Genomic DNA, 72089 nt, shown 5'->3' with positions numbered 1-72089 from the left:
GAGGGGGGAGGGTAATTATCTGTTATGATCACCGGGAGACGACATGAGCCTATGTGACAGGTTTTGTTATTTCGACCACTGAGAGGAGAACTAGACGGGAGGAAGGGATTATTAAAAGAGTGTCTGCCCTCCTTGTGTCTTTGCAGGAAGAAGTATGGTGACACTCGGGTGGTATCTAAGGATGTGTCTTGACAGCGGAGTGGGTGAGAGGGCATGGACATGAAGGAGGAGGGGGCCGGGGGCTAGAATGTCTGAGTCCACTCCAACACCCCCTTGTTGCTTGGAGACATTTAGAGGGAAAGCCAATCAGCAGAAAACAGAGGGACTGCACGATTGTATAAACAATTATACAAACACAGCCGCCACACAGAGCAGCGTGGTTAAATGGCTGATTATGATAGCAGCTGATAATTTAATGGACGCGTTAATCTAATTTATGCACAGCGTGCAATGACACTTTTTTTAAATAATTAAAGTTCAGAGAGAGAAAAAAAACAATACCATAGCAATATTATGAATAATAAGACTTCAAAGAGTGCCCGCCCCCTTCGTAACCCCCACCCCCAATTTCACTTGTCAAAGAAAACGGACAAAGCGCAGAGACTAGCCGGCTAATGCCTTTGCGTCCCAGTTGTAGCATCCCGTGCCAATGGTTAATTATTGTTAACTGTTCCGACAATTCATTGTGGGGAATTTTTAATTAGACCACAAAATGTCAGCTTCTCCCTTACAAAGGCTTAATAGGATTTGGATGTTCTGGACTCCCCGGCGTTCCCACTGATACTCGCTTATAGTTCCAAGACTTGTCACGGATTAGATTGAGGATGGTTTATTCATTTTCTGTATACACTTTATGGCTAGTTGTTTTCATCTGAGTTCTTAAAGCCTTTCTCTCGTTTATGCCCGCCCCTAAAAATAAACATGAAACATTGGTTTTGAAGCGTGATGAAAAGTCGAGATGCAATACAACTCAGATACAGAGATGGGGGAGGGGGGATAGACAGAGAGAGACTGGGCATGTTCTTTTCCACTGTGATGAATTAGAAATGTGTGGGTGTCTCAATGCTCTGTCCATATAACTCCCATGCTAATAGCCTAGGGAGCATGGAGAGAGATGAGCTGAGGCCAGATTCTATCATTTCATCTGCATCATTTGTTATCTTTTCTCTGCCTTTCTGATTTCTATCTAGGCCATACATTTCTGTAACGAACATATGCCAATAAACTTTCCTTGTTTAAAAAAAAGAATAGAATGATATGATTGTATGAGAATAAAAAAAAAAGATACAAATGAAATCTGAGAATAGTGGTGAGGGGAATGTAGGTTCTTAAGAATGTAGGTTTTGCTTTCTCCGTAAAAGGCTAATTAGAGAAACATTAACGGCAGATAAATGTGTCAGATAGCAGCTGGTGTTCAGTATAATGTTTACATCCCTCAGGTCAAAAGTGTAATCTATTGTTCATAATATCACGTTGGAATTGGTCTTACAATATAGAAAATTACTCCCACTCTTACCACAGACAGGACTATATGCTGCATTCACTAGATTTCAACCATAAAAATCAGTTGTGCAAAAATTTGAATATAGCTAATTATCTGTATACGTTTTAACACATTGAGTGCCAACGACAAGAAATCTCGTTGTTGGCCGCCATGCGCTGAGTGCCAACAACGAGAAATCTCGTTATTTAATCGTTATTGCTTTTATTAGTGATATCCATTAATTTTTGATCAATCCAGCCTCACGTTATCATTGGGACTGGCTCTGACCTCGAAAAGGGCAAATACCGCCCCTATTGTCTCCTGGATGGTATTGCACCCATTGGATTGGACTCAATGGAAATGCATGGGGGGAAAAAAACGGATTCCACATTTTACTTCTCAGGCAATGTAACCCGAGACTACTGCAGTGTTAAGTAAAATAATAGAAAAAATTGTATACACCCAAATTCAAAACTACTTTTCAAGTAATAGTCTGATAACGAACTACCAACATGCATATAGAGATGGTCACTCTACAAGCACAGCACTTGCCCAAATGACCGACGAATGGTTTAAGAGCATGGATGATAGAAGGCTTGTTGGAGCTGTGATGTTAGACTTTAGCGCAGCTTTCGATGTGATCGATCATAGTCTGCTGCTGAACAAACTCAAATGCTATGGCTTTGGCTCTGTTGCTATGTGTTGGATGGAGACCTACCTGACTAGGAGAAGCCAGAGAGTATTTTTCAATGGGAGCTTTTCTGAAAGTAAGGTGTTGCAGTGTGGGGTCCCACAGGGAAGTTCGCTTGGGCCTTTGCTATACTCAATATTCACAAACGGCCTCCCTTATGTATTAAATAAATCTAGTGTAATCATGTATGCTGACGATTCGACAATGTACAGTACAGCATCAACATGTAGTGAGTTAAACAATATACTTGGAATAGAGCTTAAAGCCATAACAGACTGGGTCAACAATAACAAACTGGTACTCAACATTGCAAAAACAAAAGCAATGGTGTTCGGATCCAGGCACATATTATGCAGCGATCCACAATTAAGCCTGACTCTGGCTGGTCAGCCAGTGGAACAGGTAAAAGAGGCTAAGTTGCTTGGCATGGTTCTTGATTCAGGTTTAAAGTGGACAAAGCAAATTGACAGTATCATAACAAAAATAGGAAGGAGCATAGCTGTGACAAGAAAATGCACAAAGTATTTAACACCAACCACTTTGAAAGAAGTCATCCAGGCTCTGGTTTTGTCACATCTTGAGTACTGTCCCGTAATATGGTCATCAGCAGCAAAAACACATATACAGAAACTATAAATAGCTCAAAATAAGGCTGCAAGGCTAGCTCTCCACTGTTTAAAGCGCACTAACATTGGAGTTATGCACAGACAATTATCATGGCTTCCGGTTGAGAAACGTATGCAATCCCGTCTCATTACTTTTCTCAGAAATGTTCAAGTTGTCAAAAAACCACAGTATTTTTATGATCATATAGTTTACATAAGAGAAGAACATGACCATTATGACTAGACAAGCTACGTCAGGCCATCTAATGGCACCTAAACCGAGAACAAATCTACTAAAATCTTCTGTGACTTACAGAGCTATCATGGAATGGAACTCATTGCCAAGCTACTTAGCCGAAATAGAATCCAAGGCTACCTTCAAGAGGAAGTTAAAGTGCCATCTGCTGGCGAGCATGCACTGAGCCATTATGGCATAGAGGTGAAAACCAGTTGACTGTTGGTTGTGTTTAAGTTGATGGCAGTGAGTGCTGCTCAGGAATCACTATTTGTTTGATTTGAGTTATTTTAGTTATTTTAGTTATTTTATTTGAATGCTTTTTGCTGGTGGATATTTTGTACAATGTCCTTCTAACTGATGTTGATAGTGATGTAATTGATGATGTGACTGATGTTGATGTTGATAATGATGTAATGTATTGATGTTGATGTTGGTGATGATGTAGTGTATTGAATGTTGTTGTACATTTGTGTGTGCCGGACCCCAGGAAGAATAGCTTTTGCCTAGTGCAAAAGCTAATGGGGATCCTAAATAAACATAAACATAAACATAAACTGCATTCATTGGGGACCCTCAGAGCAGCGTGGAATATGTGTTTCGAGTACATAACGTTGGATCAATAAACGCGATCGATATTTGGAATTGGAATAATCTTTTTTCAGAACATCTGATGTGAGGTAAGGAATCTATTTTACCAGTCTTGGGGTAATCAGATGTTTTTTTCACATATTTCACAACGTGTCCCCTATGTGTGTATGTGTGTATATGACGTTAGCGCTGACCAGGTCATAATCGATTTTTCAGCCCGCTTCTCTAGCGTGCATAAGTACACATATACTATCAATAATCTAGTGTTTATTTGAAAACGATTCATAAATCAGCCGGAAAATGAGGTGTTGTGTGTATTCCACTAAAGGGCGATTCCTGCAGAATCTTTTCCAAAAACGTTTGAACTTTTGAAAAACGGTATAAAACGGAAATGTACAGATGAAAAAACTATCCGTTTCGTACATGTTGACTGCAAGTGTGACCGGTGTGATCTTGCTCTGCATTGTTTTTTGTTTCGATTCGACCCCTGTTAAGGGATCGCCCTGAGTGGGAGTTGAACCCCGGTCTTGTGCGCCGCGGGCAGCATCACAGACCACTGTACCAAGAGGTGAATTCACTTCTAAGTACTGGGTCTGGATGCCTCTGGGGAGTGAGATTACTTGCAGTACCACTTAACGTGCACAGCCACTTCACTATACAAGTCCCTCGTGACTGTGGATAGACATGCGGTACCTCCGTTACACAAGCAAGTCATAGATAAGCGACGGGCGTATTAGACACATAGCCATAATATAGAATATAGAAATAGAAATAGAAATAGAAATAGAAATAGAAATAGAAATAGAAATAGAAATAGAAAATCATGAAATATCGGAAAATCTGTCCCAAAAGGCTGGCATTCAAGCGATAAATCGTGCGCCCCCTGCTGGCACTCAATGTGTTAACACTATGGCGACCGGCGATTTAGGCCTCAGAGGACAGCGGATTTTAAACAAACCGATGTACTTTCTTAGAGCTTTATATATAATTTATAGTATTGCTATCTGTCCATTCTCATTGTCACTTGAGTGCATAAACCGTGCCTTCATAATGTCTTAAAGAAAATAAAAATCCATCGGTTGGTTGTCATTTTATAGCGTTGTGAATATAAGGTATATCGCGCTTTTAGTCTAGGCTTTTCTGCAGGAGGCTGCAAAAAAGGCTAAACGTTGGCGCCGTTATATCAAACGCCATTTCTGCTATATATATACGAATGAAATAAAACAAACTGCGTAGCATCCGGACTATTACAGAGCATCTATGGATGAAATGGGGGCGGCGAGGAACGCCGATTACTATTATTGATTAGCAATGCAGTGTGCGTTCAATATAGCATTTTCACTGATCGATCACGTTACGTTATAAAACAATGTCCAATCCAGCTGTAATTTGGGGTAATATTATCCTACCATCAGGCCATGTGATCGCCGGCAGCATTTCCTCACCAGTCATCGGATTCTGGTAGATCGATTTGCACATTGGCTAATCATAAATCCCATTATTCCACGCTGAAAAAAACGTTCAGCAAGCTGATCCAAGATGGAGGGTCTTCTTTTGGAATCAAGGATCTATGATCCGCCCACAGAACTGTACTTGCATTTTTTTTTTTAAATCCCATCAATGATACTGCAGTGGAGCGATGGCGCCCCTAAGCGGGTCTGGCCGGTACTGCATGTTTCGAAAATCAAATATGTGAAAAGATCCTGCTAGTGGATCGGGTACCTAATAAGCGTTATAAATATGGAATAAAACAATAACAACTTGCCACAAGTATATACGTGGCTCTAGTCCACAACGCTCTTTTTCTTTTTTTAAAACTTTATAGTTTATCGCTTTTCTGGTCAAGCATGACCGACAGTTGCAGGGTGAAACGGGAGAGAGAGCAGGGGGAGACATTCGGCAAATGACGGCGAGTCCGGGAATCGAACTCGGAGTCAACCAGATCCGTGACGCAGCACGGAGTCCCGCGCGAGCGCGGTAACATGGTGTGCTACTGGAGCACCCCACAACGCTCTTTTTCAAAACACTTATATATACGTGGACGGACGCCATAGTGTTAAGGGGGGGTAAATATCTCAAAATATGAAACCATAATATTTAATTTCCGTACAATATGAAATTGGTTCTCAGGAACTCAGAAAGTATAGCACATTTTGTGACGGTTTTCATCCAACCCATGAACTTTAAACCAATAAACCAGTAAATTATTTGAAGCACAATAATTCAGGCCACTACTCTTTAACAAGTTGACAATTTTCTACTTTTCTATTGCACCCTACCAACAATATTGTGATTATTTCCACGTTTGATTTTGATTGTGACTGAACTAGCCAATTGCAGCATCTGGTCAAAGGGCATAGCGTCATAATTTTTTTTCTCATTACCGTCACATTACCACATTATCGTTTATCTGACTTGGTCGGCCGTTCACATGCTATCTCTGGGTTGGAAACTCGTCCACCCGACATACCCAACACCACAGGAACCTGGAGAGACTCCATGCTGCTTCAGTGGAATTGGGTTGCTAGGGAACAGCAGTTGATTGTGTGTTGCAGTGTTTTCTAATATAAACAAACAACAGGATATTGAATGTAGTCTATTTAGAATGTTTGTGTTGTTATGGTGAAACCATCTTTATATTGTATGTGGTACTTTGAACAAGAATTTTAAACTGTGCTGACCACACATGCCTCTGTACATTTACAGCATTATACATTTACTGTAATAAAAATACACACTGTACATTTACAACATAATACATTTACTGTAATAAATACACATTGTACATTTAAAATATTATACATTTACTGTAATGGATACACACTGTACATTTACAGCATTATACATTTACTGTAATAAATACACAATGTACATTTACAATAATATACATGTACTGTAACACAACACTTTCCTGATTTCCTTTTTAGTATTCTGCAGTGTCCCTGATTCTGAGGTGGAGCCTGTGAGGCAGAGAGGTGGAGGGAGAGAGAGAGAGAGAGAGAGAGAGAGAGAGAGAGAGAGAGAGAGAGAGAGAGAGAGAGAGAGAGAGAGAGAGAGAGGGGTGGAGGGAGAGAGAGCAAGGTGGAGGAGGAGAGGGGGTTAGCAAGAAAGATAAAGATAGGTTGAGGGGGAGAGGTAGAGAGATAATGTTGAGGGGGTTATAAAGGGAGATGTAGAGAGGGAGAGAGATAGGTTAAGGGAGAGGGAGATAGATATGTTAAGGGCGAGAGAGGTAGAGATGGAGAGGTAGATAGAGAGAAGCCTTAGTCTCTCCAGGTTTGGCGCTGAAGTGGTGAGGCTATAATCAGGCCAGGCGATAGGGGTGATGAAGGGGCCTCTGTAATAGTTTTTATGGGTTCACCGCTGCCCCGTCTCTGCACCTGGCATTTATATCACCCTGGAGGAACCGCAAATGATTCTAAATTAATAAGCAGACATGGGGGTTGGTTGGGTTGGTAAGAGGGTAGGGTGGGCTGACAGAGGACATAGATATGTATGTAGTTCAGCAGCAGAGACTTCCACTCCACTCTGTTATGTCAATGTTTCCTTTATAGCAACAAATAACTTCTCCATGTAGCCATTTATTGGCTCAATTTAGTTTAATTGCTGTAGTTGTGGTGGTCTGCTGTTGGTCTGGGGAGGATGTAGACTACATGCCTCTTCTGTTTCACCTGACAACTACAGTAGGAGTTTCACTGGGAGAGTGTGACGCGTGCAGAGATTCCCACTGCCTCCCGCAGATCCCCTCCCTGCTGAACAGGCCAACCAGTAGGAGTCACCATCACAATGACCATGATTCATAACACACCGGCTTCCCACCCACGAACACTGCCAATTGTGTTTGTAGGGACATCTGACCAAGCCAGAGGTACCGCTGCTGGGAATTGAACCTGGTTCTCTGCGGTGGTAGGCAAGTACTTAAACTATACCCAAACACCCGCCTGCTGAACATCAATGCCCATAGAGATATCATCAACAATGTCCATAGAGATAGCATCAATGACATCCATAGAGATACAGTAGCTGTTATGTGTGATAACATACAGTAGGTTATGCTTATAGTTCACCACTCATCATCAGTAGGGACTGCTATATGCATTACGTTATGTTACGTTACGCAGGGCATTCAATATCTGATGGTGGAGAAATCTACATACAAGTAACTAGCCTACTTACAGTATATTTCATTCACAATTTTTGCTGCACGCCTGGTGATACTAAATCCAGATTGAACTGCCATTGGAAAGGGGAGATTTGGCCCGATCCATAGATGTGCGACTTGGCTATAATAAGGTAATTTATAGGCCTGATATTATATATTCTATAATCATATTTCAAATTGCATGTGTTTCCGGATGGCAGAATTCAGTACTGTATCTACAAAACTTTCTGTTTAATCATCTTCCCTTTATTAATTTGTTTAGATTTTTTGTACACGTGATCTCAAGAAGGTGCTGAATGAGCTCAATTGTTCATGTCTAGCATGATTTTAATTTCTAGGCCTACATTAATCATTCATGCCACATGTAAACATAATTGGCCACCGGCCCGTAACAATACGAAGAAAGCCCATGCCAGGTTAAAACTGTGAGCGGACCCACAAGTCCAGCTGGCATGCTCCAAATATTAATTTCTCTACTCTGAAGCTACCACCCACTGCAACCTACTGTGAACAGTTTTCAACACTAGTGTATGTGGACATACTGTACTACTGGAAAAATGGGCTAACTGTGACCCCAAACCCCACCCCCCACCATGACCCTCATGTGTCCTTGATGACACTGCTCCATCTTCTCATTGCTACTGCCTACTTTCGTAACCAGGATGTTCCATAGGTTCCAGGGCCCTCATTCATCAACCTGACTTACGCACAGATTTGTGCTTAACCTGTGTGTACGATCATTTCTAAGCAAATAGTGGGATTCATCAATTTCAACTTGAACTTGACTTAGTGCTTATGTGTACGCACAGCTCGGACCACACTTAGCTGACGCCCAGTGGTAGAATATATTATTACAACAAGGAAATGAGCTTCTGTGCATAATAACACTGGCATGTTCTGTATGAACCGTAATTCATTATAGTTCATTGTAAAATAGCAACAGTAGTGTAATTATGGTCAAAACCCTATAAATAGCATTTGGAATAATAGATCTTTCTCTCAGAATGAATGCAGCATGGTTTATATAGCGTTATCGGAATATACAGGGTGTAGGCTACTGACTGACTGCGCTCCGCGTAGCTTGATTGATTGATTGATTGAAAAGTTTATTAACAGATTGCAGAATGGGTACAGTACAGTACAGCTCAGTACATACAATTGTTAAGGGGATGCAGACCAGAGAAAGACTTTCGTCTTGTTTACATCAGGGTCCCCCATTTTCAATTCATCATAAATCATAAAGCTCAACTCGTTATTATTTTGCGCACAGACCGCAGAAACACGGGAAAGTTTTGATTATATTTAAAAGGCTTTACGTTAAACGAAACAAGTGGAATTTCGAAGCTGTAAGCAGAATACAAGTCATATGAACACCCACGATATAGTGTTCTTCCCCCTTATTACTGTATAAGAAAGAATAGAAAACGCATTGCAATGACACCAGATAGTGGACAGACTATGTATATGATGGGATTCAAGTTCGCATTTATGTTGATCATAGGCATGCTGTCAGAGTATGATATCTTAATCAAACATTCTAGAACATTTGTCGTCACAGATCATGTCCTAATAGAACATAGGCTATGGCATGGTCCATCGTGATATTGTGTGGACTGTTATTACTGTACCGGTACCACCCATTGTGACAACAGCCTTGTGAGTCCTGCACACAAACATGATGGAATTCAAGTTCATGTATTGAAAGGCAGGCTACATCATACATGCAGTGAGATTCATTGTTCTTGTATATGCTCTCGTATTATTGTTTATATAGGCTACCGAATACTGACATCAAAATAGATTGTAGTATGCCTCTAGAAATCATATGCAGCAGGTAGAAAATTGACGGAAGATCCATCGCGATTTGGAATAAAATTGAGGAGAACTTTAATCCCTGGGTATTAATCAAACAACACGGGAAAAGGCAGTCATATTCCAGCGCGGTCTTTATTAGTGTTTGCGCTGCCCAGGCAGCAATGGTTAATAGATATCATATCCGACATCACCGTTCTCATAACACGCTTCCCTCGGCTTAGTCCATTTTTCCACATTTCATGGGGGTATACCATTACCGTATATGGTTAATCGGGGCGGTTCTGGTATGCAAATACTTAAAACAGTGCACAAGCTCAAACGTAGGATCAAAGTCATATTCATCATGACAGGTGTGCGTAGAACCTGCGTACGCACGTGTGATGAATCCTGATTTTCCTGTGCGTACACTGATTCTACATGCTGTGCTTACGTGTGAAAATAGAACATATTCTACGCACACGTTGATGAATGAGGGCCCTGGTGTTTGACTCCACAGTGAATGCCCATATTTGTGCAGGGTGGAAGACGCAAGTAAGCAGCATGTGGACATGCATTTTTATAAGTACGCCCTCAGCCCTCCTGGAGCCTGGCTGGCAAGCTGCCTGCCTACCACCCATGCCTGCGATTCTTGCCTTTCATTATTATGCCACATACACACATGGGGTTTCACATGAGTGAAGGCCAATAAATAAATGCAAAGGCATGCATGTCCACGGAAGACCAAAGGCGTATACTGTATTATGTACACACAAAACACAGAGACACACGCAGAACATCAAGATCATTCATAGTAGCTATAAGAAAAAAATTTGCACACACAAATACATATGCATGTACACACACACACAACCATTTTTAATCTGTCTTAATGCATGCAGGGAAGGATGTGTGTATGAATGTATCTGAGCACAAGCCGAGTCACACCATAGGTCATTATGTTTTAGTTCTACAATGAAATGGCTGAAATTAGCTTAATTCATTCTGTGTTAATTACGTTGCACTAGCCTGGGGTTCTCTGTCTTTCCCCTTGTCCTCGTTCTCCTTTCAGCCCTATGGAAACTACCAACTGCTACAGCCTGATCTCACTTAAAATATGTCAATAAAGTACTAATCGACCACAAAGGTACATATTGTGTTATGTTATAGCCTAAACTAATATATTGACTTATTTAGGAAAATGTACAATGTGTATGTATTATAATATAAGTACATATTCAAATGTGTTTTTACCTTTAATGTTTTTAGAAACATATTGAGTTCCCCTGCTGGGGAACAAACCCAGGGCTGTCGCATCCACAACAACTGAGACACACTTTTCTGACAGCCTCGCCCAAACCCTAATTTTATATCTTAACCATAACCGTTAAAAATAACCATCATCATAGTATTGCTAGGTTTGGGTGAGTGGGTGACATAAATATATGACCTACAGTATGGCTATAACATAACGTACATTATGTACCCTTTTTCCTGTGATGGATTAGTACTTTATTTCGGTTTTCTGATGTGTTGACTACTAACTAACACTCTAGTGACTACTAACAACAACACTACTTTAAGCCCCATGTTAGTGAGCCTTCATGTCTTTTTTGTTTATTTATTTTTATAGTGGAAGAGCCGACAATCCACCACTCCTACCAAGATGAGCTACAGTGGCCTACAGTGTAATACTTGGACTGGCCGATGTGGTTGTGATGGGCAGCTCCTGTGTGATTCTGCTGCCCCTCTACCTGCAACTACTTCCCCCTGGCCCGCTGCTCTGAATAAGGATGGATTTTTGAGTAAACTTGATTAAGTGTTGAGGGCCCAGTAAAGGTCTGAACCAGGGCTGCAAGCAGATGTGGAGGCCTCACCTTACATCACTTCCTCTAAAGCAGTGGTTCTCAACCCTTTTCATGTCAAGGACCCCCAAATTCATACACAATTGGCCAACGACACCCATCTGATGAGATTGTGTCCCAGAGACCCCCATCTGACAAGATATTTGATGTACATAAGGTTTAATCCAGAACTCCATAACAGTATACTGTACGTTGGGGGGATAACAGATGAGAGCAGAATAGTCATTCTTATACACTCTATCACTGTAATAACTTCTAGCAAAATAAATATTAGTGCAATGAAACTATTCCCCATTTTTCTGGGAACCCCCCTGGACTCTTCCCTGACATTGAGGCACACAGTTGAATGCACGGTTAATCAAAGCTACTAAATCATCTTATCTTCACTGATTACTCTAATTACCCCCCCCCCCCCCCCCCCCACCCCATAGACTCCAAGCCAAGGCCTAGAGACACTATGCAGCGAATAGACGGCAGGTACTGTATAATGCAAAATCAAACATTGTCAAAAGGGGAAGTGCCGGATACTGTATCAAACACACAACCCTATACATCTAGAGTGTACCTCCACAGAGGTGTTAAGCACCCCTCCCCACCACATAAACAGGTTGCGGTGAGCCGAGATCCATCTCTGGGGCCTGTCATATCCCTGTGTTTGTTATGTGGATGTTCCACCGAGCTCCAGTACACCAGATTAAGGGGGCTTGGCTGGTACATCTCATCTCTCACGCCGTTGACATGAAGCGAGCGCACACTCACACACCTGCATGGCAGAGAGATATAATGCGGCAGAACGCTCACTCGCTCGCTCTCTTTCTCTCTCTCACACATCTGTTGAGGAAGAACCGGGGATGATTTATTTATTAGCAACCAATTAAAACTTCAGGAACAAGAACACTTCAATGGGAATATAAATATCAAATAGAGAAAGCCCTACACGAGTATTTAAGGCATGCAATCTGGCTCCATGCGCTGAAACGCTTCGACTGGAGGGAAAGAGACTGGAGATCAGGAAAGGGAAGTGGGGGAACACTCAGATCTTTTGTGCAGAAAAATAATCCTTTATTTCATTCTCACATTCTCTTACCAGCTCGCCTCTCCCTGCCTCCCGTACTGTGAATGTGATTCCTTTAAGTGTAAATTTGTATCTATTTATTTTTTAGAGAAAGGGAAACAGGGTTGGTACGTATTTTAGATTTTTTATTTATTTACACAGCGCCTCTGACCACAGTAGGCCAATCGATTGGCCTCACTTGGTTCAGCGCAGGAGTAAATGTTGCTGGCAGAGCCGTGGGCAGGAGAGGACTGATTGTGTGGCATTTGTTAAGCTCACCGGGGAGTGAAAATCCAGTATTGTTAGGGTGAATATGGATTTGGGTACTGCTGAAAAGTATCTGGAGTTCCCACCGTTAGGAATGTTGACAGGCGCGCGAAAGGCGCTGTATAACTACAGGTAAAGCCTTGGCGCTGTGCGCCATCACACGTCACTTTCCTTCTGCCATAAAGGAATAAATCAGTGACAGCTTAGACTCCAGCTTTCTTTCCACATAACACTCCACTCTACCTCTGCGTAATAGGGGTGACAAAGCAACGGAGAGACACTTAAAAGTTCTAGCATGGGAGACATCGGGCCCACTTCCCGTCTTGCAAGTTAATCCATCAAGCTGGAGATACTTTTAAGGATATGTGTCTTGTCTTCTCTTCACACACAATCTGAGATTCATTTTAAAGCCATTACTTAATTAAAAAGATTGGCATCAGGAGGTAAAAAAAAAGTGAGGGAAAAATCTCAGTGGAGGATGAGTAATTTCTGCAGGGAAGTGAACGTCAATTATATGCTTTTAAAAATACTGGACCCTTCATCAACCTCAGTCTTTAGAGAGGGAGATGGAGACAGAGATGGAGAGAGAGAGAGTAGCTAAGAGTAACTAAATCACTCACGAAGAGCAGCACATATGTTAAATTAATAGAAAAGCCTTTCATAACGGGGTGCTGGGCTGACATGCTGGAAGTCTGCCACAGAGTGTCCTTATTACCTCTGACATATGATATGGGATGTGTTCTCTGGCTCTGGTAATAAACCCCCTACTGCCACATGTCATCAGTGTGCCCCATTTGATCCTGCAGTATCTCCCCACTCCTCCTTCACAATAGATGGAGAGGCAGACACGTAAGAAAGGAGGAGACATGATGGGGTGGGGGGGTTATGTTTGTTAATTACATGTTAATTTCTTCTCTCTTAACATATATATATATCCGGCTTTCGAATCCATGCGTTGTGGACAGAATCCATTTAATAACCTGTTCAAGGTCGCCGAGCGGCACTGCAGATCTTCCCTACTCTATGAATTCGACAATGTGCAATACCGGCCAGATCCTCTTAGGGGCGCTATCGCGCTACTGCAATGTGCCGTGTGGGCGAACGGATCAGTCTCTTTGTTTTCTTTCAACGGAAATTTCAGTAGCACGATTCTGGATCTGCAGCCTGTAGCTTGTATTACGTTTCGAATCGCAGATTTCACCATGCAATAAGGGGATTTATCATCAGCCAATGGACATATCGATTACGGGGAAATGCTCGGGGGGATCCCACCGGCTCATGGTAAGATCTTTTTCACGTAAATTGCAGCCCGATCAGAGCTTGCTATATGATACTCAACCAGCCGACCAGCGTATGTGGCTACTTAGACGAACACGGTTATTGGTAATCAATAATAATAAACAACGTCCCCCGTCCCCCCCCCCCCCGTCCCCCCCCTTTCATGCATACATGCTTTGGGATCGTCCGGATCATATGCAGTTTGAGTTATTTCTGTAGCATCTGTAAAACGGAAATGCCATTGGATATAACGTTAGCAGCTATTAGCTCTATAACTAGCCTTCCAGAAAATATACTAGACCAAATCCGCTAGAAAGCTTATATTCATGGCGCTATAAAATGAGAACCTATTGATGCATTTTTTTTTCTTTAAGCCATTTTGAAGGGACGGTTTATGCACTCAATTGACAATGAGAATGGACAGATAGCAATACTATAAAGTATAGATTTAGCTGTACAAAAAGCCACATGTTTGTTTACAAAAGCTGGCCCTCAACCATTATATTAGACGGGGCCCAGTGGCCACGAAAGTGTTAAATGCAGAATAAGTGTTCTAAATGTATGTGTCATTGAATGTCAGTCAGTTGAGTGCGTTGTGTGCGTCGTTGACGTGTGTGTAAGTGGTTGACTCTCAGTCTATCTATATTTCTTCCTCGATCCCTGCAGTGGACACTTCCCATCAGCTGTAGTGTCTCCGTTGAAGCAGTCCGTTTGGCACAGGTTCCTCTCCGCCTCACACCCTCGGAGGGGTGGCGAGGCAGGGGTAAAGATTTGTCATACTGGCCAGGCAACAAAACCTGCACACAGGCCGAGCTTAAGATGATTTATAGGGCTTATTCCTGAGAATGGTAAAGTGAAATTAATCACATTCCCACCTGACGTTCCTGCTCAGCGGTGATAGATGACGAGCTGCCAGTGAGAGACAGTGAGCCATCCATGAAACGCCCGCTGATGTGCTCCCTCCTCAGATAGCCTGACCCAGGGTGCAGCCTGGCCAGATGCCCTCCTCTGGCTGGCCGGTACCAAGGGGATCCGGGGCCAGCCCTGTCCCCTTCTCCTCTGCTCCTCCCCAGCTGGGTACCCAGACAGGGGCCTAATGAGTGTGGGACAGCCTGCCAGGCAGATGGAAATTGGAGCAGGGGCTTACCCCGTCGGCTGATGGTGATGGCTGATGGCTGGAGAAGACGGCGTCGTACAGAACAGGCCAAAGGGATGAGGCATGTGGCTGGGATTAATGCTGGAGCTGGGGGTCGGGAGCTGCAGTTGGGGCTTGGATTAGTGATTGGCCTGGCGCTTTAGTTGGGATCTGAGGCTGGAGGTTTGGAACTGGGGTTTGGTGTGGACTGTGGAGATAGAGTACAGGATGTGGCCCTGGTTTGGGAGGTGGAGCTGGAGTTGAAGGGTTAGGGTCTTACTTTATTTGCACAGTATTTTGTATAAGTGCTACTGTGCTTGTGGCTGGAATTAGAGTCGGTTTAATGAATGGAATTTAACTGGGAATTAAAGGTGTCGGAGTTATACCGTGACGTACAAAACAAAACAAGAACACTGGAAACGTGTCAACATGCCCTTGTGCTTCAATTTGATTGGTATTATGATCTTCCTTGAAATCTAACAAGCCAACAGACTGTCAATCAAAGGGAGATGGACTCATTACGATTTTGCCAAAACGGAAGGTGAGACACAGATGGGATATGAACATTGCAAGAGCAAAGAAAACTGGACATTGAAAATGTACTCAGCTTGTAGACTAGAGAACAACAACAACCAAAAACAATCAATTTGGGTGGATATGTGAATATAAACAAAAGCAAACAAGCTATTTACAGCACAAGAAAATGGTTGGATAGCTCTAAGATGATTTCAATATTTTAATATGTATCCTTGCCAAGATGCAGGACTTATACAGGGGTCATTCGAGGCAACTGAGGCAGTGCTCACCTGAAGTCACTGTTTAACAAGCTACATTTATCAGACCATTCAAATGAAGACACACAAATCCCCCCCCCCCCCCCTCGTTAAGTTCCTTTGCATTATTAGTTGCACCTGTTATACCTCATGTGTCAAGTTGAGCCCTTTATTGCCCCTGATAATAATGTAGACATTAGTGGCCTATGATTGAATGTCCAGGTTTTCCCTTTTGCACTTTCGCAGGCAAGCGTTCCTGAGAAAAATGACTGCCCCCCCCCAAAAACCAAAGCAGTCACGTACAACATGATTTCACTCTCTGCCATGGAAATAAATTATCTTTGCCCTTGACAGCGACATAATTAATAGTGATGTTTAGCAGGTCCATTTCAACGAACCCTCTTAATCTAATTTTGTTTCCACTCTCCGATTTGTAAATTACTGCAAAATGACGCGCCATTTACCACTGTCTCTACCAGCGACAATGGCAATTTTTCTTCCTGCATAATTCCCTGTCTTTCTTGCTCTCAGCCCTGGATTGCAGCACACACATCTCTCTCTCTCCCTCTCCCCTCTCTCTCACCCCCCCCCCCCCCTCTCTCTCTCTCTCTCTCTCTCTCTCTCTCTCTCTCTCTCTCTCTCTCTCTCTCTCTCTCTCTCTCTCTCTCTCTCTCTCTCTCTCTCTCTCCTCTCTACTCCCAAACTCCCATTTTGCTTTTGGTCCAATTTAGAAAACACTGTAAACCGTTGAGACCCTCCAACACATTAGCCGTAATTTTACAAGCATCATGGGCACTGATCTAAAATGTCAGCACTACAAATGCCTTGTCCTCGTCCCATTATTTCTCACTAAATGTTAAGCGTTTATATTCGCTCCATGCTACATTGACATTTGGGAGTGGGATGTACAAATCTGTCATTTGCTGCTCCATTATATATCATTCATGAACAGGCTAACGAATGACAGTGATCCAGCTGTCTGAGGGCGGTAACACACAGGACACTGCCAAGCAACGGAGAGAGCAGCCAGCCGCTCAGCACCCATGTTAATGTTACAGGTTCACAGAATTTGTTTTGAATTTTGTGTGTTTTTTTTTAAGAAAAATACTGCCATTTTGGTGGGGGAATGGCTGCCAGAAAATGTTGACATTGGCCCTTGATAGCCAAATGAGAAGCAACCTTGACATTGACCTTGAACTGACATTGACCTAATTCTGGAGGGGTAGCCGGCTGATTGACCGTGTGTTATGTTAACATAGTTACATAACATAATGTATTACATTATAACATATGGGATGTTATGCCGCTTCCCTGCCCCTCTCCCCTCCTTCCGCTGCCTCTAAGTGCTTCTATAGGGGGGATGATGACATCCTCGGGAATAAAAATGGGAAAGAAATGATGAATGGCAGACCTGGTTCCCACAGGAGGTCTCATGCTATATCACGTCTTGTCTCTACACACGGTACTGAAAGCCTCTACAACGGAAATGCAGCCTTTTCAAACCCGACCACCACCCAGCAGAACCGGCTCCTCTCTCCACTTCACCTCGCCCGAGTTAAGTAATGTTATTTTCTGCTAGAATAATTGGATGTTGGATATTGAACTGTGAACTATGTGTAGCACTTGTGTCACTATCAGTAACAGTTAGACGCCACGGACCAGTTCTAGGTTTGAGAGGAGTGGTGTGTAAAAGTAGTAGTAGACCAGAGACAGAGTAAGACACAATAACCGGCGATTTATTAAGACACAGCGCTGATAAGACAAGACAACAACATGCAACAAGTGGGTAAGGTATACCAACCGGTTAACCTGCAATGAGTCTCCGGGCCATTTTAGTTTTCGTTTTTGAGGACTGCATACTTTTTTTGCAAACCAAAACAACATACCTTATACTTATAGCACATGCATGAGCCTGGTCTCTTTTGAAAGATGACATTCTGAAGTTTCTGATTCCAGAAATAAGATTCACTTTTAGTGCTAACGTAATAGAGTAACATAGGTCTGAACTTGAGTTGTGGTTTTTCTGTAGTAGTTAGTAGTCCAGAGGTAGTATTTCTCCAGAAGGTGGTATGGCTTACAAATCCATACGGACCCATAGCATGAAGCGTTATGTAGTACATGTCCAAATTGCATAAAGATCCATTCAGAAATGAGTGATTAGGAGTGATTTTGGTAAACTGTGTACAAAAGAAAAACTCAGTTTTCTCATAGACTTCAATTCATTCGGCTGTTTTTCTCTTCTTGTTTTCGCTCGTTAGTTTTTATTTATTTTTTAGATTCATACATCCCCACGTGGGGTATCATTGGAAAGCCACACTCATTGGTTACAACCCTCCACAATAATTTTCGAGATTGGATCTAGATTGACGGAACTACTGCGCCAAGAGTCAGGAGTGGTATTTTGCGCAATACCGTGTACTTTGCACATGCCTCAAATACCGGCATGTAACTCGAGAACCACTAAACGGATTTTGTCGCTATCGACCGGCAACAAATAAGCCTTCAATTCGATATATATATATATTGTATTACAAAATATGCACACCCGAGCCACTAGGGGTCGCCAAAGTGCCGGTGGGCAAATCGTCCTAAAAACATCCCACATGCGGGACGGCGCATGCTAAGAGGTGGTTCCTTAATCAACACTTTCGACTTATGAAAAGTTTTGTTTGGTATCTTCTAGGTTGATTCAATCAACTTATTTAGTTCAGACATTTGATAAGAATCACTACTGTAGCAATAGCTAGATTAAAAGTTGGATATAATAATTGTATCCTTTTTGAGCTAACTATTTTATTTTATTTTGCAGGTGCGGATCGATAAATACTAATTAACTTTGTTATTTTTTAGTTAGAAAGTACGTATTAAATGTGTTTCCTTTTCAGGTTAAGCCGGTAAATATTTTAACTTAAAATCTTTCAAAGTGTTTACAAGTGACTTTTTAGGTGAAATTACCCTTTAAACACTTACGCTTTTTTGCAGGTGAAACACCAAGCAAATCACCAATCAAGTTCACCCACAATCAATATCAACATAAACAATGTACATCAATCAAAATTAGGGCTGTCAGTTGATCGCGTTAATTAGATAAATTAATTACACAGCAAATTATCGCGTTATGAAAATTAACTCAAAATTTCAAAAAAAATTCTATAATTTTTTTTTTATCACATTAATTCCATAAGAACGTAGAATACACATTTACAGACTTTTTTTTATATGGTCCATTTGCATGTTCTTGGTACTGTATCTGATTCTAGGGACATCTATGGATCTCAGGGAATGTATTCCCAGTGTCAGAAATACTGTGTCTGTTACTAGGCTTGAGTAAATTGTAATGAACCAAAGGAGAATATCAATAATTTTTTTTTTTATCTTTGACTGTGAATAACACTATGCTCAAATTGACCAGACCTGAAAAATCTAAGTTTTTGTAGATACAGTACTGAATTCTGCCATCCGGACACATGCAATTTGAAATATGATTATAGAATATAGAATATCAGGCATAAAATGGTTATGCGATTACAATGCGATTAATTAGATTAATTAATTACAAATCCTGTCATTAATTAGATTAATTTTTTTAATCGCCTGACAGCACTAATCAAAATAAATAAAATACAAAAGTTATAAAGGTATTTAAAAGTCCTTGTGAATCAAGTTCAATCAGTTTGTTAATCCCAGATCCACTTCCTCACTGGGAGTGAGAAAGGCAATTCACAATCCTACCAGATTGATGAGGTAATGGTCTGTTCAGGTAGCGTCTATACTTTCCGCAACGGAGCTCGGTTTCCGGGTTCCTCTGATTGGCCGCGACCCCCACGTGACCCGCGCTAGCACGCCCCCTTATCCACCGCTGCCGCTACAGCTCGCCTGTGTGTTGACGCTCGCCTGTGTGTTGACGCGCGCGCGGCAGAAGCGGCATGGACTTGACTTTATGCTGCACTTAGCGCAGACTGAGAAAGTAAACATTACAGTTCTACTTTATAAAATGCTAATTGTAAATATGTTTAAGTCCACTCCACATTACAGTTGATGCGTGATGCTGCTGAGGCGGTCGTTTCCTGACTGGCGTTGCATAAGATTTACATTTAGTCAGCTAGCTGATAACTGCATAAGCAGCATATTAAGATGACTGCGTTTCTTGACTCAGAGTGGCGGCGCGACAATAGCGTTTCTTGACTCAGGCGTCTATGCCAAATACAGCTGATAACTGCATAAGCAGCATATTAAGATGACTGCGTTTCTTGACTCAGAGTGGCGGCGCGACAATAGCGTTTCTTGACTCAGGCGTCTATGCCAAATACAGCTGATAATTGCATAAGCAGCATATTAAGATTAAGATGACTGCGTTTCTTGACTCAGGCGTCTATGCCAAATACAGCTGATAACTGCATAAGCAGCATATTAAGATGACGCGACAATATTATTAAACAAGAGAGCTCTGTCATTGAAGTGGGTGGTATTACCAACAGCGCGTTTCTTGACTCAGGTGTCTATGCCAAATACAGCTGATAACTGCATAAGCAGCATATTAAGATGACGCGACAATATTATTAAACAAGAGAGCTCTGTCATTGAAGTGGGTGGTGTTACCAACAGCGCGTTTCTTGACTCAGAGTAGCGTGTTTCTTGAAAGCGAGCGTCAAACACAGCGGCGAGCGACAGCGGTGGATAAGGGGGCGTGCTAGCGCGGGTCACGTGGGGGTCGCGGCCAATCAGAGGAACCCGGAAACCAAGCTCCGTTGCGGAAAGTATAGACGCGTTCAGGTAGGCCAAACCATATGCAGTGAGATGTATGTTCTGTGTTAGGTCTGAGGTCCTTGGGTGAGGCTCGCCATCCTCCCGCGTGCACACACATGAAGAATCAATGGTCAGTCGTCGAACTCCTGACAACTCTCCCGGGGGTAGAAAACCTGACCAAAACCGTCTTGGGAAGTGGTATGTCTTAAACAGCAACACCAAATTTGGTTTTGTAGAGGGGGGAATCTTTTATGACCGTTTTGATTTGACTGTGTGTCACCAGACCCCCATGGGAAGTATCCAGATCTAGGGTTAAAGTGTGCAAACGCACGGATACACTTCCCAAAGGGCTCAGCTGACCTACCACACATGAATTTCCCCAAGACCACAAACACAAACAGAAATATATATATAAACCTAGATAAATAACTACTAACTAACCTAATCTAAAAGACCAGTGCCCGTAGGCCTAGGATGAATAAAAGAGGAAGCGCTTCTCTGCATTGTAGGCCAACCCCAAGCTGCTACTCCCACCCCCACTATCTGTTCTGCCCCTGAAGCACTGCACACGTGGGAAATGGTGCCGATACTGCACCCAGGTCTGGAAATTGTCACAAACTAATCCAGAATCACACTGCACACTACACTACAAACATAACCTGAGAATATAAATACCACACATCTGGTCTCAGGGAGTCACAGCACATAATCAAGTACTATTAGGAACAATACACACTGGTGGTACACAGCAAAGTAAGGGGGGCATGTCTAGGGTAGTGGGTATGGGGTGCTACAAGGTTTAGGTCTGGGGCCAGAATGTTCCTCCCACATCCTAGTCTAGGTTGGGGCAGTGAAAATCAACACACATACATACAGACACACACATACCCTCACCTGTGACATTTGGGTGAGGCTCGCCATCTAGTGTCCATCCGACACACTGTCTCCTCCCGCGTGCGCACACATGAAGAATCAATGGTCAGTTGTCGAACTCCTGGGAACTCTCCCGGGGGTAGAAAACCTGGCCAAAACCGTCTTGGGAACTGGTATGTCTTAAACAGCAACACCAATTTTGGTTTTGTAGAGGGGGGAATCTTTTATGACCGTTTTGATTTGACTGTGCTCCTGGGGTTTCCACTACTAGATCTCGACGGTCATAGAGATAAGTGGGATCAAGATAGTCATCATCTGAGTCTTCTTCCTCGGATAAATTTGAGCTTTCTTCTCTTCGACTCTGTCGAGATCTTGGTCGCTTGGGTTTATCTTTTGCGGTTGGTCCATCTTCCACTGGGGTTGTAGGAAGGAACCCACAAGGTAGCAGCAGGTCTCGATGAAGCGTTTGTAGTGGACCATCTCTGGTTTCAGGTCTCACTACATAGACTGGGACGTTTCCAGACTGCTTCACTACAATGTAGATATCTGCTTCCCACTAGTCTGCTAGCTTGTGCTTACCTCTGATGCGGACGTTTCTGACGAGAACCCTGTCACCTTCCTATAGGGTAGACTCAACGTCTCGTTTGTCGAATCTTGCTTTGTTGCGATCTGCCGTCTTCTTTGCATTTTCTGTAGCTACTTTGTAACTTGCTTCGAGGTGAGATCTCAGACTGCGGACATACTGTGAGTGTGAGCCTGGCTGGTAGTTGACAGGTACGTTGAAGGCTATCTCCACAGGCAACCTTGGCTGTCGCCCGAACATCTGTTTGTACAGGGTGAACCCGTAGTGTCATTCCTAGTACAATTGTAGGCATGTACTAGAGCAGTGGTCACCAACCTTTTTAAGCCCAAGATCACTTATTTTTTTGGTGAAGGCAAGATTTGAAGCGTTGAGAGAAAAAGACAGCCAAGATTGTACTAAATTACTTTAATTTGCCTGTATTCTAATTACATGCAATGCTTTGGTCCTACATTAAAATGTCAAAGTAGAACTGTAATATGTACTTTCTCAGTTAGTGCTAAGTGCAGTCATCTTATGCAGCATCACTTTTCACTTTAAAACAAAAGTAGAACTGTAATGTGGACCTTCTCCTATTAACATTGCCAAACATATTTACAATTAGCATTTTATAAAGTAGAACTGTAATATGTACTTTCTCAGTCAGTGCTAAGTGCAGTCATCTTATGCAGCATCACTTTTCACATCAAAACAAAAGTAGAACTGTAATGTGGACTCTCAGGGAAAGATTCATTTTTAAATGTCCTTTTTCAGGGAAATATCTACAGGGAAAGTCTCAAAGATCGACCAGTCGATCGCGATCGACGGGTTGGTGACCACTTCTACAGGGAATGTCTCAAAGATCTACCAGTCGATCGCGATCGACGGGTTGGTGACCACTGTACTAGAGGCTTGACGTAGTCTCGCCAGTGGCTTTTCTTCTGATTCTCCAGGGTGCCCAGCATATTAAGCAGGGTCCTGTTGAAGCGTTCGACTGGATTCGCCCTTGGGTGGTATGGGTGGTTCATATTTCTTATACCAGCTAGCTCACACAGCTCTTTGATTGTGCAAGACTGGAATTCCGGACCTTGGTCGCTGTGGAGTTTCTCCGGGATGCCATAGTGGACGATGAAGTGGTCCCATAGGCACTTGGCGACCGTCCGAGCATTTTGATTTGCGGTAGGGATCGCTATTGCGTACTTCGTAAAGTGGTCCATGATGACCAATATGTCTTTTGTGTTGCTGGAGTCTGGCTCTAGACTGAGAAAGTCCATGCACACCACTTTGAGTGGTCGTGTGGCTGTGATGTTCACCAGAAGTGAGGTGCAGCTTACTCCTGTGGATATTTACATCGTACACAGCGGTTGCAGATCTTCATCTCCACTTCACTTCACTTCAGCCTGGCCTGGTTTGGAAACAGCACGGCACAGGACAGGAAGGCCCTCCAGAGAGTGGTGCGCTCAGCAGAGTGTACTACGGGTATTGCACTACCACCCCTGCAGGACTTATATAACAGGAGGTGCAAATCCAGAGCCTGCAGAATAATTAAAGACCCGCACCACCCCAACAACAGCCTGTTCAAGCTGCTGCGGTCAGGCAAGCGCCTACGGATACGCGCTACGAGAACAGAGAGACTCCGGCTCAGCTTCTTCCCCAAGGCCATCAGAACACTGAACTCTCCACTCACAAGTACACATGAGCACACATACAACACACATGCTGCAACCGCTCTAAACAATCACTTTAAAGGGCAGATGAAGCATAGCGATATAAACACATAGCATCAAATTAGTATTTTAGATGAACCACAGAAAAAAATCACGTTATAAAAATAAGCCGTTTCTAAGAAAAAACTATTAGTTATGTCCATTTATGTAGCATAAATCAACATGTGCGCCGCCATTTTGTTGCTGACGTCACAGAGATGGTTTTGCCTGCAGCCTCCCACGTACCTAGCTACTACTACTACTACCTGCAGCATGTTTTAGCAATATTATTAGGCTCCTCAAATATCGTTATTCATAAAAACACATTTATGTAATATTTTACAGCACTGAGCAACCACAATAGGGGGATGCTGTATGCTCTGTCATCTTTGAGATGGCGAGACCTGCAGTTGGCACCTGAGATGGCGAGACCTGCAGTTGGCACTGTGTGAGGCCACGACATTTGAGCAAATTAATAATACTGCATGTTCTGAAGGTCCAGATTAATAATTAGAATTAGTTCAACAGAAATGTATAGATTATGGGCTATCACCTAAAGTCTGTTGGTTGCTATATGAGTTCAGCCTCAACCGAACTCAGTCTAAACGTCTCTTCTTTCTCTGTTATCCTCTGCTCGTCGCCGTCGGCAGATCGATGCAGGAGTATGGTATTCCTCCTCTCCCTTGGCAACACCACAACACCGTTTCCAACTAATAACGGCACTAACGTTACCATACAGCGCTGTAGCAAAACACCTCTCTCTCCTCACTTTTATTCTCCAACTAACGGTTATCTTTTTCTCCGTTCAATATGTGTTGAGTGGCTCGGCTGTATACAAAAATAACGGTATAACTTTGTCTCCGTTCCAATGCGCGCTATAAGCAGCAGCGATACAAGGAGCATATATATGGGCGAACAATAAAACAATAAAACACTATCAGGTCAACAGTAAATATATATCTTACAAATAAAACAATATATATAGAGAAAATACCTGTCAAATGGTAACGCAGGTGTCCTAAGGCGAGCTCAGGGTGGACAGAAACCTCCCGTAGAGCAGAAGGGCAACAGGTGAACGTGATTTTAAAAACGCTGTATTAAATGAGCCTATTATGGGATCCGTGCAAGCTTTCTACCGTGGGTACATCTGGGCGTCCCGCAACCTTTACTCAATCACTTCTAGCCCCGAAAATGCTTAGAAAAGTAAAACCGACAGCGTGTAAAAAAAACTCGCCGAAACGGTAAAGTGTGCCACCGGGCGCGCCGTGATTCCGATTCGCGTGAAAATATTCACAGGCATAGATGGGAGCGTGGGCCACCTTTTTGCAATCGATTATGTGTCTCGCAGATAATACAACTACAAGTATAATTATATAATATATATTTTTTCTGTAGGTAACGTTACATTTGGTTGACAATTTACTGACTGACATTCACGACACTCCATATTTACGTATGCTATCTAACCAGCACTGTAAACCGGGACCCAGCCCAAACCATCACCGTGACGTCACCATCCAGCTAAATCTAAAATGGCTGCGCCCATGGCAAAAACGGGGAAATTACATTTGAGTTTTCAGATAAAAAAGCAGGATTTCACATTTGATTATAGGAACATGTCTTACCCAAGGTACACAACAAACAAACTATGCTCATATTTTTTAACGCTTCATCTCCCCTTTAAACAAAATGTCACTTTAAACTAAATGGAAAAGTCACTTGAAAGGAATGAGGAATATAAAAGTCACTTTAACTCATTGACCACCACGCCCATATGACCAAATTAGGGCTACCACGCCACCGCTTTAATCAATGGGAGGACAGGGAAATTTGCGAGTGTTTAAAATATATCTTAAATTATGGCTACTATGCGTGTAATACCTGTCGCTTATCAATGACTTGCTTGCAGTCAACATGTATGAAATGGATTGTTTTTTCATCTGTACATTTCCGTTTTGAATACGAGTATAGTTTTGGAGATTTCTAGTAATTCCAGAGAAAGACGCGATAATAGCCCTTTAGTGGAATACACAAAACACGTTGTAATTTTTCGGCTGATTTATTCATCGTTTTCAAATAAACGCTAGATTATCGATAGTATATGTGTCCTTATGCACGATACAAAGCGGGCTGAAAAATCGATTTTCCGTGCCTTGCTCAGCGCCACCGCGCACACACACACACACACACAGACACATTGTGATCACTATGAAAGAAACATCTGATTAACCAAAAACTGGTAACATAGAGTCCTTACCTCACATCAGATGTTCTGCAAAAAGATTAATCCAATTCCTGATCGCCATTCCAAATACCGATTGCGTCCATTGATCCAACGTTATAGTCCAAAACACATAATCCACTTTGCTCCCAGTCCCCCCAGTCAACGTGGTACAACGATACTGCATGCCCGAGAAGCAAAACCCGGACCGGACTTTTTTTCTTGATGCCAATCCCCAGCCAATCCAGTCCAATGATGTGCAATACCATCCAGGAGACGATAGGCGGTGGTATTTGCCTTTTTGCGAGCTCAGACCCATTCCCAACGATAACATCAGGTTGGATGGATGAAAATGAATGGATATTGCTAATAAAAGAAATAACGATTAAAACCCGACTATACTCGTGATTGGCGCTCAGCGGTTGTCGAGTTAACCCGACTATACTCGTGACTGGCGTTGAATGAGTTAAGGAAAGAACAGATGTGGTTCTTGTATAGTATAGTTTAGATATAGTAAGCATAACATAATGACAGAGTTAAAATTGTATATTGTATTGTAGTGTACATAGGAACATGTGCCTGCTCAGGAATTTAGCATGTCTTTTTTATCATGCACATCTTATGTCTTACCTGTTTTTTTTCGATGTCTATTTTATTATTGTATTATTGCACAATAGATGCGGGCATGACCACCCGCATTTCACTGTATGCCCTGATATGTATGTGACAAATAAACCTCTTCATTATTGATTCTTGAAAGCTGACATTTTGCGGTCCAGGGTTCGATCCACGTCCATGTGGCCCATGTCATCGTGAAAGCTCTTTAAGACCAAGGGTCTCAGGTCTTCAGGCAGCACAATATAAGATAAGATATCCCTTTATTGATCATAGCAGCATGGGGGAGGGGGGGTACAGGTAGTAAAAAAGCAGTGTAAACAATATAACAAATCAATATAATTAACTCGGGACATGTGCATATGGGCAACAAGGTGCGAGATGAGGGTATGTATGCCCTCTCAGTTATATTTGCCCTACAATAAATAGTTACAATATAAGGCGGCTGGGTAGCGCAGTTGACTAAGCACGCGCCTACCACCGCAGAGACTCTGGGATCAAATCCAGCTGTCAGCGGTACCTCCGGCTTGGTCAGTCGTCCCTACTAGCACAATTGGCAGTGTTAGCGGGTGGGAAGCCGGTGGGGTGTGTGTCCTGGTCGTTGTAAACTGCAACTCCTACTGGTCGGTCATAGAAGAGGACGCTGGCCACTAGAGACTGGTAGAATGACTCCAGCAGTCTATTGTAAACATTGAAGGACCTGCGTTTCCTCAGGAAGAACAGCCTGCTCTGTCCCTTCCTGTAGAGGGCCTCTGTCTTGTCTGACCAGTCCTGTTTATTGTTCAGGTGTACCCCAAGGAACTTATATGACTCCACCACCTCCACCCCTCGGATGGTGATGGGAATTGGGGGGGGCCTCTTCTGGCCCCTCCGGAAGTCTACCACCAGCTCCTTGGTTTTACTGGTGTTGAGTTGGAGGTGGTTCCTGTTGGTGGTGGGACTGTGTGCCTTCTTGTCTCTTTCGGTACAGGACTCCATCCAGCACTTCAAACCTGTTCCACTCCTTTAGTAGAAGGTAGAGTTCAGGGATTTCCTTTCTGAGTGTCGGTGGAGGTTTTTCTCTGGACTCCACAAGTTATATTACTTGACGGATGCAGTTGTCGGCTCTCTTCTTTTCTCTCATTTCGGCTGGAGTCATCAACGGGACGACAGGTAAGCCACCCAGCTGATCTTCTTCTTGGAAACTGTCTGGAATTGCACTCGGTGGTGGGCAAGTGATACCACCAATGCAATGCTGGATGGTGTTTATTTGGAGCTGTTGTCGATCACCTTGCAAACTAAGTGACTTTTTTGCGAACTGTTGTATTTTTCCATCACTTTTCGTGACATTAGGTCGTCAGCTGGTCCGCTGTGTGGTTTCCCAGCTCTGCATTATAGCTGGAAGTCGAAGGTTGACAGATCAGATAACCATCTGTAGCTTGCAGTGTCAAGCTTAGCAGTGGTAAGGACGTAAGTCAGTGGGTTGCTATCAGTGACAGCAAGAAATGGTCTTCCGTAGAGGTAATCCTGGAACTTTTCAGTTACTGACCATTTTAGGGCAAGGAACTCCAACTTGTGGACAGGATACCTGGTTTCACATCTTGACAGACCATGGCTTGCATAAGCGATGACACACTTTAGTCCTGGATGCTCCTGGTAGAGGGCGGCACCGAGACTTTATGTGCTTGCATCTGTGTGTAATATGTAGGGCTGCATATGTCAGCCTTTCTATGATGGTGTCGAAAGCTGCTTGGCAAGTGTGGGACCATCTGTCACCGAAGAGATCTTTAGGGTTGTGATACTTCTCTGTGTTCATTGTAGCTTTTCCATGCTTCTTTGTTGGAGGATATCCAGCGGTGAGTGCATTAAGTGATTTCACTGTCAGGATCCTAGGCCCGGTCATGGTTGGACGGGTCAGGATGGTAACTTTGAGCAGTGCTCTCCACCTGACTTTGGGCAATGCCCTCCATCTGACATTGGCCCTCGGCCTGACATTGGCGCCCTACCACCCTCTAGTGGTCACAAACAATTGGTGCACGCTACAATGACAAGTATCTTGACCACTGTATTAACAGTAATTAATTGTGTAATCAATGTGGTGTCCTGGTGTGTGCTGTCATTGTCTTTCCCTTCCCTGGTGTGATGTCATGCACTGTTTTGGGTTGTTAGGAGTTGCTTTTGTGTTTAGTTGTGTTTAGTTGTTCTTTGCTTATTGTCTAGGTGTTGTTTGTGATTCTGTGTTGGCCAGGTGTTCTTAATTGTTAATTAGTTGGGGTATATAGGGTTCTGTCTGTCCTCCCTTCGGTGTGGCGACATACCTCCAGTTACCCCCTGTTCCTATCCACGTCGTGTCGCACCGTTCTCCCTCTAGTAAGTCTTAGTGTTTGTTGTTTTGTATTGTGAAGTTTGTTATGTAGTTTCTGTATGTTCCTTGTATTGCACTGGATTCTACAGTAAACACCCTTCTCCAAGCTTCACTCCTCGCCTCTGCCTCCTCCATTCCTTCCCTTTCTGTATTATTGTATTCTACCTACCCCATCGTAACAGAATGTCGCCACCAATAACGAATACAGCAGGAAGGGCAAGCGATACCATTCGGGTCGTCCTGAGCCTGATGGCCGGTGAGACTGACATGAAGCATTACTCACTGGCTAAGTGGGGGTTCCTGCTCCGGAAGATCGACCAGGTCGCCATGGAGAATCCGACACTGGAGCCAGCGATGTGGGAGATGGCTGAACATGTTGCTGGCCTCATGGAGAAGCACAAGTCGGAGGCTAGGGTAGCTAGCCTGCCGACTGTTCTCAGGCTTACGGTCAGCCTAGAGCCCCCCACAGCCGTTGAGGCTGTTCTGACGTCTCCAGTTAGCACAGCTCCGCCTGTTAGCTCCGCCACTATAGATGGCCAGACGTCCCCAGTTGGTACAGCTCCACCCGTTAGCTCCACTCATACAGCTAACCAGACGTTCCCAGCTAACATAGCTCCGCCCGTTAGCTTCGTGCCGATAGCTAACCGGCCGTCCCCAGCTAACACAGAACCGCCCGTTAGCTTCGTGCCAATAGCTAACCGGCCGTCCCCAGTTATCACAGCTCCGCCTGTTAACTCCACCACCATAGATGGCCAGACGTCTCCAGTTGGTACAGCTCTACCCGTTAGCTCCGCTCATACAGCTAACCAGACGTCCACAGCTAACATAGCTCCGCCGGTTAGCTTTGTGTCAAGAGCTAACCAGCCACTCCCAGCTAACCTAGCTCCGCCCGTTAGCTTCGGGTCAATAGCTAACCAGCCGTCCCCAGCTAACATAGCTCCGCCCGTTAGTTTCGTTTCAATAGCTAACCGGCCGTTTCCAGCTAGCACAGTCTCCACTGCCAGACTAGGCTCCAGGTTCAGGGTGAGCCTAGTATCTGAGACAGACCAGATGTCTCCAGCTAGCACAGTCTCCACTGCCAGACTAGGCTCCAGGTTCAGGGTGAGCCTAGTACCGGAGACGGACCAGATGTCCCAAGCTAGCCAGGCATTCCCAGCTAGCACAGTTCTCACAGGGAGTCCAGGGCTCACAGTTATCCTAGCCCCCGAGGCTAGTATGGTTAGCAAGGCCTCCACAGCTGGTCCAGCTTCCACGCCCGAGACAGCTAACCAGACGTCCACAGCTAACATAGCTCTGCCGGTTAGCTTTGTGTCAATAGCTAACCAGCCACTCCCAGCTAACCTAGCTCCGCCCGTTAGCTTCGTGTCAATAGCTAACCAGCCGTCCCCAGCTAACATAGCTCCGCCCGTTAGCTTCGTTTCAATAGCTAACCGGCCGTTTCCAGCTAGCACAGTCTCCACTGCCAGACTAGGCTCCAGGTTCAGGGTGAGCCTAGTATCTGAGACAGACCAGATGTCTCCAGCTAGCACAGTCTCCACTGCCAGACTAGGCTCCAGGTTCAGGGTGAGCCTAGTACCGGAGACGGACCAGATGTCCCAAGCTAGCCAGGCATTCCCAGCTAGCACAGTTCTCACAGGGAGTCCAGGGCTCACAGTTATCCTAGCCCCCGAGGCTAGTATGGCTAGCAAGGCCTCCACAGCTGGTCCAGCTTCCACGCCCGAGACAGCTAACCAGACGTCCACAGCTAACATAGCTCTGCCGGTTAGCTTTGTGTCAATAGCTAACCAGCCACTCCCAGCTAACCTAGCTCCGCCCGTTAGCTTCGTGTCAATAGCTAACCAGCCGTCCCCAGCTAACATAGCTCCGCCCGTTAGCTTCGTTTCAATAGCTAACCGGCCGTTTCCAGCTAGCACAGTCTCCACTGCCAGACTAGGCTCCAGGTTCAGGGTGAGCCTAGTACCGGAGACGGACCAGATGTCCCAAGCTAGCCAGGCATTCCCAGCTAGCACAGTTCTCACAGGGAGTCCAGGGCTCACAGTTATCCTAGCCCCCGAGGCTAGTATGGCTAGCAAGGCCTCCACAGCTGGTCCAGCTTCCACGCCCAGTCCAGCCTCTGCTCTGGGTCCTGGCTCCTCATTCCCGGGTCCTATACCACGCCTCGCCGCAGAGACCGGCCCGGTCTCCACATTCTGCCCGGCCTCTACACCTGGCCCGGCTGCGGCGCCGCTGCCCTGCTCCTCGACGGATCCTGACTCCCCGTCTGGTCCAGCTCTGCGCCGTGATCAGCGTCCTGGTCCTCGCCGTGGTCCTCGCCGGGGTCTTCGCCGTGGTCTTCGCCGTGGTCTGCGTGGGATCCTGCTCCAGGGGTCGTTGCCGCCGCACCTCCGGTCCGGCTCTCCTGAACCGGTCCCGGGTCCGGCGGCTGGAGGGTCTCTCGCCCGGGATCCTGCTCCAGGGTCCAGCTCCCCTTCCCGGGCTTCTACACCTGTACCCACCCCCCCTCGTCGGGCCTCTCTTCCCAGGTCCAGCCCTCCTCGTCGGGCCTCGGTGCCCGTCCCCACTCCCCCTCGCCGGGCCTCGGTTCTCAGGTTCTGCCCCCCTACCCGGGTCTCGGCGCCCATCCCCACTCCCCCTCGCCGGGTCTCTGTTCCCGTCCTCACCCCCCCTCTCCGGGTATCTGCACCCGTTTTCAGCCTCCCTGGCTGCTATGCCCCTCCTGGGGTTTTCGCTCGGCCTCCCGGCCCCTGGTCTTCGGGTCCCCTCCCTGGATCCTCTCCGGGGTTCCAGCTTCCTCCCTCGCCTGGCTATGGACGTTGTCTTCGGGGGTCTGGAAGCCCCCCGTTGAGGGGGAGGTACTGTCAGGATCCTAGGCCCGGTCATGGTTGGACGGGTCAGGATGGTAACTTTGAGCAGTGCTCTCCACCTGACTTTGGGCAATGCCCTCCATCTGACATTGGCCCTCGGCCTGACATTGGCGCCCTACCACCCTCTAGTGGTCACAAACAATTGGTGCACGCTACAATGACAAGTATCTTGACCACTGTATTAACAGTAATTAATTGTGTAATCAATGTGGTGTCCTGGTGTGTGCTGTCATTGTCTTTCCCTTCCCTGGTGTGATGTCATGCACTGTTTTGGGTTGTTAGGAGTTGCTTTTGTGTTTAGTTGTGTTTAGTTGTTCTTTGCTTATTGTCTAGGTGTTGTTTGTGATTCTGTGTTGGCCAGGTGTTCTTAATTGTTAATTAGTTGGGGTATATAGGGTTCTGTCTGTCCTCCCTTCGGTGTGGCGACATACCTCCAGTTACCCCCTGTTCCTATCCACGTCGTGTCGCACCGTTCTCCCTCTAGTAAGTCTTAGTGTTTGTTGTTTTGTATTGTGAAGTTTGTTATGTAGTTTCTGTATGTTCCTTGTATTGCACTGGATTCTACAGTAAACACCCTTCTCCAAGCTTCACTCCTCGCCTCTGCCTCCTCCATTCCTTCCCTTTCTGTATTATTGTATTCTACCTACCCCATCGTAACATTTCACTATCTTCTTCTTTGACGAATCTACGGTAGTAACCGCAGAATCCCAGGAACGCTCTCAGTTCTTTCATTTTGGTTGACTTTGGCCAGGGTTTGAGTCCTGTTTTCTTCTCTGGGTCTGTTTCGACGTCTTTCTCAGACACGATGTGGCCAAGATACCTTACGCCACATCGTAAGGCTTCACTTTTTGGTTTAATAGTTTCAGCCCATATTCATTCAGATGGCTCAGGACTCGCATGAGCCTTTCCTTGTGCTCCTTTGAGGAGAAGACGATTACATCATCCAGGAAGACGAGGGCTTGCTTCAAGTTCAGTTATCCCACGCATCGCTCCATAAGCCTCTGGAACGTGTTGGGGGCATTTGTTACCCCTTGAGGCATCCTGTTGAACTCGAAAAATCTCAGCGGGCAGACAAATGCTCTTTTGTGCTTGTCCTTCTCTTCCATTTCGATCTGGTAGAAACCAGATTTGAGGTCCAGCACTGAGAACCGTTTAGATCCAGTTAGTGCTGAAAAGGACTCCTCCAGGTTGGGTAGGGCGTATGAGTCCTTCACTGTTTGGAGGTTCAGTTTCCTGTAGTCTATGCACAGTCTGACATCGCTGTTCTTCCTAACAACTACAATCGGTGACGAGAAGGGTGATTCGGAGCTGTTGAATGTGCCATCAGCTACCAGTATTCCACCTGGCAAGGTTGTTGACCTTGGGGACTATATCATCACCCACTCTCCCGCGTTGGTTGCCCTGCAACTCTGCTGCATAGTTTAACTTCGCCCATGCTGGAATCGACAGACTGTCTATGTCTGGCTCCAAGGGTTTTCAAGACCGCTTTGTAGCCGTAGGGCAGGGATTGGTAGTCCTGAGATGTGGCATCTGCATACTGCTTCTACAGGACACCCAGGGTGTTTGTGCCTATCAATACGCATATCAGGCACAATCAGTGCTAGGGTGGGCGCTTCGATGTCTACTCCAAACATGCTCTGGGAAACTTGATTATAGTTTTGATTTAGCCGAGGTAGGGAATTTCCTGACCATTGGCTCCTTCCACTTCGAGCAGGTCGTATAAGGAGTGGATGGGTAGATGATACATTCTCGTTGATACATACGTTCTCTAGGTAGAATGAGTTCGGGATGGTTGTCACTTGGGAGCCTGTATCAAGTAAGCAGCTGCATTCCTTATATTCTATGGTTACTTGTGCAGTGCACTTAGCTCCAACCCGTTATTTTGGTACGGCTACTTCCTTGGTGTGAGAGGCTGAGCACATGTTGGAGGCTCGTCACTTCTGTTTGGGACATTTCTCTTGTATCCCAGTTCCTGCCTGTCCCTCTGCAGGAACTGTCTCTAGTTTAAATCAGGCTTGGAGGCTCCATTTTCAGCGTCCCATGCATGCTGCTTCTCCTCTAGCAGTTTCTTTTCTGAGGCTACCAGAGAGGGGTTCAGTTCACTCTCGCAGTGGGGTCTGATGTGTCCATCCTCTCCACATCTGAAGCAAAAAAACAGGGTCTTGGTCTGTTGCGTGTGTTGCTCTTTGAGTTTCGAGTCTGACTGTTGGGACTTGAGGGTATCACTGCCAGTTGTCGACTTTGAGTTAGCTGATGTGGGGGCCTCTTGCTTGGGAGCAGATTTAACTTGTCTTTTTCTGCCGCCGTTATTTTTTTTTTTTTTGCCCACTTTTTCTCCCATTTCTATTTTTCTCCCATCCCAATTTTCATATCATCCAATTCAACCCTCCCCTGTCTTCGAACGTTGTTTCTTGCCTCCCACAAGCCGGCTGCAATGTGGACTAAGTCATACATAGCACGAGTCCCCTCCGATACTCGAGGTAACAGCCGTCGCATCTTTTCACCTGCGCGGCTCGATCTTTCAGCGTCGGGGTCTGGGCTTTGGAGGGGCCCCGCCCCCGTCGCTTCTTGATTCTACTGCGCAGGCGCACCAACCGACCTGTAGGAGTCACTGTCCACAACGCCCGATCCCCACCCTTCAGTTTCCCTCCCCGTAATACGGCCAATGTGTATTACTGTGGATGACCAGCTAAACTGAAAGCAATGTGGAGAGCGGGGCTCGAACAGGAGGCATCATGTTCGAGCCTAGTCTCCAGCATTCGTTGCGAGCGCCTTGCCCACTGCGCCACGTAGCCGCCCTTCTGCCGCCGTTATTCTTGTGAGCTATGTCTATAGATCTGCAACTAGAGTCTTTAGACTTTGGATTTCGGAGCTGGTATCAGGAGTCGGCTGTGAAGTGCATTCTTCTTCACACTGCATCCTGATACCTTGATAGTTGGATGATACTTTTGGCTTTGAAACGTTGATGTACTGCATCATGCGGCATACTTTGGACGAGCGTTTGTCTTTTGCTGTGTGGAGCAACAGGAGGAACTCTGCAAAGGTAGGTGGGTTACTCTTTCTCTGTTCTAGCTGCAGCTCGGTTATCATGGTGTTGTCCCAGCAGCCTCTGATGAACTGCCTTAGAAGTTGCTGGTCGAGGTTGGTTTCAGCCACGCCTCCCTTCCTGTAGGTGGTATTACCATTGGAGGTAAGCAGAGGGTTTTTCTCTGTTGTTTTGCATTGTATGGCAGTACTTTGCAAAGAGGTCATCTCCATCTTCAACAGTTCCGAAAGCAGAGTCGAGGATCTCCAGGTACACGTTTGGAGGGCATTCAGGTGTCAGGTGCTTTACGATATCAATGGCGGGTGCCATGAGGCTGTCAAGGAGTTTTCGGGACTTGTGTAGGTCTGACAGTTTTGTGTCTTTGAGAAGAAGCCCCCCGTTGGAACGCCATGTCTCGTAGTCCACTTCTTTGTCGGGTCGAGGACTACGCCCAGAGAAGGCATGCTTGGCCGTGCATGGCTGAGTCTTCACTCACAATCATTTTCTGTATTTCAGGTGGATTGGAATTATTATGAATCTGAAACCTGGGTTACATATGTGCCACTGATCCAGCTCTCCTTTGACAGGCTGACTAAATATTGTGGCCCCCGGACTAAGGAGTGGCCCCGGATGCTTTGTGTTCTCTTTCAACTGACTTGTGTTGTTGGCGCACCCTACTGTATCCCATTGCCCCCGTCGAAGCCGGCATCACTGGGCTAGCTGTGGCTATTGTGCCTTCGGGCTATTTTTGCGGACTCAATTAGGTCGCCCCTATGTGTGTGCCTTTCCTTCCCCACCACCTTTGTTGTTTTATCGTTAGTTTCCGTGAACCTCGAGCGGAGGTGATACATAGACCGGATTTTTTTAAATAAAAATGTATTTGATAAACAAACACGTAATTAAGGTTTTATTATGTCAATTGTATATCAGTGACGGTGAAGTGGTTAGGGTAGGATGTTATTTGGTTTGTCAATTCAATCTGTTTGGTTTGTCAAATGCATGTTGTGGTTCAGCACCTTGGAGAGCAAATCTTATGTTGTATATAATTTAAGCTATAGCTATATATAGACCAAACAAACTCATTACTATAGGCACTCCAGAAGTGTACATACATGTACATCAGGAACACATAACAAGCTTTGTTATACATTGATGAGTACATACAGTACCTTTTCAAAATAAAACACCCTGTGCCAATGAGGGACAGGGAGGGCAGTTGCATGTGCTCTGCACTGCAGAAATATTTTTTATGGTGTTGGCTGTCCATGTATATACATATTGGTTAGTTGTGTCTAAACAGAATGTGAGAGAGTTGAAACCCCACCTCTGTCTCTGTCTGTCTCTCTGTCTGTCTGCCAGAGCCATTTATTACCAGAGTTTGGCCAGAGTGTGTCCACCTTATCTTAAGCCACTGACACTCTATAACTCTTTTTGAAGCCTGTCCGACCTCTGGTAATATTTGGCACACATACAGACACACACAAGAAGACAGACAGACAAGAGAGAAAGAGCAGCAGCACAGACCGCCGAGGAGAAATGCACTTCTGGTGTGAACAACCAGGCTAGGCACGATAATTGACGTTTTACTGCACTTTGGGTCCTGTGTGTCTCTGGCATGAGCTGCCTGGGTTCTGTCAGTGCCCTGGGTACCACACCGAAGGGAAACACCTGATACATTCTAATTACCTACTGATAAGTATGGTGGTTAAAGTACTGACATGGAAAAGGTTACACTCGGCCTCAGCAAATTGAAGACATTCTCATCCAAATGCCAGAAGACTATTTCGCTTAATAATAGACTGCAAGAGAGAAAATGACAACCTAGTTAGAGTCACACAACTAGAGGCACGGTTATTGCTGTGTTTGCAATCTATATGTTTTTTACATGTGTAATTTAATTTACATATATTAGAAGTTATTTAAATTGCTCTAGGGAGTTATTCTGCATTGCCATCACACACGTCTCGTGTGCCCCCAGGAGCAGCTAAGAAGATACGGTTCACACAGTTCTTCAACATGATAGCCTGTGTCACTCTGAACCACACTGTGCCGTGGAGGTGGCCACCTTTATTTGACTATAACTGCGTACAATGCCTGCCAATGAGTCATCTATCATCTCAGCAAAAGGAAAAGGGTTTTTGGTCATCGCACTGGTATTGTATTACTACAATAGTTTCCTTTACCCTCTGTGTATACCCATGGGCTAAATTGTGAGAACAGACGTCTTTGTTCGTCCTCACATAATGCAAAGGGTATGGCACCCGGCCAAAAACTATGGAGGACTAAGTCTTGCCGCCACTTTTTCAGGGAGAATTAATGAGGCAAAGCAAAATGTTTGAACAAACCTTTTGGCCCCGAGGAGAGCGGAGCCCTGACCTGACTACCATTTACAATGCCAACTAGGTGGACTGTCATTGCACACATGCCATAGAGGACTGATGAAGCCTGACACAAGCCACCAAGTAAGAGAAAATACAATTAGCAGGCTCGTTGGTCAGGGCAAGAAGCAGCCATTTATTTAAACTGCCGGGGTGACAGCTGATCACTCTTGCCACCCCGTCCCCACATTGTCTAGTTTGTGTGAAGAGGTGAAGAGCCACTTCTTTGGACCTGAGCATCCTTATTAGTGTGCCCATAGGAGCTGCATTCTTGTGCTACAATGGATAACGGACAACATCTCCGAGAATCAGTGGCCACGCTACTTTGCAGAATCCAATTCCTTTAATAGGTCCCATAATCAACAATTGAACCCGTGCCCTGAAGAACCAGATAACTCCCTTTTGAATCTTTTTGGACAGCCCATGTATTTGCAGTTGTTCTTGGGAGTGTGAATGTGATATATCACAATAAATTGTCTTCAACTGTGAATGAACACAACACTCTAACTTACCATGTTTAGATGATATACTTGAAAACATTGTATTCCTAAAAACCTAAAACATAGTTACATGGTCCTTTGTCTGATGTAGTCAATATCAAAGGGGGGGGGGGGGGGGGTAGGGCAATCACTGATAACAATACATGCAGAATATAGTGACAGAGAACACTGATAGATAGATAGATAGATAGATAGATAGATAGATAGATAGATAGATAGATAGATAGATAGATAGATAGATAGATAGATAGATAGATAGATAGATAGATAGATAGATAGATAGATAGATACAGTATAGATAGATAGATAGCAGGCCATGTGAGCAGCGCGGCGCGTGAGCGGAGCGGGCGGTTTTGACGTGAGCGAGGAGTGGGTTTTAAAATGGGTCGGCGCGACGTCCGGAGCGAGAGTTCTCCTCCGCTCCAATCCACTCCAGGCCGCTCACACAGTGGTTTAACACTGATGTAATATATACATGTAGTACAATGCCAAAGCAACAGATGGCGATGTACAAACATGAAGGCCATTTTCAACCAATGAGAAGGGTGAACCTGTGATATCCTGTTCAGGCTTTGTCACTCACTCCTGTTAGAAAAAGTATCGACGCCATTGTTGTTGTCGTTAGCTTACATGCTAACGTTAATGGCAGCGACCATAGCATTGTGGCTCGGCTAGCTATCATCGCTTAATAGAGCTAGTGAATGGATAAACAACGTTATTTAACATTGCAGAATGGGTACAATTACAATGCGGCTCAATACAAACAATTATTAAGGGGCCCAGGGGGTGTAGACTGTTGTAGTTTGAGCTAATTTACACCATGCTCCAAAAAAAAATAAAAATCTGCCGAGCGATCTGGCGCGGGGAGCGGGGAGCGCTCGATTCAAGGTGAGCGGTGAGCGAGCGGAGAGCGACTTGGGGGCGGGGTCAACATGAGCGATGATGATGAGCGGAGCGGACCAAGCTTTAAAGAGCGAAGAGCGGATTTCTCGCCCGCGCCGATCCGCTCACGTGGCCTGATAGATAGATAGATAGATTGATAGATTGATAGATAGATAGATAGATAGATAGATAGATAGATAGATAGATAGATAGATAGATAGATAGATAGATAGATAGATAGATAGATAGATAGATAGATAGATAGATAGATAGATAGATAGATTTGATTGTGTTCATTGTCACTAATTCCTCTCTGGCTTTCATAGGTCCATTGTCCAGTGACAAAATAAATCAGAACATCTGTTTATTTGAGAAAGCTGTCCCATGAGAGATTAAGGGAGAGAGATGGGGGGAGAGGGGGAGAGAGAGAGAGAGAGAGAGAGAGAGAGAGAGAGAGAGAGAGAGATTTTGATTTTTAAGAACCTTTATTTCCAATAAATAAAAGAGGACATTTTATCATTTGTCAATCAAACATATTCATACATAGACACTATTTAAATCCTCACAGAAACAAGGGGTTAAAACAGAGCTGCTTATCAACAACCGAACAAAAAGCTTCATTGAAGCACCAACGCGTCAAAAAAAACTCAAAATCAGTCATGAGTAAATAAAACCGAAAATCTACAGTAATTCGAGCTCATACCAAAGCCTTAAACAAGGGCAACAACTCCCCACCTGAACCATATTCAATTTGATTTTTCCGACGTTTGTAAATTGACAATTTTGCCTGTCCCACTACAAAATTCAACAGCTCCCATTTCATTGCATTTGTCCTTTTATAACCAGCACCAAAAATAAAAGCAGTTTTACTCCAACTCTCCCCACATTTGACAAACACAGATTCTACAACCTCAAAAAGTACTTCAATTCTTTTACACTCCAAGAAACAATGGAAAATAGACTCTGGTTCGTGACAAAAAGGACATTTGTTAGATACTGTTGGATTTAACTTGAAGACAAAACTATTGACTGCCACTGCTCCCTTCAGTATCCGCCACTGCAAGTCTCCTGACCTCTTGTTCAGTGGTGCTTTATATAACACCCTCCACACTGGTTTACATTCCTCCTGCACATTTAGTTTCTCTCTCCACACAGTGTCTGTTTTCCCACTCAAATTTTTTTTGTTTAGAGCGTGCACACAGTATTTATACATTGCCTTCCCACTCAACATGTACAAGTCTGTAGATCCATCATTTTTATAATCCAACAAAGGTCCCATCAGTCCAGTTTGATCTATTTGGGGACTCAGTTCAGGAAAAGGATCTCTTGCATCAGGAATGTCTGTTCCACTTAGATATTCCCGTAACATGTCCCACTCCTGATTACTCAGTCTTTCAGACCACGCATTCAAAAAGTTCCTGGTTTGGCGACCCGACCTCAGACCCATCAGAGAGGACACTTCTTCTGTGTTACAAAGTCTGGGCCCCGCTGCATCCACTATTTGTTTCAGCTTTACTGCCCCAGCTGAAACTAAACGCTGGGTGAGACCAATCCTGCTTTCATTCTGAATGTCCAATCGGGCCCCATAGATTAAAGGCTCCTCCAATAGCCAAAACAGTGAACTTGTGGGTTCCGTTCTGCTCCATTTAAATAGCATCCATGTTTTAAAAAGTCCTTGATAAAATGGAGTCAAATCACATAAACGTATAAAATGACAATCCAACAAAAACAAAGACACATCAAATTTCAAACCTTGTATTCTTCTTAAAATGGTGCTCATTACCGGTTTCCATACCACATCCTCATCCCTTCCTGCAATATAGCGCTGGATGAATTGTAACCTGAAAGCCGCTTTCCTACTCTCCAAGTGAATCAGTCCCTGCCCTCCCTCCTCTTTCGGCAGGTAGAGCACACTCTGTGGGACCCAATGCAAACTATCCCAGAAGAAATTTACCATGATGGACTGTATTTTTGATAATAGCCCAGCAGGGGGCTCCATACATTGTAATTTGTGCCAAAGTTTTGATGCCACCAAGTTATTAATTATCAATACTCTTCCTCTGTATGACATATGTGGTAAAAGCCACCGCCACTTTGCCAAACTCCCCTCCACCTTCTCCACCATTCCCTCCCAATTCAGCTTTACAGTCTGGTCATCTCCTAAATACACTCCCAAGTATTTTAGACCTCCCCTCTTCCAGCTTAAACCTCCTGGCAGCTTAGGGAGACCTACAGACCAACTCCCAACTGCTAATGCCTCGCTCTTTCCCCAATTTACTTTTGCAGCTGAGATTCTACCAAAAGTTTCAACAATACAGCCTAACCTGTTTACATCCTCCTGACTCCTTATAATGACAATAATATCATCCGCATATGCAGACAAATTAAAATATGCATTAAAATCAGGTAAAAACATCCCATCAATACGCAAACGAATATTGTGCAGCATTGGTTCAATAGCAAGTGTGTAAAGCATGCCAGACATCGAACATCCTTGCCTTATGCCCCGAGTGGTTTTAAAAGGTTTACACAATCCACCATTAATTTTCAGCACACTCTCAGCGTTCTCATACAAAACCATAATCTTAGCAATGAAACCAGGGCTGAAGCCGAACCTCTCTAAGACCTTCCACAGGTAACGGTGCTCAACCCGGTCAAATGCCTTTTCTTGATCCAAAGAAACCAGACCAACATTTATGCCTAATGAATCAGAGACTTCCAAAAGATCCCGAATCAGTGACACATTGTCAACAATAGACCTGCCGGGCACACAGTATGTTTGTGTTTTGTGGACGACCTGGTCCATCACCTTCCTCAGTCTATTGGCCAGAGCTTTAGACAGCAGCTTGTAATCTGAGCATAGGAGCGCCACAGGACGCCAATTCTTTATCTCCTGAAGATCACCTTTCTTTGGCAGCAGAGCCAGAACTGCCCTCCTGCAGCTCTGAGGCAAAAAGGAGTCTTTAAAACTTTCATTAAAAACGTCCAAAATATCCTCTTCCAGCTCAGTCCAGAACACTCTATAAAACTCTGGTGGGAGTCCATCGATCCCAGCGGCCTTGCCTCCCTTCATGCCCTGCAATGCCACGCCCACTTCCTCTGCAGTTAGAGGACCCTCCAGCTCTGTGTTGGTCTCTTTTTAGACTCTGGGCAGCCCATTGCAAAAGGAGTCAAACACCTCTTCATTTTCAACATATTCACTTTCAAACAAGTGAGAATAAAACTCCACAGCTCTCTGCCGGATCTCATTGTCTTCAGTCAACAGCTGTCCTGTGGCTGAGCGCATAGCATGAAATAACCTGCTTTGTCTGTTTTTCTTTTCAAGACAAAAAAAATACTTTGACGGAGAGTCCATTAAAGCAGCGCTCTGAAAACGGGACCGAACCAGCGCCCCCTGCACTTTAGTGCCCAACAGATCTGCCAGTATGGCTTTTTTAGTACTGAGATTCTCAACACAACCTCTGTTTCTTGTGGATCCTGCAGCAAGATAGATTTGGCAATGTCACGAGAAACGTTGAGAGTGTACTGTTGACACAAATCTCCACGTTGCCACAATCCCACCACTGCTTTAATGATTCAAAATCATTTTTTCTTGTTTTAAAAACTTTCCAAAAAAATACAAAAGACTCTTTCAAATTAACATCTAATAACAATGCAGTGTTAAAATGCCAGTATGCAGATTTATGTTTTACTTTTGAAATAAAAACACTACAACACACCATAGAGTGGTCAGAAAAACCCACAGGGATTATTCTGCACTCTTTAAAAATGCTGAGATGGTGTTTGAAGCAGTAAAATCTGTCCAACCTGGCCAAATAAATGATATTCTCCCTGCTCTGGACCCAAGTGTACTGTCTGTTTTTCCCATGTATTCCTCTCCATACATCACTCAAACTGTGAGCCTCTATCATATTTTGTATGGCTCTCTTTGAAGGGTTCACAATGAGGTTCACAATGATTCCTGTCCAGCTGATCATTTTCTGTACAATTAAAATCCCCTCCTAAAAATAAAACATCCTCAGGTTCACACTGGCTTAAAACCACACTGAGTTCACTTAAAAACTGAACTCTGGCAGGTCCTAAATGTGGAGCATATACATTTATAAATACAATATTAAAACTCTCATATTTGGCTCTGATCACCATCAATCTGCCCTTCACTATTTCCTCTGCCTTATACGATGTTGGCCGACAATTCCTGGAGAAGAGTAGTGCCACCCCGCCACTATTCCTACTCAAATGACTTAGCACAACATCTCCATCCCATTCTCTCTTCCAGTCAGTCTCATTCAAGGTGTCGCTGTGTGTTTCCTGAACTAACATTATATTGATGTTCTTCAACCTAACAAGTTCAAACAGACTCATTCTTTTCCTCACATCTCTGGCTCCATTTAGGTTAAGTGTGGAAACCCTGAACTCACTCATGAGTGTTGATATGAGAAAAACAAAACAAGAAAAAACACACAGGAACCAGCCTGTCCTAGACCTTTGTTTCACCATCATTGAGCATTCCTTTTTTGATATTCTGTATTATTTTCTTCAGTCTGAACCCCTCCTTTGCAGTATAGCCTCCCTTCTTTCTGCTTCTCAACTGTGAGTTGACAGAAGAAAAAAGAGCCTCTTTATCAGAGAAATAATCTTCAATTTCACACTTCTTGTTCTTTGTTACTCTCAAGAAATGTTGAATTAAGCATTACATCACGCGCAGGAGTGGTTTGTGACCAATAAACCATGCCTAGGGGTGGTCGTTAGGCCCGAGGCGCAGCCGAGGGTCGTTAGACCCCCCTAGGCATGGTTTATTGGTCACAAATCACGAATACAAGTGGTGTAAAGCTTTTATACAACTGCCAGATTCATCCAACCTTATTTCTATACAATAAACACACATTAATCGAAGATTTATTGAAAAAACCATCCGCCAGAAAAAGTAGTTCCCACAACTACAAAAAAGACAAGTTGCCTCCATGTGGAAGCAGCTTGAAGTGCATCCAACCAAACTAACACATCCAACTGTGTATTATTGGAATGATTGAGAGAAGTTGCCTCATGTGGAAGCAGCTTGAAGTGCATCCAACCAACTAACACATCCAACTGTGTATTATTGGAATGATTGATTGAAAATTTTATTACCAGATGCAGAATGGGTACAATACAGTACGGCTCAATACACACAATTGTTAAGGGAATGCAGACCTACTTTCCATAGAACTTCATTCTTAGATGCTTCTATATAAAGTAGGTAAAACAAATTAAAACGTTTTCTTTGCCCTATAGGAAAAAAACTTTTTCTTCGCCCTATTTCTTTATTTATTTCTTTTAGCCTAAACTTAACCAGTTGGAAACCAGGGGTACAGTAATAAAATTAGCAATCAACCAATCAATCAATTCAATAGACCATGTTCACTTAAAACAGCGCTGCTTCTCTCTCAGTCTGACTCCCCCGCTGTTGCAGACAGGAGTGTGTGTGTGTGTGTGTGTGCGTGTGTGTGTGTGTGTGTGTGTGTGTCACAGTGTGTGTGTGTGTGCGTGCGTGTGTGTGTGTGTGTGTGTGTGTGTGTGTGTGTATGTGTGTGTGTGTGTTTGTGGGTACGCCAGCGTCGGACAGTGTGAGAGAGAACGCTGCAGTCAGTAGAAAGTAGGAAGGAAGAAATTTAAATCAATCAATTAATCAATCAATCAATCCGCGATTTTTCTTTTGTTCTAGATTGACTCAAGACCCATCAATTACATCATCCAACATTGTTTAAAGGACTAACACATTCCCCTTGACAGAATCGCTTCATATTTAGTCGTTATGGTGCTTTCAACATAACCATTTGTTGTCCGCGATCTTGTTTTCTCCCGGAGTGAGCCGGGGAGTGATATGTGATTCGGTTGTGGGCGGGTCCTGAGCCCAGGACCGTGGATTGTTGCCAATAAAGACGTGTAAATGGCCAATCAGAATCGAGAAATTTGCATGCCGTTGTATAACCCTTTTTACATCATATTTTTTCTTCCCCTTCACTTCACTTTTTTGTGATTCAGACAAGCTCTGACTGCCTTCACTTTGGCCATCCTCTTCCTCTTCCTCTCATTCGTCCTCCATACTAGAGTGACAGTCAACTGACTCAGAATCTGACTGCTCCTCCGGTTCCCTGACCTTGTTTAATGTTTTCTTTGCCTGAGAACAGCCATCTTTATCATTTTCTTTTCCTTTTCTTTTAGTAGCACTAGGGACTTTGAAAGCCTCATCCATCAAAACTCCATCACTATCTACTGTTTTCCTACTCTCCTTGTTTTGACTTGTCTCCTGCTGATTAACTTTTCCTGCACTCATTATTTGTCCTTCATTTTCACTTAAACCAGTTTGATCTCCTGTTTGACCACTTTCCTTTCTTTTATTTTGTTCCTGGTTTACATTTGATGCACCTTGAGTTTGACTCTCAGTTCCAGTGTCTTCCTCCCTTGTTGTTTTTTCACTGTCATTCTGTTTCTTACTAGCGTTAGCCTTCCTCGCCACTGCATCAGCAAAACTCCTCGGTGCGTCCGCACCTGCTCCCCCCTGCGCTCCCGCAGTGGGAACTTTATCAGGGCAGTCCCGATAGAAGTGGCCTTGCTTCTTACAGCTATGACAGGTTGAAACCCCAGAGCTAACATATACAACATATTCAAACCCATCAACGTTCAACTTGAACACCAGATCAAGCTCCTCGTCATGTTTGTTCATGATCATTAGAGCCTGGCGTCTGTGTGACACAACGTGCGCCAGTAATGGGGATTTACAGCCGGATGACATTTTCCTAATGGGTGCGACCACTTTACCATACCGCGACAATTCCTTCACTAATAAATCATCGCTGATTAGCGGTGGTATGTTTGAGATGGTAACTCTTGTATACGGCGTAGACAGAGTAGTCACCATCACAAACGTGTCTTTAACCGTGACGCCGGTCTCAGTCACTTTGATCGCTTTTCCAACGTGGTCCACAAACATTACCATCGCGCCGTTCATCCGAGCGGCAGATACAATGCTTTCATAGCCCACAACTTTACCCACAGCAAAACTACAATCTTCCACTGACACATCAGCTCCAACTGCAAGTTTAAAACCATGTCTCCTACTTAGAATAGGAGCCTCCATTTCAGCGGCCTATTCCAACCAGCGCGCGCTGGCCGACAGGCGACAGCGACACGCGAACCGAGATTAACCAACCTCCGTTTGAAACCAATAACACTACAATAGCAACCTACCAATAAATAAATAACACTCTAATTCATAACATTAAACACAACACAGATAGAAAAAAGTTAGAAACTCACTCACACGCAGTCTCACCAAACTCCGATCTCCGCTCCACTCACACGCATGCGCACAGAGAGAGAGAGAGAGAGAGAGAGCGAGAGAGAGAGAGAGAGAGAGAGAGAGATAGAGAGAGAGAGAGAGAGAGAGAGAGAGAGAGAGAGAGAGAGAGAGAGAGAGAGAGAGAGAGAGAGAGAGAGAGAGAGAGAGAGAGAGAGAGAGAGAATGAATAGAAGAACTGAGGAAAAAACATTTGAGAAGGAGGTTGACAAGGCAGAGGGGGAAACATAGTGAGTCCAAGAATACAAAAGAGATAGAGAGAAAGTGTGAGAGGGAGACAAAGTGAAAGGGTGTGTGAAATGCATTTCCACCACAACCAGAGAGAGAGAGAGATAGAGAGAGGAGAGAGAGAGAGAGAGAGAGAGAGAGAGAGAGAGAGAGAGAGAGAGAGAGAGAGAGAGAGAGAGAGAGAGAGAGAGAGAGAGAGAGAGACATTTAGACTGAGGTGAGAAGGAGACAAAGGTGAACGAGTGGGAAATGCATTTCCACCACAGTAAGAGAGAGAGAAAGGGAGAACAAGGCAACGGTGAGGGCTGTGTATCGATTGGTGGTAGCAGGCTGTAAAACAAGGTCCTGCCAAGCTGTGTGGCTATTGTAAATGACAGCTCAGGGAATGTTTGGTTGTTATTTTGTTTTCAATGATTGTATTTCAGGGTCAGAGCCCAGTGGCCAGACCTCCCCCACTTTAGAGGAAAAGCGTCTCAATAAAGTGCTGGCGTCGCAGGTCGCAGAGGTGAGTGTTAGTGTGCATGTGTGTGTGGGCGTGCATCCATGGCAGACACTCCAACGATGCTTCTCTGGGACTGTGATGTGGCCATCTGTAGACTCTAACAAGGATGGAACCTTTTTTTAAGCTACATTTATCAGAGCTAAAATGAAAGACTTTTCCCTCTGGGTCAAAAAGTGAAATTTTTTGGCTGGCGTTAATTGGATTTTATATATTTTTCTATTGAAATTCTATCAAATATTTGCTAATTATAGATGCAAAACAGTTTAAAAAGATTGTGTGCTTTTTGCTATGTGTGTGCGTGTTTGCACAAGTGATTGGGAGATACATTCGGTCATAGCCTACATCCGTGATACATGATAAGACCATGACGTTGTGAGTGTCCAGGCTTGTAAGTGTGCCTGCTGTTGGGTGACCTATTAATCTTGATTAATACAAAATATTAATACAAATAAATAAATGGTGCATTTATATAGCGCTTTACAATTTTTGTTCCTCACATTCACCCATTCACTCACACATTCACACACCAATGGTGGAGGCAACCATGCATGCAATGTGCCAACCTGCTCATCAGGAGCAGTTAGGGGTTATTAAGTGTCTTGCTCAAGGACACTTCGACATGCTGGCCGGGAGGAGTGGGAATTGAACCGGGAACCTTCCGATCACCGGACGACCGCTCGACCTCCCTTCTTGTTGGAAGTGTTGACTTCTTTTGCTTTTCAATTTATTCATGAAATAGTTTAATGACACAAGCTATTGATTGTTTTAAGCAACTCAAACGTGGTCTGTTGTCTTTACTTATGTCTTGCTTTTTTTCATAATTTAGACATTGAGGGCTCAACACTGCAAGACAAGTTGCAAAGGAGAGTAAGTGAGAGAGAGAGAGAGAGAGAGAGAGAGAGAGAGAGAGAGAGAGAGAGAGAGAGAGAGAGAGAGAGAGAGAGAGAGAGAGAGAGAGAGAGAGAGAGAGAGAGAGAGAGAGAGAGAGAGAGAGAGAGAGAGAGAGAGAGAGAGAGAGAGAGAGAGAGAGAGAGAGAGAGAGAGAGAGAGAGAGAGAGAGAGAGAGAGAGAGAGAGAGAGAGGCTGGTTAAAAGGTAAAGTGCCAGACAGCACAGCAAAAACATGTGTGCCTTTGGTGTGCCCTTTCTTTTTGGTTGAGCACCTGCCTCCCAAAATATGCACATCCCTGAAGGCATGTTGCTCACTTAAAGGGATATTTCACTTTTAGTATAACTTAAAGACCTAGTCTAAATAGCATAGTTCTCAAGTAAAAAACAAACTACTGCTGTGCAGATTTCAATAAAAAAGACAATTCCGAGTCAAGGGTAAGTGTTTTGGCTTTTGATGTGTGTTTACATAATTTATTACCTTTGAAAAATATCGTAATAAATTTTGCGTGTGCTGTCTATCTTTGCTTTGCATGTAATATTTGTTGAGTGGTTACCATGGTTACGTGTTTATAGATTATAATCATTCTGTGAGAAGTTGACAGTTTCATTAGCAAATTATGGCAAGATTTGCTCCAAAAAAAACAAGTACCCTTGACTCAAAATTCATTACACAGAATATTGCTGTATTGTTTGTTTATAATTCAGAAGTATGATACAGTATGTAGACTTGGTCCTCAAAATGTATGGAAGTGAATGAGGAGCCTGACACCTGGGGGAACTGGTGAGGTTGACAGCGGAGAACAGGGACAGGCTCAGCAGTGGCCGCTAGATGACTTTTAGGTAAGACCTTATTTCTTCACCCCTTTGTTATCTGTGCCACATGAGAAAACAAAAGGATGCAGAAAGGCCCACCTTAGATGTGCCTTCTTTATCATTCAAATATTATCAAGTATAAACTTGAAAAGGAAACGTCTTGGATCATGAAAGCCAACAAGTCAAAAGCAGAGCCACCTGGATACCAGACTCACAACAAGACTCACTACTGTAACTGTGGAGTGAAATTCCACCCGAAAATCAAATGTACTAAGACACGTGTAACACCTCTTCACCATGCACAACCACGGCAGGCGCCTACGGCTGCCCAAGACATTAAAAACCCGCCATAGACTCAGTTTCTTCCCATCAGCAGCTCGCCTGGTAAACGAGTCAGGTGTCCCCCCAAAATTGTTTGATCCACACACGTAGTATATTCTGGTTTACCAGTTTTTTTTATTTTTTTTTTTTTTTTTATGTTTCCCCCACACCCCTTCCCCTTCCCCAAGCATAGCTGTCTCTTAATGATACGGTACAGACATGATGTTAATTGAGAACGAGTTGTAAAGTATATCTGCATATCTGTACTGTCTTGATTTTGTGCTGAATAAAAAAATATATATCATCAAAAAAGAAAAAGAATAAATCTTTTCATGTATACGTTCGTGTGTTATACAGTGGTGAATAGAAGTATAGTTTCAGAGTGATCCTGGCTAATTCCACAAAACGGCGTTATGGACCAATATGCACATTTTACTAAAAGTGTTGGCGTTTGGCTATTTCCAAATAAAATTTATATACGTTTTTGTTATGGTTTGAAACCGACCCCAATAGCACAACACAAGACAGGGCATTATTTATTTAAGGCGAGACACTGCAGGTGAATAGTCAAATATACTTTTTTTGTTGATTTTGAGATTTTGTTATATTTTGCTTCCTAAACATGTCTTCTATGAAACTAGTGACAATAAAACGTCAATAACACACATTTAGTTGTTTATTTTACATCATTTTGCCTTATTGCATCCATAAATGTGCACATATTTAATGTGGAAGTGCCTCATTTGCATATATAAACATAAATTTCAGAAAACTTGCAATATATTTTTTCTTAGTTTATATGTACATAACAAATTGGGAAAGTTTCATAGTGATATCTATTCAAATATTTTTTGCCTATTAGGGGGTACTACACTGTACTACACTGTTTGTAGCCTGTGTGTAGTTGTGTTCAGTTCAATAACATAATTATTATTATTATTCAGTTATCAGGCATGTGTTTAGGTTGTCTATTACTAATGGTTTGATTAGGTATTGTGTTTGTAAATATCTGTTTAAAAAAAAAAGTATGGCATTTTACAATACAGAACTTTGAAGGCGTTTTCCCGAAAATGAGTTTTAAGAGTTTTTCCTCATACTCTGAGCCAGAAATATCCACTTCAGTAGCACTCACATACACCAAAACTTCCAGTTCTATTCATATCTATGTTCTGAAGGTATTTACAGAAGGGTTTGTTGATATCGCATTCATACCCTGATTTATATCACATTTTATTCCTAAAAACATGGCGAAATATGGAATTTTACCATAAAAATGGACTGAATGGAGTATTTTCTGATTTATGGAGTGATAAAAAGAGATATCCAAAATCCCCTCTGTAATAACCTTTGGCTCTAATATGTCAACAAAATGAAACTATAATTTTGAAAATGGCTTTATCCAATGTTCAGATTTCTGTCCTGGAATTATATGCAAATTAGTGCATATTTAAGTAGATCATGCCTCATTTGCATATTTAAACATACAATTTCAGAAAATTTGTAATACAAAAAAGTCTTGTCTTAATATAAGTAATCAACTGGGGAAGTTTCATTGTGATATCTATTAGTTAATTTTTTTACCCTATTCACCTGCAGTGTCTCCCCTTAATACAAAAAAGCGGCACTCAGCCTTTAACGGGCGAACAGGCTGGGAAAAAGTAACAGGGATCTTCTTCGTCCCTACAACCGAGTAGGGCTCTGCGGCTCAGCTCTGCCAAGGAATCCTCTTCCTCCAGACCAGACGCTGCCCACGGGCAATGCAGCACACAGGGGGTCCGAGGGGAACGGGGTGAGAACATGACATCCTCCCGTGGAGTAATAGGGAGCGATGGCGAGCCTCACCCCAGGAACCAGGACCACGAAGAGGGAGTTGGGCAGTAGCCGGCTTGACGTCTGGAATGGGAACACTGGAATCCTCCCGTAGAGTATTAGAGAGCGAAGGCGGTGTCCCACTCCAGGCAAACGGCGACAGGTGGTGACGGGTGGCACGTCGTCTCACGCCGGAGACGCGGCAGTAGAACACAGGGGTTCCAAGGGGAACGGGGTGAGAACACGGCCATCCTCCCGTGGAGTAATAGGGAGCGATGGCGAGCCTCACCCCAGGAACGGGGATCATGAAGAGGGAGCTGGGAAGTAGCCGGCTTGACGTCTGGAGTGGGAACACTGGAATCCTCCCGTAGAGATTTAGAGAGCAAAGGCGGTGTCCCACTCCAGGCAAACGGCGACAGGTGGTGAAGGCTGGCACGACGTCTCACGCCGGAGACACGGCAGTTGATGGTAGCAACAAGAACGACCCGACAAGGAGTGGAGGGGAGTCTGCAATACAAGTACTCTCCCGAGCTGATCGCAAACTCCCAACAGGTGCGTGAAGGTGAAAAACGGCACGCCCCCTCGTTAGGCTGCGTGCAGGATTCCTCACAGTACCCCCCCCCTCCACGGGAGCCACCTGGCGACCAGCCAGGCCCGCAGGGTGAAAAAAAATCTCAGAAAGGCACCAGGGAACTGGCCTTGCTAGCCGAGAGACAGTCCTAGCTGTGGGGAGGCTACACATGGGTTAGCTTACAGGGGCTGTCTCACATACACTGTCTGTGCCGGCTGGGGTCGTCGACTGGTCGGGTCGTCCTGTTATGGTTTGAAACCGACCCCAATAGCACAACACAAGACAGGTATGAGAGTTAGCCAAAAACAGGGCATTATTTATTTAATACAAAAAAGCGGCACTCAGCCTTTAACGGGCGAACAGGCTGGGAAAAAGTAACAGGGATCTTCTTCGTCCCTACAACCGAGTAGGTCTCTGCGGCTCAGCTCTGCCAAGGAATCCTCCTCCTCCAGACCAGACGCTGCCCACGGGCAATGCAGCACACAGGGGGTCCGAGGGGAACGGGGTGAGAACACAACATCCTCCCGTGGAGTAATAGGGAGCGATGGCGAGCCTCACCCCAGGAACCAGGACCATGAAGAGGGAGTTGGGCAGTAGCCGGCTTGACGTCTGGAGTGGGAACACTGGAATCCTCCCGTGGAGTAATAGGGAGCGATGGCGAGCCTCACCCCAGGAACCAGGACCATGAAGAGGGAGTTGGGCAGTAGCCGGCTTGACGTCTGGAGTGGGAACACTGGAATCCTCCCGTAGAGTATTAGAGAGCGAAGGCGGTGTCCCACTCCAGGCAAACGGCGACAGGTGGTGACGGGTGGCACGTCGTCTCACGCCGGAGACGCGGCAGTAGAACACAGGGGTTCCAAGGGGAACGGGGTGAGAACACGGCCATCCTCCCGTGGAGTAATAGGGAGCGATGGCGAGCCTCACCCCAGGAACGGGGATCACGAAGAGGGAGCTGGAAAGTAGCCGGCTTGACGTCTGGAGTGGGAACACTGGAATCCTCCCGTAGAGTATTAGAGAGCGAAGGCGGTGTCCCACTCCAGGCAAACGGCGACAGGTGGTGAAGGCTGGCACGACGTCTCACGCCGGAGACGCGGCAGTTGATGGTAGCAACAAGAACGACCCGACAAGGAGTGGAGGGGAGTTTGCAATACAAGTACTCTCCCGAGCTGATCGCAAACTCCCAACAGGTGCGTGAAGGTCAAAAACGGCACGCCCCCTCGTTAGGCTGCGTGCAGGATTCCTCACAGTTTTTTGATACTTTGATCGTCACCAACGGCATACATTCTGGAGTACGTTACACATGGCCATTGCGATCGATGTGAAATCATGGTTGGATCAAAGCAGGATTGATGTCATATAGTTCTTACCTTCACTAGGAGGTACCCCAAAAAGAATATTCCAATTGTCTGATCGCGATTTCCAGTATTGGTGTCCATCGTGTCGCCAACATAATCCATCACATGCATCGGGGGCATTGGACGTTTCAATGTCATCGAGTGAACCGCTAGACTCGCCTGACCAAAAAAACTGTGCCCGGAGTGAATTAAACGTAACACCGGGTGTGAAAAAAAGGTTTCGAAGGGTGGTCGATACTGCCACCTACTAGGATGCGGCCGGTATTGCACTCTAGCGATCTCAGAGTGGTTCCCTATGGTAACCCAGAGGTCCGTGTGAGAGAAATTAATACAAATATTGAATAAAATAAATAACGATGAAAACCCGACTATACTCGGGTCTGTCGCTGAAGGGTTGGCGGGTTAACCTGACTTTCCTCAGGTCTGGCGCTGATTAAGTTAATGTAGGACTGCCTTGACAGCTAGATAGCTTGGCTCACCGTTAGCCAGGTGGTTACAACCTGCCAGGTGGTGCCTGGTGCCTGGTCCTCCTCAGACTGAGTGCACTGGAACATACAGTATATGAGTTATGTAGGAAAACCACAGCTGAGGCATATGGAGAGACCCTCGACACTCTACTTGGCCCAGCTGGAGCCATCTCCCCAAGGGAGGAGAGGACTGGCCGAAGTAGCACCTGGGAGGTAAAGCCTGGGTCCACCTCCACACCATATGGAGCAGTGCCTTGGATGACAACCGGCAGGGGTCGGAGAGGTCGGGTAGAGAGGTACCCCCCCCGACTATCTATGACCCACCACTCTGTGGAGCTGAGAAACCCTTCAACATCTTTGCCATCTGGGGAGGCAGGTGGCGCACGGAGATTACGTTCGTCACCAACACCGGGAGACACTAGGATTCGCCTGTTCGAATCCAGCTCCCGGCGTTGCTATCAGCTTGGCTGGCCCCTCACACTGATACAATTGGCCGTATCAGAGGGTGGGAAAGCTGAAGGGTGGGTCCTGGGCGTTGTGGACAGCGACCGCTACAGTTCGGTCGGGGCGCCTGCTCAGCGAGGGTTGGAACTGAGGAGAGATAGTGTGGCCTCCCACACGCTACACTCTCCCCGGTGAGAACCTGCGCGGCCAGGTTGGCCTGCCCCAGGCTGCACATGCGTCGGAGGAAAGCATGTGACAGTCTCCGGTCTCCCGGACCAACAGTAGGGGAAAGTACGCAACAACCAGGAAGGGTGGGATGGGGAGAGAAAATCGGGAAAAAGGAGGGGAAGAAAGATAAAAAGAAAAAAAAAACATCTTTGCCATCGAAGAGTCCCCCCGCCCTCCTGCAGCTGGGTCTCACCACCCCCTACCATGGACTCACAGGTGTCGGTCCATCAAGGCTAACACTCCCACTAACACTCTCTCTGAATATGCCTGAGTCACCGGAATGCATGGAACTGACACGTAGTCAGCGAGTGGAATCTGAGAGTTTCAGCCAGTCCCAGGGAGCTGCTGCTGGGAGTCCATCCCAGGTCCCTGCTCCAGACGGAGGTCCTGCTGCACCTGCTGGTGTGGTCCGCTGCTCCTGCTGGCGTGGTCCACCCCCCTGCTACTCCTGCTGTGGAGGCTGGCGTGGTGGATGACATTCAGAACTCGCTCCCAAGCCTGCCACCATCTGCTGAGTGCCTGGTGGTCCACATCGGGACTAATGACGTGAAGTCTGAACAGTCTGTGCAGCTGGAGAGACTTCAGGCTACTGCTCACCACTCTTCTAGAGTCAAGTAAGCTCTTCGTTATCTCAGGCACATTGCCATGTATAGGACGATGTTACATGAGGTACAGCTGCATCTGCCGGCTTCACCTCTAGTTGAAACTGTTCTGTCTGGACTACAACATTCCATATATTGATAATTTCCTACTGTTCTATAATAAGCATGATCTGTTCAATGGGGATGGAATGCAGTTAAATGTTGAAGGAGCCAAGCTGCTTTCATCAAATATTCATCTCACAATAGAATATCTCCAATGCACCTATTATTGACATCACGTAACACATCCAGTGCCATTCACGGGGGTACATGCCGGCGTTTGCAGTGCTAAAACGATAGTAAATATTATAGCTATGGATCTAATAATATAGTTGATTCAATTGTCATTGAGTTTCTTCCGGTCAAGATGCAAAAAACAGATAATTTTCCATACATTTCCGTTTTATACCGTGGTGAATATTAGTATAGTTTTAGAGTAACTCTGTGTAATCCCAAGAAACGCATCCAAACAGCGTTTACTGCATTTCACTATAAATCGTGCTATTCTTCGCCTGGATCAATAATCAACCTGAAATCACTGCTAGATTATCTGTATTATGTTTCATCATGCATGCATGAAACGGAATACGCTACACAGTACATTACAGACACACGCTTCGATCGCGGGGAATGAATTATCGGATAAACGCAAGATTGATAACATATAGCCATTACCTTGTCTATGATGTACTGCAGAAAGAATATTCCAAACATCTGATCGCCATTCCAAGTACTGACCGCGATCGTGTTTCCAACGTAATCCAGCATTGAACATGAACGGGGGGGGGGGGGGGGGGGATGACCCTCATCCATGCATCCGTTATAACCGCTTGTCCTGCCCGAGTAGTTAGACCCCGCCCGCACGCCGCAGCTCGGCCCAGATACCAAGCCACATCGTTACAAATGGAGTGCAATAGCGGCTGCAAGAAGTTAGGCGGCGGTATTGGACGTTTGTGATCTCAGACCCATTCAGGACAGCCTGCACAGGCTGCCTGATGGATTATCAATGGAAATAGCGAATAAAAGAAATAACGATCCAGAAACGTGTTTATCCGTGAACGGCACTCAACCGCCGGGCGCCAGAAACATGTTTATCCGCGAACGGCACCCCTTACATTCTGTCCAAATCTCCCTACAATCTGGGCTTGGGCAAGTATCTGCTAACAATGTCTCTCCTAGTCCATATCCCAGTAGTTCTAGAACTGAACCTGTCCCTACAATTATTCATAAATACACCAATCAACCCCCCCCCCATCTCAGGCTTGGACAACAGTCACCAGCGCAACACAAAAATCCTTCACTCATTACCACATATCACTTCAACAAATTCAATGATACACCATGCTCTCTGCACCGATGAACTACCTCCTTTTAATGTCATCCCATCTATTGTTAGTAATCAGAGAATAAGTAATCAAAGAGTAATAGTTGGGGGCCTTAGGGCTATATTAGGCTATGTTCGTGCAAAAGCACCAAATTTGGTCCAGATGTAGCTCAGAGTATGTTCTAATGATTCAGCCAGGGCGCCCGAGCCAGCGACCACCGGGGTCGCCCTGGTGGCCAAATCAATATGGCCGCCCCCCGAAAAAGGTTTCGGCTAAACCTTTTGAACCTTTTTGCGTGTGTCTGGACCCCTAATTTGCATATTTCCAAGATGGCGGTTCCCCGAAAATGAGTTTTTACCTTAACTTTTACGTTTCTGTTTCAATATTGACCCATTTTGAATGTTGTGGATCATGTGGGAGGGCCAGACTTCCTGAACTTAACGGCAGTTAGTGTTTACAGGGTCAACTGCTCCCCCTGTGGCTATGATGTGAATTTAAAAAAGCTGATCATGCTTGTGTGCAAGTCATAAAGATGAACAACAGCTGAACAACACAACAGCTGGCAGCACCATCAATTGGGACTTATGCTGTCTCTGCCAATTAGATGATGTTGAACCATTGCAGAGACCCAAAAATTAAGGACTTGTATCACTAGAAAGGGATCTCAAAGATTTCTTAGCTATTGCTAATGTTCTTCCTTCTTCTGTTAATGTTACAATTGATCAGTTGAATGATGGTTCAGGTATTGCAGCAACGCTTACAACACATAATGCTATGTATCACAAACGCTGCAGAAGCTACTGTAGTAGTTTTCGTGTCAAAAGGGCTCAAAAGCATGATGTTGGCTCCTCCTTAGTAGTGAGTCCTAAAAAGATTTGATCATGTCAACCCAAAGCCTGTGGCATTCATTGTGTCATATGTGAGGGAGAGGATACAGATGACCTCCACAAGGCAGTAACAGATAATGTCGATTCCAATCTGAAAAGCTGGGCAGAATCCTCCAAAAACTTTCAGCTTCTTGGTAGATTGGTTACACAAGCTTCCGATGTCCACGCAGCAGATATGTACTACAGTACCATGCCAAATGTTATCTCATGTTGCGATATGCAGCAAAACGGCATGCATCTCATGACACTGCCAGGGTGTCAGAAGGGGAAGCATCTACCAGTGAGTGGGGGACAACCTTTGACCATCTAACTATTGCGCAAATTGTTGCCCTGGTTGAGGATTCAGATACCTCCTTCACAATCTCGTATTTACGGCAACTCTACAGGAACCTTATGAAAGACCGTGGGCATTCTTGTCTTGATTATGAACCCCACACAACAAGATTCAAGCAACAGCTCCTCAAATATCTGCCTGAATGGAGTGAACACCAGAAAGGGAGGGACACATACATCGCAAACAAGGAACAAGTGGCTAAGAGAGTAGCTAGAGGTCACGATTCCAACCAGATTGATCAGGATGAGGCGATTCTGTTGATGAGGGCTGCCTTGGTTTTACACAAGTATTGCTTACAACCAGGCCACACATTTGACGGCTCCTTCCCATCCAACTGTCTCACAACATCTGTTGCCGAACCCTTACGAGTTTTTAATGATATCGTCCTCCAGGGTCCAGCGCTCCTCAAACCCTGTCCAGCTAATACAGAAGATGCCAGCCTGAAACCGAGAACGAAAATAGCATGTCTCATCACTCAATGTCAGAAGTACAATGCATATGGCGGCACTCATCACACCTGCAAGACTGACACAATACGTCACAGCAAGGACAGAGAAATGCCATTTCCGCTCTATTTTGGCCTCAAATTGCATGGCAATGGACGCCAGAAAAAGGAAGTTGATGAAGCACATGCACAAGGGTTGTCAGTGTCATATAAACGAGTAATGGAGGTGAAGCAGTCGCTGGCACGTGCAGTGTGTAAACGACACGATGAAGATGGCATTGTTCTTCCTACTAATCTTCGTCAGGATGTCTTCACCACCTATGATGTTGACAATCTAGATGGGCACAGCAAAGGGAACTACTCACAGAACGAGTTCCATGGAACTGCACTGAGTGCTACAAATCATCTCTCTCATGACCATCTAGGACTTGAGCGTCCTATAAAAGTTGACACTGAAGATTCATCCACACCCAAACTTCCAGACTCCTATACAATTGTTAAGCCAGCGGAACTCAATGAAGGAGATATATTGGCACCCAGAAGTGGCACTGATCCTGTGCAACAATTGCATGATCTTGTGCGTGGAGCCAAAGTGAAAGATGAGAGTTGGTTGATGCATGGGAAAAGAGTTCTTGATCAGGAGACACTAGGTGAAGATGATGTTATTACATGGTCAGGTTATAACTCGCAGCTTATGAATGATGACACAGTGAAACCTCATGCAGAGATATGAGTGTACCCCTTATTCCCAGATAAAGCAGCATCTGCATCCATGATGAAGCATGCAATGGAGCTAGCACAGAAAGGCACATCATTCCTGAATCCTGGCCAGATTGCTGTCCTTGGTGCTGATCAACCATTGTATGCTATAGCCAAGCAGCTCCAATGGCAATATCCTGCAACACTTGGTGAAGATAAGTTGGTCGTAATGATGGGAGCATTGCATATCGAAGACAAAGCTCACTGTTACAAAGGGTCAGATTAAACCGAATATATATATTTACTGATTGATATATATTGCATAATATTTGTAAATCGTTTGATATCCCTTGTGTATTCTTTGTACATATACACGGAATATCCCTTTAACCTAGTACAGACCATAATATTTCGTTCTCTTATTGGATAGCGTTCCACCAGCGCCAGTGCCATACCCCCAGAGTTGAGTTCAAAGCCACCGTCAAGGCTTGTCTCAACATGCCCGGTTCTGCCCAAGACTACGAGACAGGAATAAGGCTGGTACTAGTTTATTCACCGTACATATAAATATGGCGCAGGTGAATACAGAAGTAGTTCGAGTTACCCAAGTGAAGCCTCACCCACGATACGACGTGCGGTGAAGTAGGGCCCGTTTTGCCCCAAAATAGAGTCTTGTCTTATCCTAATACGTTTGTTCAACGTATCGTTCGCTCCTTACTAGTAAAGCCTTCATCACGAGTCAACGACCAAGTGAAGTGAGCAACCGTGCGTCTAAATAGAGCACTTATAGCCGCGTGCGAATAGGATAGTAAAGTGTCAGAGCTTAGTGGAATAACGTCAAGTTCTACCTAGTTAATGTGAAGTACCACGCACCGGAGGATCTACACCGGTGAATGCAGAGCCCCTTTCCCGCTGGATTATTATTATTATTGCTTTGGACCAGGCTGTTGGAGCGGAGAAGAATCGTCTACACCCACTGCTGTGGGATTTACCCGTGACGTGAGGAGCATCACTCGAGCCCGTCTCTATTGGAGAGGCTGGCCGGCTTTCACCTGTGCTGCACGCATACTGGGATTACAGCTGTTGCTTTCGTCTGCCGATCAGGGAGTAATATACCGCCTCCCATAGCAGGAGCTTATTGAGTCCCCGCTGATCCAGACTTTGCATTCGAACATTTCCTCCCCCTGCTGGCTTACAACCGGTGGGAACCCCCTACCAGTATATCCCGCTGCCTCCCCAGAGTACCATAGATATAATTCCTAATATTCAGGTTGTATTATTATCTCATGCGTAATATGAGAATGGACATTCGTTATTGATTTGCCTACGCACATTCCTTTGCCTTATAAGCGCATCTAGAGTAAAGTATATTATGTATTCTTGCTGCTAATAAATATTCTTAACCCAGATTTGTGTGGAAACCGTATCATTGTGGAGGAGTTCTCATCATATACCTGTGTACTGTATGGCCAGTAGTAATGTACATAAGACGGTAGTGGTTTAATGATACCATACTTATTAATACAGTCAGGGAATTGTACCCCTCAGTTACAATTGGTCCTTCGAGCCCCGGATAAGAATTAGCGTAATATTAATATAATATTAATATTAACATGGCCGATGATGAACACTCCACAAACGGTTCTCCTAAGCTAGATCGCCCGGAGCGCAGACGGCAGCCACCTCTTCACCTAGATGACTACGTTGTCAGTCCAATACCTAGCTTTAAAAGGAAGTTAAATACGGATAAAGTAACTAAAGCGGATAGTAAAATTATGTCCAACCCTACCGACCAGGCTACCCCGCCAGTAGAGACCCTAGTGGGTTCTAACGTAACTGACCAAGCTCACGGGGGGGACCAGGAGGGACATGACATGACTTTACCCCCAGACAACGCCAACGGGACAGTCCCCGGAGAGCTCCAGGATAAAGAAAGCGCTCCAGGGACGGAACCCGACCCACTACCAGAAGAGAAGCGCGCCCAGGAGACGGACCTCGAGGCGCGCCCAGAGAACAGATCTCCAACGAGCACTGCCGGAAGCCGATCACCTCCGCCTGTGTCTTCCCCCAGCGAAGCGGACAAGATGCTGGCGCAGGCACTCATCGCCACCCTGGCAGCCTCCACCGAACGCGATCGACTTCAAGCGCAACAGACGCGCGAGCGCGAACATTCTGCAACCGAGCGAGAGCGCTTCCAGGCGCAACAAAGGAGTGAAGACGACCGCATAAGACTGGAGACCAGACGCCTTCAGACGGAAGAGAACATTGAAAGAAGCCGCGCCGATGCACAGCACGCCGCCGCCAATGCACAGCGCGACGTCGCAAATGCACAGCTCCACGCCGCCCATGCCAGCGCCAATGCCCAGCGCGACGCCGCCAACTCACAGCGCGACGCCGCCCAGGCCAGCGCCAATGCACAGCGCGACGCCGCCAATGCCCACCGCGAAGCAGCGCGCGACGCAGCCCATGCCCAGCGCGAGGCAGAGCGCGACCGGCTGCAGGCGCAGCTGATGGACAAATTGGTTGCCATGGCGACACCCCCTCCCTCCGCACCGTCCTTACCACCGTCCTTACCCAGGCACAGGTCTTGACTACAGGACGAGCTCAGTCTGCCCTCAATGAGCACCATATCAAACGCACACGTTATGTCCATCAAGTCACTCTCATGTCCCTTCATATTCTCAAGCAGAAGGCATACTCTGCTTATTGTGTGGATGTTCTGGGCCCATCTGAAACATTCAAAATGTGGGACAAACAATCTCAAGTGGAGTTTCCACAGTTCAAGTACTGGTCTACCATCATGGAGCTAGAGTTACTGTTCGGTCGATTTGTTCGGTCACTCCAAGAAGGACACTTCAAGCTGTACATTCAAGTGTGTGATGAGCTGCATGCTTGGTTTCACGTGATGGATCACACAAACTACGCTCGCTGGTTACTTGTCCATGTTCGAGACATGGTTGAGCTGCCTGAAAAAAATCCTGCCGGACTTCCGGTTAAGCTACAACATGTAGCACACGCATTTTGCAATTGCTCCGCTCCCACTAACGCTAATTTCGTTTAAAAACATTATTTGGACAGTAAAGAAAGAGAATAGACCACATCGTATGTATTGTTAAGACCCTCTACTAACCATATCAAAAGACAATATGGTTAAAGGTGGAAAGAAGGCAGAGAAAATAACTACGGCAACTTCAACGGCGCAGGACGTAAAAAAACGAGAAAGACGCGTCCTAACCGTCGCTGGTTCTGAGCCGACGGCGACAAGCTCCGAGGAGGAGAAGGAAGAGGACAACTTACCGGGATCATCGATTACGGTCCCCGAAAGAGAGTCAATAGAGACCAACATAAAAGAAGGTACAGATTCAAGCTCTGTGAAAGGGAGAGCAGCCAGATTTATGGATTCCAACGTCACTGCATCTATCTACCATATGCCGCCAACTGAAGAAAGCAGAAATCCACCCGATTTCAACACACTGTCTAACCTGATGGTAGAACAGTCTAACCTGATGAAAGAACAGATGGTAGAACAGTCTAACCTGCAGATTACACACATCAAGGCGCTCGAGGCAAACGTCGATGCTAAATTCGATCGCATCGAGGCTAAATTCGATCGCATCGATGAGAAATTAGAAGAAGTCAAGAAAGCGATCGATGCACAGTCAAAGCGAATCACGACAGTGGAGATTTCGGTGACAGAAAACACAAAAGCAGTCAAGGCGAACGAAGGTAGCATGACAGAGATGGGAGAAGAGATGGAAAAAGTGAAAGATGAATACCGGAGGGAAATAAAATTGCTTAAAAACGAAGTGATGGAGAGGCAACTAGAAACCCATCGTTACCACAGGCGGAATAACATCCGCATTGTGGGGCTTGATGAATCAGTGAACTGCGATGACATCAACTTTCCAAAAGAGTTATCAACGATTTTGGAAAACTCCGATCCAAACAAAGTGCCAGAAGTGGAACAAGTTTACAGAATTGGTTCCCAGGGGCAAAATATCAACGGGCCGAGAGTCATCATTGTCACTCTGCGGAAAACTACAACAAGGGATGAAATCATCAAATATGCTCGCAACCAACGTGGGAAGCTGAAGTATGGTGATAAACCAATATTTATCTACGAAGATTTGAGCAGAGAGGCCATCATCCGACGTCAACCATACAAAGATGTGATGCAAAAGCTGTACATAGCCGGCTACAAGCCAAGGCTAGCATATCCGGCGCTGTTATCATTCTTGGGCAATAACGGCCGCAGGCCAGGTCCATTTACACCCTTTGAAGCTGAGGATTTCCTGAATCAAAATGCAGCAAACAACCCAAAGCATGACGAAAATGCCGGAATCAGTTAAGCCTCTCTCTAAATATATACCAGTGTTGGAATGACTTTATTGTGTTCATCAATGAGGTCATTCCACCAGTGTTGGAATGACATTGTTGTGTTCAACAAAGTAGCAAACGATATGCAAGTCGTCTATAACAAAGTGTACTGTGTATAATATGATTCATAATACATTATAATTTCAGTCTCTGGTCTCTGAGGGGACAAATAAATATCAATGCAAAAAGATCTATCTGGAATATTCTGGGTTTATCGCTCAAATGCCCTGGGTCTCTTAGATCATTCTGGAATGTAAAATAGTCTAGGCACTAGTATATTCTACAACCTTCTAGAATATAAGGCACCATGACAACGAAGCATACAACTCTAACAATAACATTCGGTGTGCATACACATAGCAGATAATAAATTAAATGAAGTGCAATCAGCCCTTAATAATACTTTAAAATTATCCACACATAAACGTATGAGCACAGCAAGGTTATTCTAACAATTTAAGTAATCACTCCATTAAAGGCACATTGAAGCGCTAAAAGGCGCTGCTTTTCTATCTTATCTAATCAGTTAAATCGGTTCTAGTGGCTTCTCCACGTTGATAATTATTTATCTCTTATTCCTTATCTATATCTTTCCATTGATTTTTATTTTATTTAATTTTTTCTGCTCATTACTCTATATTTTTTTAATATAATTTAACTTACATTGTTCTTTTCCAATGTTCTTCACATTAAGGTGTCAATATTACTATATATTTTTTAAATATATTTTAACTTACATTATTCTTTTCCAATGTTCTTCACATTAAGGTGTCAATATTGATCTACAATCTTTTCCTTTTTTTTTTCCCCCACACGTTGGTGGAGGGTTCAAAGGAATATGTCGATAAAGGTTTATTCTCTTTTTATTTTATTTTTTATTTTTATCTTTAGGTTATTTATCACAATACTTCATTACAGTAAGGGAAGGTGCAAGACCAAAAGCGACATTCTATTGCAATAGAATGGAAATGTTAGATCCTATGGCAATGAGCATAGGAAAATTAGGATTACAATGCTCAGGTTGGGCAATCCGGTGGACCATGGGAGAAAGTCAATCGCGGAGGATGTGTTCTTGGAACACAGGCATGTTCGACTTTCTGGGAGAGGGGAAAATAGGGGATTTTTATTTGTATATATATATATGTTTTTAAGCTCAGCTCTCAACGGGACCTCATTAATTGGATGTGCATCTATTGTAGCTTCATACTCCAGAAACATTACCAAAAACTACACGAAAACATGCATAGACTATGGCTAGTTTGAATATAATGGTATGGAACACCGGTGGGATAAACAAACAACACAAGCGCAAAAGCGTGCTTACACTGATGAAAAAAGAACATGTGGACGTGGCTCTATTAAGCGAAACGCACATTTTAGAGGGAGACATAAATACGTTAGCGGATAACATATACCATAATATTGGTCACTCTTCTTTTGCTACGAGAACTAGAGGGGTAGCCATAGTCGTCAGACGCAAATTAAATATCGAATTGAAAGGGGTATGGTCGGATGCTGAGGGGCGCATAACTATAGCTAGGATTATACACAATAACAGGAAAATTGCATTGGCAGCGGTATATGCCCCGAATTTGTACGAAGTGGGTTTCTTCACTTCACTAACAGGAGAAATGTTAAACCATCCCGAGTACTCATATATAATAGGTGCGGATTTTAATGCCATTTGGAACCCAAGGATGGACAAAACTTACCTTTCCTTCTCCAGCGAACAAAAGAATTCATCTAAAGCATTAAAAGATTGGTCGAAATCAACAGGAGTAACTGATTTATGGCGTTCACTTAACCCCATGACCCGCAAGTACTCCTGTCGTTCGGCGAGACACAACACACTATCCAGAATTGATTACGTCTTTGCATCCCCGAGAATATTTGATAAATACGAAGTGGAAATGACACCCAATGCGCTATCAGATCACTGCTACTTAATCCTGAAAGCAACATTTGGTACACTATCTACCCGGGCCCCAAGATGGCGTTTTAATTCGATGCTGCTTAACAACAAGGAATTCATTACACAAATTAAAGAAGCTCTCACAGTATTCCTACAAGATAATGCTAACTCGGTGCAAGATCCCAGAATATTATGGATGTCGGTAAAGAATATGATCAAGGATTTCTCGGATAGATTTACCTCCATATTGCGCAAAAATCAAAACACAAAACTGTCTGAAATGGAAACGCTTTACTCAACGCTTTTTAATTCTTTAAAATACAACAACTCTACTAGACTAGATAACCAAGTTAACATTCTAAAGACAGAGATCAAAGCAATGTACAGACAAAAATCGGAATTGCAAATACGCAGCACTAGACAACAGCAGTACTTCCAAGGTTCTAAACCTAGTCACCTATTAGCCATGCGACTAAGAATTAATGCAAAATTTGCAGATATAACTGCCATTAGGAAACAACAAGCTCTAGTAACAGAACCCAAAATAATAAACGATACATTCAAAGAATTCTACTCCGATTTATATAACTCAGAAACGACCTTTGATCAAGACAAATTAGACACATATCTTAATCAAATTACTCTCCCTAAACTTACGGATGAAGACGCTAAACAGTTAGAAGTACCGATCACATTAGAAGAACTCAAGAAGACCATATCCGGAATGAAAAACGGCAAAGCTCCGGGAATTGACGGTATCCCATCAGAAATGTACATTTCTTGCTGGGACATATTTGGACCCTTATTACTAAATATGATCTTATACTCAGTCAAAGAGGGAAGCTTCATTGAACACCAAAATACCGCACTCATTTCAGTTCTTCACAAAAAAGACAAAGACCCCACTGAATGCGGTAGTTACCGTCCTTTAAGCCTCCTCGGAACCGATGTCAAACTGTACTCTAAGATATTAGCCATCAGATTGCAAAAGCATATGACGTCTTTAGTTCATACGGACCAAACAGGCTTCATAAAAGGTCGCCTGATCAATGATAACATAAGGCGAATACTGCACGTACTAGATACAGACAAAGAGGACATCACACCTAAGGCGATACTATCCCTGGATGCTATGAAAGCATTTGACAGGTTGGAATGGTCGTTTCTATGGGCAGTATTGGAAAGGATGGGGTTAGGAAAAGGTTTCATTGATATGATTAAAGTACTATACAAGGACCCATCGGCCAGGATTACAACAGGCACATTCATCTCCGATATCTTTCCGGTATCGCGCTCAGCCAGACAAGGTTGCCCTCTTAGTCCCGGACTATTCGATCTATCATTAGAACCTTTAGCACAATTTATAAGACAATCCCAACACATAGAACCAATAGTAATCAAGGGCACACATCATAAAATTAGTTTATATGCGGACGACGTAATATTGTTCATGCAAAACCCCAACAACACATTGCCGCTTATACTCAAGTTGATAGAGAACTTTGGTGATTTATCGGGATTTAAAATAAATTGGCCTAAGTCGGCTTTTCTTCCTCTTAACACCAGTGCAAAAAAAGAGACAACCCTCCCAGGTGCGATACCCATGGTCAAACATTTCAGATGCTTGGGTGTGGAAATATTTCCCACCATAAGACAAACGGTGAAGCACAATTACACAAAAATACAGAACAAAATCAAGGACGACCTGGACAGGTGGGCAAAACTTAAAAACTCAGTACAGGCAAGGGTATCAATAGTTAAGATGGATGTATTACCAAGAATCAATTTCTTCAGCTCAATGCTTCCGTTACCTCCTCCAGAGGGCTACTGGAAAAGATTACAAACCTCCACATACAAATTTATTTGGAATAACAAACCACCTCGCATAAAAAGATCCACCGCACAGAGAAGTAAAGCAGACGGTGGCATGGCAGTCCCAGATTTTTTACAATATTTTAATGCCTTCACATTAAGACCATTGAAGAAGATATGGTTTGACCCCGAGGCTTTGGTATCTTGGAGAAAATTAGAAGAAAACATAGTAGCCCCACAGAGATTGAAAGACATAGCATACACTAAACTTTCAATCAAGCATTGTGAGCGAGAAATTGGCCCAATAATAACTCATGCAATCAGGACATGGCGGGAAACACAAAGGAAATTTCCTAACCATCAAGTATGGCATAATCACACTCCCATATTCAATAACAATGCTCTCTTAATGGGAAAACGACCTATAAGATTCCCTGTATGGGAAGAAAGAGGCATACACTCATTAGGGGATATTTTTAATAACAAGGGCCTCTGTAGTTATGTCGAAATATGCATAAAGTTTAACCTCACCGAGTCCACATGGCTTTTTTACATACAGTTACGACTTTGTATGAGATCTCACGGTGTTCCATTACACATACCAATTGAACACCACAGATACCACAAATTTTTCTATGAAAGAGATACATTGGGAGGTTTTGTATCAGGTTTTTATTATCAATTACTAACGTCCTCGTACGAAACCCTTCAACTAGACAATGTCTGGAGGAGGGATATACCAGACCTGGAAAATGACTTTGATTGGCAAGGAGCCTGGGCAAATGTCCGACTTACATCAAGGAACCCGGATCATCAACAAATCAATCTGAACTATATTCACAGGACATACTTGACTCCTATAAGGCTGTGCAAAATGGGGCTTATACAAGACTCCAAATGCTCCCAATGTACAAATGGGGACGAAGGAACATTTATGCACATGTATTGGGACTGCCCACCAGTTAAGGCATTCTGGAAAGATGTGTCCCAACAATTATCAATACTCGTATTTTGGAATATACCTGTACACCCCGCGGTATTGCTATTGAATGATGTTTTTGAGTTTGCAGTGAACCCACAACTAAAAAGATTGGTTTTATCGGGTATCACAGTAGCTAAAAAACTGATTGCATCACGTTGGTTTCAACCGGAAAAAATGTGCCGGAAAGTGTGGTTTCTTACATATCTCGATGTGATATATCAAGAAATATCAACAGCAAGAATTCTGGGGCTCAATGAATCCAAAATGTTAATGTGGTTAGAAGTGGTGGAGAGAATAAAAGCTAGCCTATAATGGTGATGTCTGGTTAGGAGTGAGGGATAATGGAGGTACTATCCAAGAGGGGGTCCGGGAGGGGGGGGTTTGAGCTGGAGCATATGTGTGTAGGGTTTTAGAAAATAGGTATTAGGGGTATATTATATACTAACATTTATATAATTGTAACTTCGCTGGATATACACGGTATACGGTTAAAATGTTATTATTGACTATTTTTGTTTTATCCTGTTTCTGTACTTGCATATATTTTAACCACCTTTACTGAAAGTTTCATTATACATTGTGTGTTGAGTACTGACTTTTAATAAGTTTTGTTTTGCAATAATAAAAAAAATTAAAAAAAAAAAAAAAAAAAAAAATCCTGCCATTTATGAGTGGGTTCATGAAGGGGAATTTCGTATTGCAGCGGTCGGAACGTAAATTCAGCTTGATTGCAAAAGATCAATCCCACGAGCAATCAAACAAAATCCTGCAGTCCTGTGGTGGAGCAGCTGGACTCTATGAAAGCCCTGAAGCCCTCACACTCTTCATGATTGCAGGGCCTGACTGCGCCAGGTTGGTGCAAGAGTTTGAAGCTGTGTATAACAGCAGCACATCATCATCACCATCTCATCACGAAGAGGCACATAGCTTGCAGGTCATGTTCAGGAAATATGTCAAATCCTTCACAGAGGTTATGGAGACCCACGGAAATCCATTTCTACCAAATAATGACCTTGTAGCACTTGACACACAAGACATTATGGAAACAGAAGTGGCTGAATCACTCGCAAGGGTTCACGAAGGGTTCACGAAGCATAGCCCTACATTCCGCTTATGTAGAGGAGCGACTTGACAAGGTCACCAAGCCAGTTTCGGATACGATTCCACGGAGAAACACATTGACATTTGCCAATCGACCTGACCCAAAAGCCAAACACAAAAAAAAGAATGCCGTTCACAAGCAGAACATGACTCTTGTCACCCAACTTTTCCTTTCCCTTCAATCCCGGCCCGATGCAGACATGGCAGAATTCTTCAGGTTTGAAAATCAGAGGGAGCCACCCAGCATTTCCAACCATGGGCTTTTACGCAGTGGCACAAAGGCGGACATTCTTCAATGCATGAAAGTGGCAAAAACACGCATAGTAGCAGCAAGGGATGTCACTTTAGTTGTGCTCGATGGTGCAGTAATGGTCCAAATGGTCCGGCCAATTACTGCAAAAACATTCCAGGACTATATAAACACCAATATTGCTGGGTTTGTGTGGTCGCAAATTAGTTCTGAATCTGTCAAGCGATTGGATATCGTGTTCGATACCTACCCAGAGGAGAACCTCAAAGCACAAACTCACCAACGCCGTGGAACGGGGTCAAGAACTAAGGTAGGAGATGGCAGAACTCCTATTCCAAAGCAAAACTGGAACAGCAACTTTCTGAAGAATGAAGTGAACAAAACAGAACTATTTGGACTTATCAGCGATGAGCTCACCAAGCATGACATGCAGGGTAAATTACTTATTTCTACCAAGAAGGATGTTGTACTCTCCAACAGACCTGAATATGACACATCTGCGCTTCAGCCTTGTAACCATCCTGAAGCAGACACTAGAATGATTCTGCACCTGGCACAGGCTGGGGCCAATGGCCATGAAAAGGCATTTGTCCGTACGGTCGACAGCGATGTTGTTATCCTTGCAATCCGCTTCTTCGTCACACTAGGCCTCACAGAGCTCTGGATTGGCTTTTCATGTGGAAAGAACTACCGGGACATTCCTGTTCACGAGATCTGCAATGCTCTTGGTCCCCAGAAGTCACTGGCGTTACCACTCTTCCACGCGCTAACAGGATGGGAAAAGAAGTGCATGGGCAGCTTGGGAGACAACACCGGATTGCATGGAGATCAACGCAGATGTCCATGTCCAAAGACTGGAGTGTATGGTCATCATCATGTACAGCAAGAGCTGCGGCTCCAGCCGAGTAGATGAAGCCAGACATCGGCTTTTCTCTAATGGTACCAGGTCCCTCGAGAACCTGCCTCCCACCCAAGCTGCACTGATTCAGCATGTCAAAAGGGCACTTCTGCAGGCCAGCTTTTACTGGAACCAGGCGACCTCTGTCCAGCAAAATATCCCAGAGTTCAGTACATGGGGCTGGTACTGGGACTCCATGACCAAGACTTGGGAACCTTACTGGACTCATCTTGCAGATGCCAGTAAAGCCTGCACCATTCTCCTCCACTGCGGCTGCAAAAAGTCTTGTAGAGGGCGCTACAAATGCTTTAAAGCTGGAGTCCATTGCACCTCGATATGTGGCTGTGAGGGTGCCTGTACCAACAATGAGGGTCGAGACTACAATGAGACGACAATAAGTAATCTGGTTGTGTGATTATGATATATAAAAATTGTCACCTACAGCTTCTATCCATAATCACCCTGGTAAATAAAAAGGACTGAGCACATCCATCCCCATGAACTTATATCTATAGACTGAGCATGTGGTGTAATGTGTATTTATTGTTGTTCTGTCATGTTTTGGCCGTTGTTGTTGTTGTTGTTGTTGTTGTTGTTGTTGTTGTTGTTGTTGTTGTTGTTATGCCTGGCAACCAATTAACACTTTGATTGCCTAAGGTTAAATTCATGATATACCATCCGTTGCCAGCTCTATTTAACATGGAGAAGTTCCCCTTCTTTGCAGGGCTATAACTTTTTAAATTCTATTGCTAGATTGCCATTATTAGGGCCCATTCAAGGTCCTATATGTATTGTTCATGGTGTAGCAACATTAAACTTTTTCATTCACATATTTATACTAAAATGTGGTCTAAAGTATAAGTATGTTTTCATCTCTTTCTGCAGCTTTCTCCAGAACGTGATTTATAGCCCCAAATGCATTATATTGATGATGAAATACAGTTTGGTAGGAATCTGTGCGAGATCAAAAATTTCAATTGGACGTACTTCTAGAATTTACTACACGTCATCTGATGTTGACCGGATGGGCGAGGGGGCGTTTATAATTCCGTGGGCAACGTTATACCATTCATCTAATGTGGGTCATATGTTCATCATAGCAGTTAGTAAAGAACACGTTAGAATATAATGCTAAAACTCACCCCAGTCTCCTTGGGCCGTTGGGCGATCAGCGTGGAGTAGACAGTTTTCCATTATGGGATGTCGAAATACCTGATCTATTTCCAGGTTGTATAATAGTATATACGTCCAAATCATGTTGTTTTTTCGAGTTATTTCCACCGATCGATGTTCACTGTGTGAAGACTGAGTCTCTCTAACATTAGCGAGTGCCCGGACCACATATGGAGTGAGTCCTGCCGGGTTAAAGGTTGACATCCGGTTTTTCGATCTGCCGATCGGCCACCGGATGGCGCTCTTGAACTGCTAGAGGATTGAGAGGAGATCAGAACTGTGTGTCAAGGCTGCAGAGGGGAAATATGATTCCGATCACAGATTTTTGAAATATTGATATCAAAGACAAGTTCCGGCGTCCTCGGCAACTTGAGCATGGCGGGGAATGACGAGTTCCGGCGTTTTCGGCAGTTAAAGTGTTAATGTTTATGTTTATATAAATATTGCCTGGCAATCCACGTGTCTGATTCTGATATACAATTTCACTTTTATAGACAGAAGAAACAAAAGTTCTGGTAAAACTCACTTTTGGGTAGTCGCCATCTTGGAAATATGCAAATTAGGGGTCTAGACACACCCAATTGTAAAGATAAGCATTCCAATGTGTTTCTAATAGTCAAAAAACATAAGATACACACCAAGTTTGTATTTCTAGTTCATTTGGTTAAAAAGTTATAGCCAAGACCTTTTTCGGACAGCGGCCATATTGATTTGGCCACCAGGATGGCCCCGGGGGTCGCCGGCTCGGGCGCCCTGGCTGAATCAATTGAGCATACTCTGGGCTATATCTGGGCCAAATTTGGTGCTTTTGCACAAATTTGCGCGAAAATATCCCTAAGGCCCCCAACTATAAATGTCAGTTGCAATCGCAACAATTGTATTCATATTTTAATAAAACCAGAAACCCTAACAAAGTCAGGCATGAATGTCAATATGGCACTGTTAAATGTAAGGTCACTCTCTAATAAGACTTTTTTTTTATCCATGATTTTATATCTGAAAGGAATTTAAATGTTCTATTTCTTGTAGAAACCTGGTTGAAAACTGACGATACGGCAACACTTGTCCTGTCCCCAAAAGTTGTATTTATTTCAAACAACAAGGCTAATCAAAAAGCGGTGGCATTGCAGTTATCTTTTCAAATTAATATTGTTGCAGAGACATTGGACCTCATTCACCAACATTGACTTGAGTTTCCTCTTACGACAACCTTGTTGGAAGTGCATAAGAGAAAACCATTACAGTTACCCCCGGATTCAACGCGTGGAGAGGTTGTCTTAAGTTGCCAAAATGATCCCAGCTGTGATCCCCTGAATGAATTACGTCACTCATTCTCAAACTGGAAGTGTGTTCTCTTACACCTGAATCATTAGACAATTATGAGATTCAGGAGACCCATAGGCCCACCTTCAGGCAAACACAGAGCAAATTTCAGCAGTGCAGAGTTGGAGGTACTCCTGCTGGGAGTGGAAAAGAGGAGACATATTATTCAGTAGTGTGTTAGCATGGGGTACAGGGCTACGCATAAGGCATGGGACGTGTTAACGAGGGAGGTTAACGCGGGGTCCGGAGAGGGGCGCACAGTGGTAGAAATGTTAAGAAGTCGGAGTCTAAGAATAGGATTGCGAAGCACAGGAGAGGCA

The sequence above is a fragment of the Notolepis coatsorum genome (assembly GCF_963971535.1).
Source record: "Notolepis coatsorum genome assembly, chromosome: 16".
Taxonomy (NCBI): domain Eukaryota; kingdom Metazoa; phylum Chordata; class Actinopteri; order Aulopiformes; family Paralepididae; genus Notolepis; species Notolepis coatsorum.
Note: the sequence above shows the minus strand (reverse complement) of the source record.